Source organism: Lutjanus erythropterus, chromosome 13 (assembly GCF_056507025.1).
Source record: "Lutjanus erythropterus isolate fLutEry1 chromosome 13, fLutEry1.hap2, whole genome shotgun sequence".
NCBI classification, from domain to species: Eukaryota; Metazoa; Chordata; class Actinopteri; order Lutjaniformes; family Lutjanidae; genus Lutjanus; species Lutjanus erythropterus.
In genome coordinates this window covers 26,877,209-26,928,443 of record NC_139329.1, presented here as the reverse complement: position 1 = coordinate 26,928,443, position 51,235 = coordinate 26,877,209, and the positions used below count along the sequence as shown (strand labels likewise).

Here is a 51,235-nt window from a genome sequence, read left to right as displayed (position 1 = left end):
TACCAAACTACATCCACCAAATGTGTCATTGCACAGACGAAAGTGTGGATTTACTCATGGACGAGAGACTTGTGCCCATGACAGTGTGTTGCTGCGTTCACATCAGTCGCCACTGTATTAAACAGGACAAGACAGACCTGTGAACAAATATATGTAAATGAGAGAGCTGTGTTTTTTTTTTCTGGATCAGTATTCTCTAACATGGCGGTGATGTTAATGTATTTTTGGACTACATATTTTTGATTTGGAGGTGAACTGTCCCTTTAAACGACCAAACATTTTACTCTTAATATAAACCTGCCCTGAAGAAGCATTAACGAGGTAGAAGTCAGCCATAAGGAAATGAAAGACGACAAACTTGTGATTGTGTAACAAAGTTTATTACATATGTTCAAACATATGTACAGCACATTTCTCATGAAGAGTGGTTTTTGTCACAAATATAAATTATTTAGACTTTCTTAAAGAACATATGATACAGGAACTGTAGTTTAAGTGGAAGAAAAGATGTGCTGGCTGTTTCACTGTAACAGGTTGTTTGAGTGCCCCCGGACGAAACACACATGATTTTCTGTATATTAATGTTTTTTTTAGATTTCCCCCTCAAATCATCGACCGTTTTAGAAACCACATGACGATTACCAGAATACATGGTCCCTTCACCTGTTCTTACTGAATCACTATTTTTCCATTCAGAGCAATTTCCTTAAAATGTGACTGTAATACTACACATCCCGTCTGTGCTAGACCCCAGTACTGCCCATGGACCAATATACAGTATGATAATACACACATAAATAAGGCACAAATGGAGAAGCATTAAAAAAAAAACAATTGAGGGCCGGGACAGGAGCAGATTTGGCACAGGAAAAGAGTGACCAAAGGTAATAAACACAATGAAATGTCATTAGCAACTTCCTGATAACCCTTTCACAACCTACCAGCAACAGCACAACACCTGTCAGTCAGACACACAGCCAAAAATAGACTAGGACATATGTTTTTTTTTTTAAACACATACTGTAGTTTTTTTCAGACATAATTGAGTAATAACATACATTAAGGGGAAAGATGGTTGAATTACTGAAACTACACTGAAGTACCATTCTTAACCAGCTTAATACTGAAAGGCAAAAATAAAGAATCTAAGTCATAGTGTTATGAACCTTTGCACAAGTTTTTGCAATAAATACTGCTTACAAAGCTTTCATTTCATTGGGCATACTAAGAGGAAAGTGGTTTAAAGTGAACAAAGCAAGAGGATTGCCATGATTTATATCGCTACACAGTTACAGAAATAATGATTATTTGTACATGTGAGAAATATGAATTTGCTAAAAAACCTCTTTCTAACTTGGTAGAGTGCTTAGAGGAAACATACTGGCTTCATTGTTCATTCAAATTTCAGAAGGCTGTCCCATCACCCATCTTAACCCACGTGGTGATACTCTCAGCTACATGTTCAAGATTAACGTTTTGAAGGTGCGGATGAAAACACGTTACACATTCTTCTGTACTGAAATCTCCTAAATGACATCATTTGCAAGACTTAAAGCTAAACACAAAAAAATTATGTCCATGTCATGCGTCCTCTGGGAATAATCCCATACATTTACCATTCAAAAAGGCCAAAACCTTCAGGCACTTTTAGGATTGAGATCAGTCATCAGTTCATGTATCCTAAATTCTCCTTAGATAATAGTCCATGGGACTAAGCATCCATCAGCGTTCCACTCAAGTCTTAGTCATGGTTGACTGATCGAGTCAATTCATTAAATAAAGATGCTTGTTTTAGTTTTTATAAGGAGGAAACAAACTTCTTCCTTCACAGCCACAGTCACTGGGGGAAAAAAGAGCAAAACAGTTTTGCTGGTAAAGAGGGTACACGTTGATTCCCTTTCCAACTGTGAGCTTATGATTGGCGAGTCCAGACTTGTCCATCAGCAGCAGCATTTGGCTTTGACCCTGGACAAAACACCCAGATCAGTTTCTTTAGCCAGCACTGGCATACTTTTATGTTTTCCTGCTGTTCCAGTTCGGATCTACTGCGGCATTCGGGTCTATGGGCCGCTCGGGTGGAGAGCGGGAGTCCTGTGGAGACTTCTGAGCCTGCGGGGAGCGAGGGTCCAGCAGCGGAGGAGGTTTGTCAGGGTGAAAGGGCCTGCTGTAGTGGTCTGACCCTGGTGGACCTGCTGGCCTGTGCTCCGGCATCCTCCTGAAGTCCTGAGGAGGGCCTTCTCTTCCCTGGTGGAAGTTGGGACGGAATTCATCGCCACGTCTTCTTTTGGGATCCGGATGCCTGAAATATGATTTAAAGCATTTTTTTTTAAAACAGTGGTATGACATAATAGATCCCAGATATTTCATTTCATTTTTATTTGTTCCTCTCATGTAATGAACATCTTCAGAAAAATGAAAAAAATTATGAAGTCGGTCACAATCACAACACAAATCCAAAAGGAACAGGGGGAAGATACATCTCGTTTTATCTGCCCCTTCCTCAAAACTAGAGTTGCAAAGATACTAGATTGCAAACCTTGAAACAAAACTACGATAAAATATACCTCCCGTGATACCACCGCAGGAAAAGCCACAGGACTTCATTGTCAAAAACATTCATCAGTCGTCATTTTAACTCACAAACACAGGAGTTGCCGCCTCAGTCGGTCAGTTTATTTGGTTTGGTTGTTGAAACTAACCTTGTAAAAGACCAACGTCAAAAAAAAGGCTGTCTGACAGCAAGATAAAGCATTAAAAATATTCTTAATATATATGATGTTTTTAGTTGACTAAATACTTTTTGTTGCTGACCTTGTGCACAGCAGTTTATTGCCTAGCTTCCTACACTGGTGCTCCTGCTGCTTCTCCAAACTGGGTGCGTAACAACCACCACCTGCTGTAAGTAACACATCAGCTATGGACTAAGAACCTCCTACAAACCAACTTCAAAAAAAATCCAAACTATCCCTTTAAACAAACAAACAAAAAATGAGTAATCAGATTTGAGTAAGTCACCTGTCATAATAGGGTCTGTGACCCCTGTGGTCCCGGTCATTGCTGTACTGGTCGTACGGCCTTTTCCGAGGGGAGCTGTTGTTGCGGTAACTGCCCGAGCTGCGGTACGGGTCTCCATGCGAACGCCGGTCACCATAGTGATCCTTGTAGCGATGCTGGTCATAGGGATGATGTCTGTCTCCCTGCCACGGCTGGTTGCTGTTACCTGGGTAATTATATTTACGGTCTCGCTGCCAGTCTCCCCGATCTGTAATGAAAAACGTAACAGCCGATCCATTATTGTGAACTTCAATTAAAGGAATAGTTCAACATTTTGCTCAGCCTTTTCAATGCTTTAAACTAAAATAATCCAATTGGCACTTACCATCGTTGCCAAAGTGCCGCTTGTTAGAAGCGTTGTACGGTTCTCTGTGGTGTCCGTGAGACCCTGGCTGAGATGAGTGAGATGCGGCTTTGGAGGATGGCGGATTACCCGTGGAGTCTCGGCTGGAACCTGACGGCTCTGGTCTGAAAGATTTGACCCTCCCTGCAGGATCCTCTTTCTTCTTCTGCTCCTTCTGGAAATGTCAAAGCATTTTTATTTCAATGTTCTTTATGTTAAAAATATCACGTTCATCACATAAGACAGCTAGAAATAAGGGCAACTTGCCTCTTCCTCATGCGATCGCTTCTTCTGTGCCATTTTGTAAAGCTTGTGAAGCTTCCTTGCTCCAAACTCTGTAAACTTCGACACAAATATCCAGAGGTTTCTGCCAAAAAAAAGGGCACAAAATAATCATTAGCAGAGTGGAACAGATAAGCATCATATTTAATTTCGCAAACAATATCTAAATCTTCTTACCTTCGCCATATTTTAACATGTTCAGGGTCACTGTAGGCTTTAAGGCACTCTGTGATTCGGTCTCCAATCTTCAGTAGGCATGTGCGAGTGTGCTGAAGCTGCTCCTGGTCAGAAAGACCCTCATCTGGTTTATCTAGCTGCTTCAGGGCCTTCTTCACCGGCCTCATACGCTCCTTACACTGCACACACGCACAAAATGATAATATTAGTAACTAGCTATTTATCAAACTCAATCTTTGCGTTAGAGTGGAAGAAGAAACTCACAATACTGAAAGTCTCCTGGTCGAGTTCATCATCTTCCTTTCCTTCAATGGGCACGGGCTCAGAGCCAGCAGTAATGTGAACTGGACCTTGAGTCTTCTTCCCTTTGGCTCCTTTAGCCTGAAAGACAAAAGAGGCAAGGACATCAATTAACCCACATCCACCGTTTATACATTTGAGAGATTACTCCGAGGATGGGGACAGACTGACAAAAGACCATGATGTTCTGAATACATTCTTTAAGCCGCTTGTTGCATTTTAATGCTATAATAAAGGGAAAAATTCTAATGAGGATGAATAATAAAATAAGGCCATGAATACCTTTTCTTTTCTGGGCTTGGTACCCTTTTTTTCTTTGTCCCCGTCCTTCTCCTTCTTAGGAGTTCCCTGTTTTTCTTTGTTCTCTTTGTTATCCTTTTTCTTTTGTCTCTTCTTGGCGGGGGACTTCTCTGTTCCATCGTCCTGTGCAAACGCAAGAAAAGACAGTACATTAAACAACAGAACAGAAGGTTACAGAGCGAGACAGGACAGGTGTTGTGCATCCTAATTGAACGTCTTTGTTAAGGAGCTGCAGTGGTTACTCTGATTGGGAAGTTTAAAAAAAGACAATAACTAAAGTGTGCAGAAGGAGCCCAAAAACCCATACGATCTAAGTCTTGTAAGACTAATACAGACAATGACTTTCACTTTCTTTCCTACTGTGACTGTACTGCTGTCTAATACTTTGCTCAGTGATAAAAAAAAAACAAAACTGATTTTGTGAATGCAGATGGTGCACATAGATTGAGTCAGCTATTCACATTTAGATTAACTACTTTTCTGGAGACCAAGCCCAAGATATCAGAAAAAAAGCTCTTTATTGAGATTAACTGTGGGTTTGCAACAGTTCTTCTCAGTATACAGTTCATTTGAAATATATTTCTTCCTTTTTTGAGAGACTATAGTGATAGTATAGTTTAGAAAATATACTGTGATAATTTGTTTTATTTATATCTGCTAGTATATTTATTACCAGAAGGTGTATTTTGTAATATGGTGGTGTCTTGTAATTCCATGTGGCAATTTTTGCATTTACTCCAACTAAAATAACTGTCTACTTGTTTTTATTGTCAACAAACACTCACACATGGAGAAAAGTACAAAGCACAGCTGCTAATTGTTGGAGCATATTTAAGAAGGAGCACATCACCTGCAAGACCCTTCACATAAATACACGGCCTTCACTTGTACTGCAGACAGAAGAAAAACTCGACACAGACACATAACCTCCACCCTACAGACTAGCAGGTGATGCTCCAGTGGCGATCTGATGACTGACCTTGACCTCGCCCTCCTCTGACGGGTTGTCGGACAGGCGGGGGGAGGAGATGTCGTTGCCCTGCTCATCCTTGAGGATCTTATTCTCCTTTTTCACTCGAGGCCTCCTCTTCTTCACTTTGCCCTTTAGAGGAAGAGACCGGGTGAGCTGTGTGGGTGGTAGGTTGCTTTGCGCGGATCAAAGGCAGACATCGTGTGGTGAAAACAGTATAGAGGAGTTACTCGGTGATTAATGGCAGCATACTCTACCTCCTCCCCTGTTTTAGACACGTCTGTGGTGTCTTGTTCCTTCTTCAGCAGCTTGAGGAGATACTCGGCTCTCGCCTGCAACTGTTTGCCCTGAGGCTTCTTGCTTGGATCATCTGGGAGAATCTGTGCGGAGGGAAGTCAATGTTAGACTGCTGACTTGTAAAGGTATTTTTCAAAGCTTTTACATCGAAACAGGGCTGTTTTGGTCCAGATTCATACAATAAACGTGTTCATTAAAGCTGAGTGTGTGCTCATTGTTTTATAGTTAGATTTTCCTCCATTATTCCTCTTTATACAAGAACCCTCTCCAACTCAGAAATCAGATATTTACCTTATCAGCGAGTTTAAGGTCAGGATCCGTCTTGATCAGGTCCCAGTTACCGAAGCCGTGCTCGTAAATACCAAGCAAGAGCTGAATGTCATCCTGCAGATCCCAGTCTGTATCAAAGTGAGCTACCTTGACCCTGCATGTCAGCTTGAACCTGTGGAAAACAGAGACTTGTCAAATTCAATCTTATCTTGACCACAACACAAAGCCTGAGCTCCATCATATATCTGCACTGGCGTCTTACTTGTTTCTCTCAGCAGGGTTGGAGGGCACCACTTTGTGCAGTGGCTCAAACTCTTCCTCGTGCTGGATGATAGACTTGGCGTTGACCTGCACTCCCGAGATCTTGATGTTGATTCCTCGCCTCTTCCCAGGACCTTTGGCTGGAATAATACCATGCATCATTTTTGAGGTCTGAGAAACACAATCTTTTATTTTAAAGTACTCCAAACAAGTAAAAACCAACAATACCTTCAACTGGGTTCTCTTTAAGTTGCTCCTCGTGCTCCTGCACCGCAGTCACACAACTAGTATGAATCAGTTCACCAAGTCTCTTCAGGTCTGCTATGGACTTGTCAACCAGCTCAGAGTCCCGAGCGATGGCCTCCAACCTGGATATAAAAAAGAGCACTTGACTGCAGGGTTTGTCACAGAACTTAATTGCTCATACTTAATAATAAATATGCATTTAATTCATTTTTGAGTTTTTGGCTTTGTACATTAATATAAACAAAAGCTAACTGAAATATTTTTATTTCAAAAATGTTCTTGCTATTACCAGTTCACTGCTGAAAAACACGTATTTCTGCATGATTTGATTGGTTAAGACCATTTAGCTACATGCTTACCTTTCAAGTGGTGCTCCAAATTTCTTGTATGCCTTAATGAACCTGTTTTTAAAGACATTACAATTAAAACATTTTAGTTGTATTCATGAAAGAAAACAGACAAAATAACAAAACAAAGATTTAAAAAAAAAAGAAAAAGAAAACAAAGCAGCTCACTGAACACTTTACCTTCGTATCTCTGCATCAGTGAAACCCTCCACATTGTTCTTGCGGGCTCTGGGTCGGCCTCTCTTCTTTGGCTTCTTGTCGTCGTCACTGTCTTCGGTCTCACTCTCAGAGCCTGAGGAGCGGTGCTTCAGCTTGGAGCCCACGTCGCTGTCACTGTCATTTGCCTGAGCCTGAAACAACCAGAACAACAACTTATGAATCGATTCAAATGCTAAGAAGCTGCCATTCAGAAGCGAAGTTTTGCAGCGTGCAGGGACCGAGGCTGTGTGTTTGTGTTCAATTCAGCCTCTACTTGAACTCCGTGCTCAAGAGAATCTGGTTCTTTCTGTTGTTGCCCCCCAGTCTTTCTCCTGCCCCCCTTCTCCTCTCTATACATTCATGAAGTGAAGTACATCAGATTAGAGCAGAATCCGATGTGACTTGGGGTGTTTATAGCTCCACAACCTCCGGCTCTGCCCCTGGCTCTCTCCACTGAAGCTCCCAGTTGTCTGTCAGAGAGTGCCGGCTCTGTCCTTCTGCTCCACCCAGTCCTCCCCACACAACACTCTGCAAAACCCCCATGATACATACAAATTCACTCAAAATGAGTATGTTCAACTTCAGTGTAATCCAATGTCACTACAGTTATTTTGGGGTCTGGTTTTGGTGCTTTTTTTTTTAATGTTTAATACATAAATAGCCTACAGCTTGGCAGTAGCCACAGGTCTCCTCTAAACTGTGGTGGCTCTGAACTGTCAAACAGGACGATCAGTAAAAAAAAAAAGGCACACTGACACCATAAATTTAGCAAACAGCAGGGCAGGTCTAGAATACACAATATATTAATATTTGATCCAATAAATATAATTATAGATTAGCCTTTACATGTATGCAATTAAAATTAAATAGTTAAAATTCATTGTAAATGTATTTTGTAAACGCTGTGCTTTTCCAACAGCATCCTGTTTGTCGAGGATTAATCTGTTTCTGATCTATTATGTATCAAGTGTCAAACCTTTGTCATTTCAGTCAAAAGTATCGTGATACTAAACATGGTATCAAAGTCAAAATTGTAGTATTGCGAGAGAAAACTTAAGAGCTATCAGCGCTGGAAATGAACAACATTTTTCCTCTCCTCTTACCCTCTTGTTAGAGCTCCTGCTTCTGGGCAGCATGAAGATGTCCTCCATCTCCCGCTGCTTCTCCTCCTCCTCAATTTTGCGCCGCTGCTCTTCGGGGATGATGTCGTCCCATTCTCGAATGGGCTTCCCCTCGAACTCTGGAGTGGTCTCTTCCATGCTGGAGAAATTGGCCACCTGAAACAATATGCAGAGAGGAGAAAAAAAAAGACAAAGGGAGCGTAAGGGAGGGATGCTTCACATTTACATGATTTCATATCAGGATCTACAATAATGCAACAGTACAAAAACCAGGTCAGGTTAAAACTGAATGACACAAGCGCTTGTTTATGTGATGTGAGCGAAATATGAGGATTAAGTTTTTAAATTTAAAATTTAAAAAACTCCTCTGACAATGATGACAATTTTAGACCATGCTTAGAGCCTTCAATAAATAAATATTCCCAATCAGATTTCAGAACTATTCAACACTTTGTAAGGCCTTTTATTAGTAAATGTTAATTTACCTATAGCCACCTTTAAAACAGTAACAACTTGCAGGTACCTTAAACTGTGATAGAAGTTCATCTGTAGCACTCGAGCCCTGGTCACTTTCTCTTGTTTCAGCCAACCTCAGGATCTCATCAATATCCATCTCCTACAGAAACAAAGAAATCATGGTTTACTTTAACAAATATCTAACACGAGTATTTTTAAAACGCATAAGATATTTAGTAGCTGTGATACCTGTGGTTCAGACTCTTCGCCCTCTGCCTCTTTGAAAAGCTCCTCTGCACCAAACTTGAGGATGGCAGTCAGTTCTTCTTTATTGAACGGGTTTGAACTGTAACAGAAAATACAGCAATGTTAAAAATAAACAAAAAAAGTTTCAAAATCAATTCTAAAACAAAATTTATTTCTGACATCTTACTTTGTGTTTCCTGAGTTGCTGTCCAGCACAGTTCGACCAGTGGTGTCCATTCTCTGAATGACGAGATGGTCCAAAACCATCTTCTTTTTCGCCCTCTCGATGATGTCCTCTTCCACCGTTCCTTTGGTGACCAGTCGATAAATATTCACCTATGAATAAAAAGCATAGTGTTATTAAGCAATAATCCTATCGATTCTGCTGGAGTGAAATTCATCCCCTTGAGCCGTGGGTTACCTGTTTTTTCTGGCCGATCCTGTGAGCCCTGGCTTGCGCCTGCAGGTCGTTTTGAGGGTTCCAGTCAGAGTCGAAGATGACCACGGTGTCGGCTGAGGCCAAGTTTATCCCTAAACCTCCGGCTCTGGTGGACAGCAGGAAGCAGAAGTCCTAGAACACACATGAAACTGTTAATACAAATCCCACTGAACAATATGCGCAACATTTGTAAATATGTCCTGCATTAAGAATAGCGACAGATTGAAATTTAGAACAACCTCAGACATTCAGTCAAGGAAAGCTGCAAGCTGCTACTGCACTCAAGTAAAGCAGTCCAAAAAACAAGCAAAAAAAATGTACCATATGTTTGTTTTTACTCATTATCCCAATATCTGCATTTGGCAAGAATTGCACTACTTTAAAACAACCAAAAATAGTCAAAGAATATTTTATATACTGCAGTTTAATTAAAAACTGACTGCCAAATTAGGCTTTCAGATTTATAATCTCCCTGTCTATAAGCCAGTGGCATTAAGTCATTAGTATACACACCTCTGAGCCTTCTGCATTGAAGTGGTCAAGTGCTTGCTTTCGGATTTCTCCCTTTATGGAACCGTCCAGCCGCTGAAGAGGAAGAAAGCCAAACGGAGACAATTTAACCTCTGAATATTTCCTGAGCAATGATCCACTGTAACCTTGGCATCACTCCGCTTTACATGCCATAGTAGCCCTGGTCTATATGGTCAGGCCGATCACAACAGTCTGCACTGAAGACTAAGTCAGCAAAAAACAACCCGAGTCGAATGACTTGCAGTTCGGCTGGTCTTCGGCAGAAAATAACTTGTTGATATAAATAACCACATGAACTCTCAGCCTGGCACAGTTATGTGTGCAACAACACTGACATCCAATCCCCATCCGGATCTAACCCACCAAACATGACCACCCAAAAAGACCTGTCACTGTAAACACCAGTAAAGACAACAGTAATAAATTTGTTTTATGATCAAAACTAAAAATTGTTCTGCAAATAATAAAAAAAGGCACTCATTGCATAGGTTTTCTGTTGCAACAAACATTTCCTTTGAACAGAAAGGCCCCTCAATCTACTCTGCTTGGAGAAGTCATGTTAAAGTCATACAGCTGAAAAATGCAACTGTGTTTTCTGAGTTGGATTTAGTCTGTTCTTCGTGTGTTTGATGTAGTAATGAATGGTGTTGAAAAAAATATCTAATTGCAATTATTCTAACAGATACTGCAACTGTGATATGATTTGTGATATTAGAGGAAATGATAATCTTCACAACGTTATTCTCATTTCATTGAAAAACATATTAAAATGGTTATGGTCTGATTTTTGCAGGGACCTGTAACAAACAAGATGTTTACTTCAGTGTGTAGAATAGAAAACAAGACATGTATTAATTATTTGTACTGACATAGCTGGTTATGAAGTTTAATACTGATGCGTAGTTGTTCTTAATGCCCACCACCAAAATCAGAATGAAACAAACCTATGATTACATTTTCCCAGATAAAATTTACAGTGAGTAGTATGTTAAAAAGACATTTATTTTGATTTTGTGTTTATTATGGTGGAAAAACTAACACATATGCCCACAGGGGGCTCCAAAATCAATAAAATATGAATGTTCCTTATAGTAGCTTTAAAAAAAATAAAAGAAATTGTGGAAATCTTACCTGGAATGGGTATCTATTCTTGGCGAGGTATTCAGCCAGGATGTCCAACATCCTGACCATCTGGGAGAAGATCAGGACTCTGTTGCCTCTTTCTCTCAGTCTGGTCAGCAGCTTGTCCAGCAGCACCAGCTTCCCGCTGCCCCTCACTAGACTCTAAAACAAACAAAAGTCATCACGTGAACACGGGAATTCAGGAAAAATTAAGGAGCACTGAGACTTCTGTTGTTTTCTGAGATATCCTGAGGTGTTGCTGGGAGCTAGAGAGAAGTTCATGAGGAGATGTACCTGCAGGTGCTCCTGTTGTGTTTCATTTTCTCCCTCCTCGGGCTGTTTAATGAGGAAACTGTGGTTACAGCACTTTTTGAGCTCCATAACGATGTTCAGGAAGCCGGAGGAGCTGCCTCGAGTGCCTTTGGCGAGAGCTTTGTAATTCCTCGTTAAAATCCACCTGGAAATATTGAGGAACAGATTAAGTTAATAGAGAAGGGAAATACAGTTACTGTACAAGAGGTTTGTGAGAACAACTGGTGAAATGAAAAGGTTATGAGAGAGAAATAAAACTGTACTTGTAGAATTGTTTCTGCTGTGCAGTCATGTCCACGCGGAGGATCTGTTCCACCTTAGCAGGCAGAGATTTTTCCACATCTTTCTTGACACGTCGCAGGAGGAAGGGCTCGAGGACTTTGTGAAGACTCTGATAACCGTTGTCCCTTCCTTTCCCGTGTTCATCCTCAAAATCCTCCCACGAATCAAACCTGCGGAGCGGGACGAACGCAACAAACGTCACTCATCTCTGGCTGGACTTCAAACAGATGGCATATTAAACATCTAAAGCAGGACGTACTTGTCAGGCATGAGGAAGTGCAGCAGCGACCAGAGCTCCTTGAGGGAGTTCTGCAGCGGAGTGCCGGTAATGAGGAGTCTGTGGTTGGACCTGAACTCCATTAATGTTTTGTACAGCAGGGAGTCGTCATTCTTCAGTCTGTGAGCTTCATCAACACCCAGGAAGGCCCAGTTGATGTTCCCAAGGACCCCCTGGAGACAAAGTTTAAATCTTTGTAAACTAAACTGAGTGACTCTCTTCATGTAAACACACCGCAAAATATACAGAAAGGTAAAGAAATACTGATGATTAGACCTACCTTGTCTTTAAGTAGAATTTCATAAGTGGTTAATAGTGCATTGAAGCGGATTCTTTTCGTTTGATGGTTCACCCACTCGTAGTCACGGATCTATACAAAACAGAAGCAACAGTATAAGTTTATGTAAGCGACTCCGGTGATACAAGAAAACTCCTGCAGATTAGACCTGCCGCAATTCACTGATTAAATGAAAATTACAGTCAGTCAGTCATTTTTCAAACAAAAAAGTCAAACATTTGCTGGTTCCAGCTTCTTATATGTAAGAATTCACTGCTTGTATTTGCCATTTATGATTGTAATTGAAGAGTTTTTAGGATTTGGACTGTTTGTTGGACAAAAGAAGATGTATGATGTCATTTTGGGGTCTGGGAAACTATGATGAGATTATAATGGACTAAACCATTTATCAATTAATCATGAAAATAATCAGGATATTAATCAATAATGAAAATAATCGTTAATTGCAGCCATACTGCAGATTCAATCTACCGTTTTCCTGCTCATGACGTCACCGAGGTAGACGACCACGTTCATGGCCGGGGCCCAGGTGTCAAACTCCCTCTGCCAGGAGGTGAGTGTGGACAGAGGCACCACCAACAGGAAGGGCCCATACAGCTGGTGCTGGTGGAACAGGTAGGACAGGAAGGAAATGGTCTGGATGGTCTTTCCGAGACCCATCTCATCAGCGAGGATGACGCTGTTGCACCTGTGGATTAACGATGAGAAAAAAAAGCATGTTGTCACTGTTTCAAAAAGCCCATTTTTCACAAGTGCGGGGTTCCCACACTTTCCACAGACAAAACTTTCCATGACTTTACAGGGACCCATACTAAAAAAAAGTATTATGTTGGTCATTCTCTTGTTCAGTTTTTAATTAATGTTTGTATTGTCACTGGAGAGTCATGAAATAGCATGAACTTCTATTGCATCACTCAAACATGTTACAAAACTTTGAAGATGATGTCTTTTCCAGGCCAAGAAAACAATATTTTGAAATTCCATGACTTTTATAAGGGTTTTATCTGATGGTGAGAACCCTGCACATTGTTTTTCAAGTGAAGTAATCAAAACCAACACATATTATTAGATTTATTTACCTGCACCATGAGTGAGCCAACCAGTTCAACCCATCCAGCTGATAATCTCTCAGCTGAAGGTTTTCATCTCCGATATACGACGGCTGTTTCTTCAGCGCGACAAACCTCGGCCTTTGCTTTAACACCTGAAAGGACGGGAATACTTCAGTTTTGAGGAGAAAAGCGTGCAACACAATTCAATTATATCGCATAAAATGGAAGCAATTAAAAATAAAACATGAAGACGAGACTATTTTGGGTCATCGTGATTTGACTCTTACTTTGCAGTCTTTAGAGGGGACGGTTTTGCAGGAGTTTCGGTTCATGAAGGCGTCAATGCAGCTCTGAAACTTCTTTCTAACCAACGCTCCATCTTCCCAGCTGCACTCTGAATAGGGCAAACCCATCCACTTGCATAGATACTCTGGCTCATTGGAGGATGATGTCTTGTGACTGTGAGCTGTTTAAAAAACAGGAAACTTATTAAATATGCGCAGCAAAAGGCAGAATGTGACAGTGATGGAGAAAAATTTGAGCAGGGACTTACAGGGGAAGTCAGAGGATCCTGGTGTCTTTCCTGTTTTTGTTGCTGTTAATAATAAAATTCATTTTAGTACAAGTTAAACATGCAGTTGTATGTTTAAACAGATTATCAGCAGCACTACCTGACAAAAGCAGCTACATTTTCACAATGAATTCTTACCAATAACTCGCTCCACGAACTGAAACTGCTTGCTCAGGTCAGCGGTGAGCTCCTGTTGGCAGTTATGAAATTCTATGTCCTCAGGGGACGCCTTCTTCAACCTGCACACGAACACAGAACGAACCGTTAAAATGCTTGAAAGATGTACGTTTGCAAATAAAATGCTGACCGGAAGACAAAGATTTTCACCATGAAGATAGCTCTTCTTGTTTCTTTTTATAGTTGTCCAGTTTCTTCAGTCCTTTGACCTTTTGCTGCGTCAGAGAGTCCATGCTCTCCCACGTGTTGTGGATATAGGACCAGCCCTTCCACTTGATCAGATACTGAGTCTCCCCTTCGTCGTTCTCAAGATCAAAGCCTTCACACGGGTCCCCATTTTCTTCCACAGCATACACAGTAGTAGAAGCGCCAGTGGCTAGAAGAGAAAACAAACAAAAAAATTAAGACTGTATATCTGTGGCGAATATTTTTAATGAGAAACAACATGACACAAAATAGTCTGACAAGTGAAAATGCATCACCTCCTTTTTTGCCTGTCCTGGTGTCCATAACCCTCTCAATGGTCTCGCTGTCGTCATCCTGCTGCTCTTCGCCCGCGTCCCCCGTCATTTCAATCAGGTCATCAGAGTCTGTTTCAAAGTCATGTTGGTCCTCTTTATAACTGTAACAGAGCAGGGGATAAGGACGAAGTGGAAACAGGTGAACAATCAATATGAAATCCGTCCACTCGCAAAAGCAACTTTTAACTCTTGTGAGCTCAAAAATATAAGTAAGGCAAAACAGCAATAACAATGAGTTGAAGGACATTTATCCAAATATGTTCATTTGTGTGAAAAAATATATATTTGTCACTAATAATCACTATATATTTGTCCTGCAGCCAGAATCTAAAACAAAGCCTTTCTATGCTGAAAGTCATTTAGACCCATGCTGTATTATAATTGTGGTTCATGTTTTATAGTTTATAAATGAATTTTAAATGTCATCATGTGTAATTTAGCCTACAGACAGTCTGCAGTCATAATAATTCTAGTAAATTTCCTCTTGTAGATCACCCTCCTCTTTTCAGCTCGTCTTTTGCCCAAATATTGGTGGAGTTGCTTGCAGCATTCAATAACTAAATATTTAAGACGGTCCCAAACAGAATGTAAGACCACTTAATACTTTTTAAGGCCTTTTATTAGGAAATGTGATTTTTAGACATCTTAAGACTTTTAAGCCTTTGGGTTCAGAAATGCACCTTTTGACTTTTGTTGCACCTCTTCTCCGAGTCTGTCTCTTTGGAGTGTCTTCCTCATCGTCGTCATCATCGTCGTCGTCGTCGTCATCGTCATCTTCTTCACCAGATGACTCCTGTTTCCTGGACTTCCTTGATTTTTGCGACTGCTGCTTTTTGGCTGTTGATGATTTGGTCTGAGGTCTGTAAAACACACAGTTGAGCACAGAAGCACGCAAGCCACTTAGAGGGAAAGAACAAACCCGCTGGATCATCGTCACAGTGATTCTGATCTCTGGCCGATGGACAAACTGCAGCAAACCGCTGGTTGTAGCCACACGTTTTGCATCATGCTTTATGGTTAAGATTGAATTTGAAATTTTACATGTTTTAGAAGTGTTTTAGTCTCAATTTGTAGAACAACAGGCTGCAGCATGTATATCAGGTCTATACTTCACACCAAAGTAACGGAAAAAATGTAATCAAAGTGCTCACACAATATGGAATGATTTGGAGATGACCAGTGGGTAGCTGTCTGATGGCCAGGCTTCGCTACACTCTTACCTTCTAGCAGGAAGTCTTCTGGATCTAACTTTTTTCTCTTCCTGCTCACTGTCTGTAATGTCGGAAGCCTCCTCCTCCTCCTCCTCCTCCTCTTCATCATCATTTGAGTCATCATCTTTCCAGATATTTCTTACAACAAAGAGATGCCACAAGTTCACCCTCAAGGCCAAACACTCCTATAACCAATTTTAAATTTCAAAAAAAAGTACTGGCCACAGGGTGTTCACCACAACCCAATCTGATCAGGGATAAGCCGCTGATCTGACCAATCAAATTTGACGTAAATGTAACACAACACCTGACTGACTGAAGCTAACTGAGCCCATTTGGAACAAACAGATACCCAGTTACAAACAAGCTCAAATGATAAGAACCACAATATGAACACAGACTGGAAACACAATGACAAAAACATACATGAACTGTGCAAAACTACTGTATGGATTGAGTGTAAATAAAAGTCTTGCGAACAAAAGAGTTCAGTACAAGTGTCTCAACATGGCAGAGTTGAAAGAATATGGTGCTGTACTATCACATTGTAAATAAATGAAAGAAAAAATAATAATACAAATCCCAAATGATGTTCACAATCTTTATACTTACTCTTTTTTCTTAGCTCGTGACGTTTTTCTCTTGGGGCTTTCGCTTTCAGAGTCGCTGCTGCCCTGTAAATGCAGGCAGCACACATTTCAGCGAGAGCTTTGTTCCCATATGAAATACAGCAGCACTTCCTACAGCATCCACTAGATGGCACAAGTGGTTTGTTCAGAAGAGATGATGCCAGTAGAGATATTCATCAGAACCAAGCAATGACTCATATCAGTGTTATTTCTTTTTCTGTGTTCAAGCGTTCGGTCACATCTGCTTACCCCCGCTCCAATGTTTAAACGAGCCGGCTCCTGTCTACTGCGATTTGACCGCCTGACCCCATACACATCTGGATGTTCGTCCCACATCTGTAAACAGAGACCAACTGCTATCAGACAACCACTGACTTCCTGTATCACCACACAAATATAACATGCCCCAAATTAAGTATTTGTATGCCGGTACTATCAAGCTGCAAGGCTTTCATTATTTATCAATCTACTACTGTACTCTACTGTGCTCTACTGTACAGTAGTAGATTATACTATAGGACTACCGCCACTGTTATCTACTTCTACTATAAATGAGGACCCAAACCCAAAGATACTTCATCACCAAATATATAAAGCAGAAAAAAAACAGCAAATATTTACAATTGAGAAGCTATAACTTTTATGGTATTTTTTGCTTCGCTGCAAAATGACAATGAAATTGGTATTTGATTTGTCAAAATTACTGCTAATTATTTTTCTGTCAGTCCCGTAATTGATTATTCTACTCAGCTCAGTTGTCAAAGGGAATTGTTTGCTGTTAGTCTAAACAAAAGTGAACATAAATAAGTAAACATCAGTGCAACTTTGAAATAAAAATGAATGCTTATATTTTGTTTTCCTAGCGTTTCTATTACCATCTTATCACCACCTGCAGCTTATAATTATTAAAACGACACCCTGCCCTAGTAATGCCTCTGTTGCCTTTGTGCATTGCACTGTGGGGCAATAGTGCAAATAAACAGGATGTTTAAAAGTGTTTTATAGCATACCTACTTAATTTTGATTAAGCTTTTTGTCACCTTACCAATGTAAAAATGCACACTACATTGTCAGAACCTGCTTAAAATTAAAATGTAGTGTGGAACTGGACACAGGAATAACCCAACATCGATAAAATATGGCTGACATAATTTAAAAAATATAGTTATAATAACATATTACAATATGGCTCAAGTTGGAACCATGACTGTCCTGCATGTCAAACCTAAATAATCACATTACATAAACAAACTTAACTCATTCTCCCATGATTAGAGGACAGGAACGTTGATCTGCTTTAGAAACCAGTGGGTCAGAACAGATTTAAGCACCTCTCTAAAGCTCAGTGACCTTTACCTTCTTCACATCTGCCAGACGCTCCTTCTTTCTAACTGGCTTGTCTTTGACTTCCTCTGCTGTGGTTTGCTGTGACTTGGACTCTGCCGACTCGCTCCCTGACTCTGAGTGACTCTCTGACTCTGAGGAGCTGTTTGACTCGGAGTTGTGGGATCTCCTCCTCTCACTGCCATGCTCACTCTCTGACTGACTCCCCGACTCCGACGCAGAGCGGTTGGATTCTTCTGATGCCGAATTGCTACAGGAAACAAGAATTAACCATCATTCTTTCGATTTTTGCAGCGCTTATGTATTTGCTTACATGAGTCTGCACACCCATCAACAACATGGCAAAAATGTGAGCAGCAACTTAAAAATGTCGGAAAACTCAAACTCAAAGTGCACACACTCTCACTAGGACAACTGAAGCTGCAGGAGCTTGATGGCATGAGTAAGATGTGACTGTCAGCCGAGTGGAAACAGAAACCTCATTACATCATGCAGTATGTTCCTTACTCAGCTAATAGTCTTATAATAACCTCATTCTCTCTGGGGCACACAAATCCTCTTACAGGCATTTTGAAAAGCCTAAGATCTGCTTTCACCACCAAAATAAAACTGAGCTAAACTGTAATTAAGTAATGAAATCTTTTCTCCCCGCTAACCTGCAATTACAAGTGACTTCCAAATATCGCAGTAATATGATTAGAAAATACTACAATGGCCATAATTACTATTTATATGAAAAAAATATCCAAGTGGAATAAAGATTAAAAATAAATGAAAACAGTACATTTGCAAAAGCAGTCCCACTTTTAGTAGCCCAAATGATATCCCCATTAAACTTGGATACTTTCTAATGGAGGAATAAGAATCTAAAGATTGATTGATAAATATAACAATATATCCTGAACATATGCAGCTTATTCCAAGCCTGATCAGTTTCTGACAACTTGACTAAGCTGGGAAGATCTGCTTTTAGTTTCTGTGCCCCAACCACCTGAACTCTTTACAAAGCACCCTATAAATCAATATTGCGGTATCTCTAGGTGAATTCAAATCCATGATCAATCAAAATTCTGTTTCTGTTATTTAGTATTTTATATCTGCATTCATGTTTTTTTAATTGTTTTCCTCAACCTTGTATCTTTCAGTTTTAATCTTTTCTGGTAGTCTTGTCTCTTTAATCATTTAAACTGTTTACTCTGCATCATTGTAAATGAGGATCAGCATTCTTATTTGGACACTTATTTCACGAGTTTAAATAAAAGTTATATTTAAATTTCAGCAGCGTGTATTTATGACCCCTTATCACAGGTTATGGCCTTATTTGACCATGAGTTGTGAGTAGTTAAACAAAATTCAAGGTTTTTTTTCTTCTCGTTTCATTTTAAGTATTTCTAGAAACGTGAAGAGGTGAATGTATTCAGTATTTGTCATTAAAAAGAAATTATAAGAGCAAAGTCAGACACATAAACATTATTTTGTGTTACAGAAATGTGTCTCTATATCTTGGATTTCTTGAGGTTCAACTCCTCTAATTTTTATCAACTGGCACGTTTAACTTATTCAGAAATCAAATACAACATAACTCAGTTTCGCTGCACACAAAGAGCCTCAAATGTTTTTGGAATCTCTTTCACAACAATATAGTACTGATAGAAAATTACTTTCAAATTGATACAAATGTTTAAGTTGGGTTTACAATAAATGCAATAGACCTTAAGTGATGTTTTGAAATTACAGTACATTGATGTGATGGAGTCATGTTGCTGCTACTTTCCCTGTAAGTGCTAGTGTTTTATTTATGGTGTTCATATGTGTTTCTTTTATTTTACCCAATGTTTTAAGCTTTTATTATTTCATGATTATTGTATGGTTTGGAAATATTTTCTACTTTACTGTGTTATGCTCTATGAGTGAATGGTTTTATTGTATTTGTCCTTTTCTGTCCTTAAGTGAGCACCAATTCCAATTAACCATGTTAATATTGCAATAAAATAATGAACTGAAATAGGGGATCATCAATGGATATGTATAAAGCCTGGTATGATGACTTTTCCTGTCTGGCTTTATCTGCATTCAATACCATATATGGACACATGGGGGCGCTACACCCATTCAGAACAAAAGCCCATGAATCACTGCCTTACGTGGATGCTTTGAAGAGACACACGTTTGTTGTCCCTTACAGAGTAAAATTAGTATAGAGGCTCAGCTGTTGTTTAAGATATTGGATAATTTTTAAAGACAACAATCTTATTTTTAATTTGAAAATTATATTTGTCTTGTAGGCATTTATCTTATTACTGTATATGAATTCTATTTACATAAACAACAGAAGAAAATTGAAGAGGAAGGTTAATTAATTGGTTTGAAGTAAATAATTACAGTCTAGCTGCTGTTAAAACCCATATTATAGCTCAGTTACTATGTTTCAGTCTGTACCTCGAGCTGTTTCAATGACTAAACTCGGAAGTGCATGGCTCCTTCCGCTTTAAGTGAGGTCAAAAGTGGGTGGGACATGGATGGAAATAATCTCGAAATTTCATTGGCTGGCTTGTTGCTAGGTGGAAGTCTAGCCTATAGCAGCGCAGAGTGCAGCCTTCCCAAGGTCTGAACTCTTCCTGTTCCTCCTCCATGTAGTTCTGAGCTGAGTTTTAATACAGATAAGTGAGCAAGCTGGGCACACAAAGCAAGGGCCATTTTGTGACTCAGGAGAGCATGTATACAGTGTTATACTTCAGTAACATGTAAAGTTATACAAAATAATCAGATTTTCTCCTGCTCTTTCTGCTGCTCTGCATGTCCAGTGCTCATCTATCAGTATGAAAAAGTTAGGCTGTCATCAGTAGCAGAGGACATATTTCACTCACAGCTGAAAATACTAAAATGGCTGCCACAAGATCACACAGAAAGACTACAAGTGTGATGTAACCTGCTGCAGTGAACAGTCAGTAAAATGCTGAGGGTGATTACCTGCATTTAGTATCCAAACTCCTCTGTGTCTTTATCTAAAAACACAACAGTCTATTGAGGTCATGCTGCATTATTTTCTGGTAAAACATGGCAGCAATTCCAACACTAACAACTTGCACTGGGCTTTACATTTATGCAGTAAATACAAACATTAAAATAATGTCTTGCCTCTTGTGTTGTTCCTGAATTTCTGCATTGTTGTGACACCATGCAAATGACCTGGTATTAGTTTTAAAAAACATCTTTATTGATGAAAATAGAATAGAATTTTCCACTTGTTTAGATATTTGATGATTCAGATACCTGAAGAAAATAGATACACACTTTCCCATTTATAATCTTGATATATTAACCAACTTTATGAAAAGAAAACCAGACAATGTTGTGAAAAAAATATGTATTAATGTCAAGACTCCTGGCCACAGGCCTTTAAATTTAATCTATCTGAAAAGTAATAGAGATAAAGCCAGTAATAGATAAAAAAGAACAATTTTGCTGTGACATTAACAATCAGACAAAACAGATATTTAAATTAACACATCGATCTTCATGTAGCCAATTGCAATTAATACAAAAAATAATGTTTTGAACTTTGATACTTAAAATGACAATAATTACGTGATAGGTTATAAATGGATAAATATCTGGCTTTAAGTGAACATTCAATAACTCAAATGAGAATAAATCATTATCTGTCAAAAGAAATATTTAGATTGAAACTGCCCACTTAAATATTTCCCCAAACAGAAAGTAAAAGCAACCTTTTCCTAAAAAGACACATAAAGTTTGAGGTTAAAAGGGTATGTTACATAACCAGGTGACCACTGACATAACTGTTATAATACTTATGAAATAGTGGAGTAGATTAAAGTTTTACTATTCATCTAATACAGGACAAAATGATTTACAAGGAATTACAATTGTAAGGCAAGGGCAGAAATAACTAAGCATAATAAAACTTTTGTTTCCTAAAACTCTTTAACTTGATGAAAACTATTAGTAAGGGTCAAGATAAAAGATTACAAAATGACACAAAAATAAAAATTTTGGACATATACAAAAATGTGTTCAGGTCAAAGCACTAACCACAAAGTATTTTATAAATAACCCGTCTAAAAGACTGTATACATTACTGGCCATAAGGAACAGCAAAGAAATACACAGTTTCTGTAATAAATAAAAACCAAACAACAACGTTGATAAAATGGTGCAATGCAGTACCAAGTAGTAAGACAAGGTCATTTTACTTTATAGCGATGGGACATCAAACATTTGTGATAAATCATGTGCAACATAATACAGGACAAATGACTTTTTTCAGTGGTCTAACACATACATCTTGTGGGCAATGATGTCTTAACACAGGCCTGAAACCTCAGTATCGAGTGTAAGAAATGATAGGAAAATCAGGGTGTGGCTATTAAACAATAGCAAGGTCATTCATGACAGTGGTGCACTTCAACAAAACCACGTCGCATATGTATACACAGGTGATCAACCATGCTTGACAAGGTAAACAATCAAGGCAGATATGAAAAAGGTAAAAAAGTATAAGGCTCATACCTTGATGCATTGCTTTGAGTCGATCCTTCATCCTCCTGTTTTTTGTTTTTATTCTTCATCATCGTATTATCCTGAAAATCTTTTGATGATGATCTTTTGTCCTGGTATTTACTGTCAAAAAGTTAGAGGAGGCATGAACTATCATACAAGTCCCAGAAGACTGCCTTTGCTCAGGTGGCAGTAAAAACCCAGGCGGTGCGACACGAGTCAAGAAAAAGGCATTAAATCGACAGATTTAAAGATCATTATTTACATCGCTAATGTAAATAAAGCGAAGAAAAATGACAGGTGCTGATACAATAAGTTAAATATCCAACTTATGTCTTTCAATATAGTCCTCGGATCAAGCCGCATGCAATTAATTCTAACTGCGTCATCAGATGAGGGATTAGAAAAATAAGATTTAAGCATGAGAAAATCAGGAAATTATGAACTACACAATGTAAACAGACCAATTCAATGTGAAGAAAGGTGGTAACCTATAAATGAACTATTAGATTCACGTTCGCTCTATCACAGGGTTTTTGTCCGACTCTCACAAAAATAACAAACTGTAAAAAAATAAGAACTAAACAATAAATTACAAAAAGAGCCTTGTTTCAAAAAGCTTGTAGGCCTTTACAGTCTTCATCTACTGTCAGACTCACAGCGACAGACGCGAGCAGCACACTAAAAATGGAGGCGCGCCATGGCTGCCAGAGCCCAGTATGGAAAACAACGACAAGCACTCCCCTGCACAGACGGCTCATTCGGCTCGAAAAATCCGCACAAAAACCACTCAAAACGTCTAAATTCACGTTAAAACACCGATCGTACAGTCAAATCCCTCGATTTTGAATCAGAATCGAGCGGTTCAGGTCGAAAAACGAGCAAGAGAAACGGTCTGACGAAAGCCCATGGCACCCTTCCCAAGGCTCAGCCGCCATCTAGAGCTCCTTCCTAGCTCTGAAAGCTTTGCCTTTGATTGACGTTATTTCCATTTACACCACACTCAGGTGATGTGTAAGTCCCACCCCTTTTATTATGTTTAAATTTTGTTTTTATAAAAACTTGCATACATTTTAACCCTCGGGACACAAGGTTTAAGTTGAAACCTTTCTTGCCACTTTTATAAAAAGGTAAGAATAGTGAGAGGTTGTAAAAGGGTATAATTATTTTGCACCAATTGCATCACTTCCTGCACAGACAGGAAGAGGGACAACCAGGAGCCATTTTAGAGAGCCTTTGGAAACCATTTTTGTTCAGGCCAGAATCTTTTTAACTTTTTTAAAAGTATCTTACAAAAAAATATGGTATTAAACTGTTTTGATTGGTTAAGATTAGTTAAGCTTTATTAAAGCACAAGTGTGCAGTTTTATCAACCATTTTCCTTTTATCTCATCAATCGAATTATCAATTCGTATGTATAGCCACACCCGAAAAAGAGAGAATTACTTCAGGAGATTTTTCGACCCAGTGCGAAGCATAAGCACTTAGCTAGCATATAAATTAAATGGGCAAACCTTGATGGTAAGTGATACAAAGTCAACAAATTAATTTGTTGTATCGATTAGCTTGAATATTAAAACCACCAGCCGAGCATAAGGACTTCAACGTTAACATATTTCGCCAAAATCCTCTTCGGATTTTCTGGTTAATTAGCTAATGAAACAAAACCAGGAAAAGTACGAGGACATACACTTTATTTAAAAACAACATTTGAATATCAAATGTACAAAGGCGGATTTTGTTTTTCCCAAAAACAACAATGTCATTTTTGAACAAGTCCACTATTTAGCCAGCAACGGTGTTCCAGTGTCCATGTTGTTGTAAAAAAAAAAAAAAAAAATCCAAACGTCAAAGTCCAGTCAAAAAACGGTTTCATCTTGTCAAAGTTTGGCTAACTGCCAAATCACTTGCAATCTTCACGTTAAACAACGCTGTCTCCACTTCAGCAATATCCAGTTGAATGGGGTCTTGATAGGATAAAAAAAGAAGGAAAAGTTGTAAGCTCACAGTGTAACTGAAAAGTGTAATGATTCACTGTCCAGCAGTTAAAGACAGCACGCTAAATTAAGACTAAAGTTAAGACAGTTTAGTCACATACATGGCTAGCTTTCAGTTGCGTTGGCTAGCACTGTGCACGGGTGTGTGTTTATCTGAAATATGAGCGTTTCTATAGGTCCTTTCAGACACAATGCGATTTGAGCTGCGCTCGCTGCTGGATTCAACGTAAGCTTGCTAAGCAATGCACGGCGCTGCACGCTCTGCTTTGCTCAGCGCAATGACAAGCCACTGTGGCATGGTGCAAGCCACTGGACATAGCCCAATGGGTTTCAGAGCAGTGATGCCGTCACATTGTGTCTAAAAGCCCCATAAGAATACACAGTTAAAATATTTAACAAATTTGCTATTCTCAAAAACTGTAATTGAAAGTCATATCAACATAATGTACACAACGCCACCAACAGATTTGAGAGTTCGTAATCCAGCGTCATAACTGTTATTCATTTAGTATCAAAGCTGTTGACATTTTGTTCACAGCCAAATTTGTGATATGACATTCCAATAAGACATTCAATACAACTTTTTATGCATCACACGAAATAAATTAGCAGATCTGGCAGAAGCTTCCACGTGAGAAATCTTAGTGTTTAGATATACTGTGACAAGTGCAGCAAGCTATAGACCTGATAATGTATGTTCTGTCATTTTTTTTTTATGTGGCTCTGAGTAGATTTATTATTTAATGAATTCAAAGTAATTGGCAAAATGAAGTCAGAGTTAAGTAAAGGCTCCAACAATTAGCAAATTAATTCATTAGGTGACCACTAGGGGTACGATGAGTCTAGATTTAGGCTAATTCACATCATGTATTATGCATTTTTTTTTTTTTACGCCATTGCCCAAAAATACTAGTGTTCAAACAAATTGCTTTCATAACAACACCGCACTGGAATGTGAGCGAAACTGATATATGCAAATCAAATCCTTTGGTTGAATTGAAAAAATTATTAACAGAGTCACCAAAGCAAAGACATGACAGACCAACAGATTAGCAACATAATAGCCTCCAATAAGTATTTAGCAACTCTTCAAAAAAAATAACAATTTTCTTGTCAGGAAAAAGTTCCTCATAGCTCTTAAAATAATAAAATATGGCAGTTAAATCAAATTCACAGTCACGTGGTACTGATTGTGATTTATTATGTTTTCAACTTTAAGGCCAAAAACTTTTCTGAGATTTAAGCAAAAATGGAGAATACAGCAACTCTTCCATGAAAGTGGCCTTTTTGTAATGTACTACCAGGAGGCAACACAGACAATGTCTATATACAGCCACAGCAAAAAATAGCTTGTACTATCAATAATGAAACTAACCACATGAAAAAAAAGGGGGAAAAAAAAAAAGAGTATGTACTACCATAAACTTACGTTCCCAGACTAACCCTTTCTCTATGCACTCTATATGCTAACATCTAAGTCTTTTGCTAGCCTTAGGAGCTAACAGTGAATGGCAACAATACATATTCCAGATAAATGTGGGCTATGGTCCGCTTAAAATAGGAGTCCGGTATCCTCAACCTATCCGCATAAGATATAAAGAACTAATCTCTCATCTCTAGAAAGTAAAATCTTCTATTCATTATTATATTAATGAGCTCATTATGCATATGAATGAAAAAGAAACTTGAATGTAAAACTTACAGAGCTGTCTTCTTTTTCTTCAAATTTCAAAAATCTTCACACCAGCGCAGGTCTCCACTGTGAGAGAGAAGAGGAATCATGAATGATACCCATATTACCACAGAACACATGCACACAGAAATAGTACACAAGTGGACTCAATAAGGCTGGTTTCAACTAGTTTGAAGTGTTTAGGTCTTCTGATTTTAATTTGTGACTAATAAAAAATGCTTTAACATTTGAATTTGAGGAACTGGTTCATCTCAGAGAAAATACACAATTCTCGTGGGTCTCGGCAGTAACGACAACCACAGCTGATATTCTACACAGGAAATGCTTCTGCAGGACATTGATTTAAGGACAAGCCAATGAAAAGCCTAAGTATAACTCTGTTGTTCTTTCAAGAACCCTATTAAAAAGGAGCCTTTAGTCTAAATAAAATGCATCCTATCATATTGTTACTAAAAAGACTCCCTGCCAATTGTTGCGCTCAATCATTCATTGTTTAGTTTAAAACATCCTATAGGGGTTTACTATGTATGGTAATATAGCAAACAAACAAAAAAAATAACTTATTGTTTCACTGATGAATCTGACTAATAATTACAACTCATTACATGTATAATTATAATAATAAATTACAACTTGTCATTGCCTTTTTTTCATGGTAGAAAAAAAATTGCTATGGTACACAGTGAAGGAGGAGCCCTGAATTTTTAACTCAGGAATGTACACACATGAACTGACATGTCACTATGTGTAAGGTTGACAGTCCCTGTACTCTGTGGTGTATATGTGCTCTTGAGAAATTCAAGATTTCAGAATTGTCAATTAAGTGCAAAATGTATATATATTTTTTCATTATTGTAAAAATTTACCAAATTCTTACTAAGCAATTCATATAGCTAATTATCAGGTTTTGCCTTGAAGTTCTTTCTGCAACCCTCAGGCTTCTTGTTGTAACAACTCATCTGTTTCTTTCTACTTTTATTTCCTAAGCTTGAGAAGACAAGTAAAGAGAAAGTACACATGAAGGCTTTTCTGTGCTCAGAGCAACTTGCTTTAATGATTTCATTGTCTATCAAAAGTAGAAAATGATCCATCTTTAGTAGATAACTTTAGATTTTCTCTCACTTATTAACTATAAAATGGTAATTGGTGAAAACTGTTGAAGATGCAAAACGATTGCTCATTAGTTATGTGTATTGATTACAAGTAATTAGTTAATGTTCACTGAAATGTTCCTGTTCCTGTTTGTGCATCAGTCATCTCAAAAATAGTCTTTGTTGGTGGTGTTGGTAGTGTCTTCTCATATTTTGAGATTGGCTTTTTTTTATTCAGATTTTGGTGCAAATGTGTTTGCAGTGACATTCTTTTGGCTGCAAATAACACTGCAGCTGCCCAAAAAGACAGGCACTGTTCTTTACTTATATTTGTCTGATTTTTCAAGGTGTCACAAAGAAATAATAAACAATGCAGATCAAATGTACCACACATTTTAACACGTTGAAAACATGAATGCTAATACAGTATGATAATCAGTGGAGGTAATACCCATGACGTCACCCATAATTTTCTGAAGCTGTCGTGAAGCTCAGTGTGGTGGCTCTGGTCCTCACCAACTTGCCAAATTGACAGTGCCTGACTCTCCTGACTCGAGACTAATCCAACTATGAGCAAAGAGGAGGGGGTGGGAGTGGAGCTGAGGCGGGTCAAATGAAACAGCTATGTAACAGCTAGCCATCTTCATGTCACCCAGTTGTTACTAAAAGTGGGTGTGCCCTTCATTATGCATAACTTGAGGCCTATTATAATTGAAATGGGGGAGTTACATAAAAAAGATTTCCCCACACACAGTGTCACAAAGGACAAAATTAACTACTGACACCAAAACCTTTTTTTTTTGGTACAAGGCTTTTTTTCTTCATTTTTATTTTTGCTGAAAAATTTGGTATTTTAGCCTCAAGTGGCCATTCCAGGATCTGCAGTTTTTGGCACTTCCATGTTGGCTTCAATTTTCAGCATCAGAGGTTGCCGCCTGATGTTAATAAATTTTGCTGACCATGATTAAAATGCAACAGTACAGCCAAATTAGTCAACCGTTCTTATGATAAGCCTTGCCATGCAAATGTTTGCTAACTTAATGTAACCTACATCTAATCAAAAAATGTAAACAAATTTTGAATGCTGGTACAGGTTGTCAAACTACTGACATGACAGCAAGAGCAAAAACCATGCTCAATGTTACAATGAGTCTATGTGATTAAAAAACAGTAGCTGGCAGCAGGAGTTTCTAAGACACTTAAGTTTCTTTGTGTACCTTTAATGTTGACGACTGGAAACAAATACTCTCTTTTACTGTAATTATTGCAATGCAGAAAAAAAAGCATAGGTGTACGTGATTCCGGACTTCCTCAGTTAACCTCTCCTTGATTTAGTTTGTGTTTGTTTCGCCTGACGTTGATGGAGCAGCCAGGAATACGAAAGATGTGATGCGATGCTACAACGTGTAGTTACATTTCTGGGAAGCTGCACATCAGGCTACGGAATAGCATAGGCAGCTACGCCATATCTACAGCATAGATTCAACGCAGAAGTAAACCGGGCATTATGAGGAGGCGGAACATTCAAACCTCCCAAGTAGGAAATCGCTAAAAGCCGCGACCAAGTCTCACGGCCAGTTTCTTTGAAGCATTGTCTTACGCATCTTTTAAGATTGCAAACTCACGTGTTGCCTAGGCCACAGCTAGTGTTGTGAAATGTCAATGTTTGAAATAGACTAAAATGTGTGTGAGTGACTGTCAGGTGTTTTGATTACATGAGAGACTGTTATGACACAAAAAAATTAGAATGATTGTACATGCTTCTCAGGTTAGCTAGCTAGTCGAAAGACCATCATTAACATATAAATCTGGTTGTTAGCTTACAATAATGTTTATTACAATTAAATGTACAAAGGAATCTGTGTTTAAATATTAAAATGGGTTACCTCCAGCTTTTTTTAAAATATTTTTTTGCTTAACTGTCAAATTTTTACAATAATATGTTACAACCACAAAATAGTCAAAACACTTTAAAATGTATGAGTTCAGTTTATTTGCGTAACTATTTGAAACTAACCAAAATGTCTGGTATTTGATCACTTTTATGTATCTTTCATTGCTGTGTCCATTTTTGCCACATCATACACTAGATGGCAGACCTGTCCTATCGTCAGACATGACCGTCATTGCTTTTAGTCAACACTGTGATAATGCATGCTATAATGCAAAGACACCACATCAGAAATTACATTTAGCGGTATTTCCTAGCAATGTCATTTACTTTAAATTGAAAATGTAAGCTATTTATTCAGTTATGTTAGTGTGGTCAGTATAAACAAGCAATTTAAAATGACACATTTGAGTTCAATGCAATAGATAACATGCAAGGATTTTTTTTTTTTTACAAACATTTGAGCATCATTAAAATTATACTTACAAATCCCCACTGCTGAGCGAATTACTCGAATCCTTCTATTCGAGACTCCGTCGCGGCTACATGTGAACCCTGTAAAATGGAAAAATAAAGATTGAGAGAGGAAATGTGATGACAGCACACCCTACTGGTTACATGTATGTAGCAGTAAAGACAAAGAAACTAGTAAGACTGCAAAAAACGCCCAAAACCCTGGACTGGTTAAAAATACATACCATTTAGCATAGGTCAGATGTTCTCTTTTCTTCTTTGACGCAATCTGTCAAACATCAAGGGAACCCCTGCAAAATAAAAAAAAACAAAAACACGATTAACATAATTTTTCTAGTTACCAAAAAACTGCAACTTCTGTTGGTATAAAAAACAGACATAAACAGACTATTTGTGTTTTCGATATTTTAAAGATTATTTCTGAGGATATTTCAGCGCTCATTAACATATTGCGAAAATCATAAATAAGTTCTTGTATATTTAGTCAGGAAAATGTTTGATCTTTGCATGTCTTGGTGGCTCAAAATGCGACTAAATATGTCTTCAACGTTAACATCCAGTTGAGAACAGCTTTGGGAGGACATTTTGTTATGTGCAGGGTGGTACTAATCCTTTGGATTTAACAATATAGATGAAGATACAAAAATACCTCTTATAAAAGACAGTGTATCATCTCTTTTATAATGTGTAGTATTTGTCTTCATATGTGGATAAATCAACAACCTTATCCATGAGACGGTGATATTAGGAAGAATTTATTTCTTTATTTAATTTTAATGCAGTATTATGAGATTCTTTAAATTCATATACTTGTAGTGGAGCTTTCTGACATAAAAACCTTTCTTTACATATCTTGTAAGTGTACTGTAAGGTGGAGAAACAAAATGAATGTACATATTTAAATTACTTTTCCATTCAGTACCTTGAAGGGTTAAAAGCCAACACCCTATTTTGTATTTCGAAGTATATCTAAGCTTTTATAACATGAAGAACCTTTATTTGACAAATAAATCATGTATGGCTCATGCTTAGTGTCTTTAATGTAAGAATTGTGTTCAATATTCATATTTGGAGCATTTTGACAACTTGTCAATTTATTAAAACTAATTTTAAATACCAAGTATTAAGTAAAGCATCTCACACTTACTTAAATCTTGTTATGAAGTACATCTGTACAGTCTGTAGTAAGATACTGTGAAAAATTGTCGATTTTTAAATATATTTTTGATGCACAATTCGATGAAAAACCTCAAAAAACGAATATACTGAAAATAAACAAAAATCTGCCTAAGCTTGTTGAGTTTATGTCTATTAGTCACAATACAGCACTCAAAAAATGAAACATTTGCTTAATTTTGTTGTTTTTGTCGAGCAAATTCACACAAGGGCATTTGCCCTTTCAAGGACAAAGCAAATTTTAAATGCGTAGGTTGAAATAACTCTTAACAGGTCGAGAACAAATGTGCCTGTCCAAATATCGACTAAGTTAACTCGAAACAGAGCTTGTAAACATGCAAATTCCGTCAACTAAAGCACAATAATATACAATTTCCACCCTCAACATCGTAATCTTTATTCCTCGCTGACAACACACCATGGCCATTTTTACAACACTGCGTCTAACTGTCGTTCTTTCCACCATTTTGCCATCCGCTCCGACTCGTATTTTACAGCTAGTAATGTTGGATTACTGGTAAGTTCTTACCAATTTCTCGGGCCGGGTCTATCCGCCGTCGTCTGCCGCGGCCGCTGGCGCCTTTTTGGCCGATTTTCGTCGTTTTGGTGGGTCTTTCGGCCGCATCGTTCCGCCCTTCCTCCCCTCCGCTGTCGACGCCTCGCTCCTCTGTTGTGTGTGTCCTCCTCTCTGCCTCTGCCTGAGCTGATATCCTTCAGCGGCTCTGCCCACTTTCCTCTCAACGTAAGCCAAACTCTACTTCCTCTCCAGCCCCGTCGAGCTAGCTTCAACAGCAGTCACTGAGCCCGAAAACTGCCGCCGAAACATAATTTTTTTTTTACCCAAACACAAACTAAAAGAAATACAGCTGAAACGTGCCCGTTTCAAGCAACTAAACAAAATTTATGTTGTTGTTTTTTTGATGTACAGAAATAGCTACACGTAGCCATGTGAGCAGTAAACCAATCAAATCAAGTTACAATTTGACGTTGGTAACCGTCAGATAACCTATTTGACCGACTAAAGTAATTTTTAAGAGCATAGGGCTATATAACCTAGTACTGCAGTTTAAGTATGAAGATACATGTTTTTTCAGGGGTAGAAAAAACACATTTTCTCTTTACACTGGAGCAAAGGTGGAGGGTTTATAGGTCTGCTCAGGTTTGAGCAGGATCAAAGTATTAAAAGTTATCTGAAACAATGAAGTTGCAACCGTTTTTTATTGATGGAAAAAATAAAATAAATTAACCACTAATAAATTACAAATACTACATTTATTAATATGGAAGTTAGCCAACATAAGAATTATTTGGAGGTAGAAAAGAAATAATTGGCCAGTAATATCTGGTCATCATGCTAATTAATTAAATATGACTAGATACAAAATCATTATACCGTATAACCCAGTGAAATGTCAGGGAGGTATGAAAAAATACACACTGCCCAAGCCTTGTCTGCTTCCAAGTAGTTATAAGCCTACAGCTGTGTAATAACCTCTGTCTTGCTTCAGGGTGGCAACTATTTTTATTGCTGATAAATCTGTGGATTGCTTCCTTGATTAACTGATTATGTATTTGGTCTATAAAATGTCAGAAAATGGAGGAAAATGGTGACCACTGTTTCCCAAAGGCCAGGGTGACATCCTCAGATGTTTTGTTGCGTCCATAACCCAAAGAAACTCAACTTACCTTAAAAAACAGAGAAAATATTCACATTTAAGAAGATTGAATCATAGAATTGTGGTTTATTTTAATGACAAATCAATTATCAAAAAGTTGACGAATTAATTAATTAATTAGATTGCTTGTTGGAGTGCAACTTCAACCCTTCAAGAGCACCTTTAAAAGTAGTGTATGGTGCATGCAGGGCTGTTAATAAATATATATATGTTATTCCCTGGTTTGTATACAACACAGTTCAGACTTAGTTCCTGGTATTGACGTAGGCTTCCTGTTTGTCACAGTTTCACAGTGATGGAGGCTATACACTTGTTTTTATTGTGGTAACATATCTCAAAAAAACTTCTGAAAGTGAGATTGGAAAGTGGCTTTGTTAAAGCTCCTCTGAATAATCGTAACTGAACATGAATGCAGTATCAGTCGCTTGAAAGTGCGCCCTGCCTGTGGCAAAATCAATTAGATTAACCACATCATTTGTTTCAACCAAAAAAGTTTGACCAAACAAAATGAAAAGCCCGATGAGGACAACCAAACTTGGCCAACTTTGGCTGCTCAGTCAGTGCAGCCTTTATTGGATAGTCTGTGGAGTCTGTGGTATGCACTCCACCCCCATCACTGACCAATGAGATGTTAGACACCACTGCGCATGCTCTTTTCAGGGGAAGATTTCTTTAAAAAGATCCTCAGCCTAGCAACAAGAGTGCCCTGCGAGTGTATTACAAATCCAGCCTCTACAGGTTAGGTGAACACAGCCTTTCTTTTGACTGACTGGTTGGATGGGTTTGAATAAGGAAGTGTGTGTACCCACCAAATCTGTTAAGATTACAAAAAACTTGTTGCATTTATCAGGATGTTTGCATGTCACCTGAGTGTTACAGTCTAAAACTGTGCTGAGAATTAGACACGTACTATGAGAAGACAGGAGGAATTTCTATAATATGGTCTTGTTATGTCCAGTAATTAAGGCACTAAGGGACAGAGTGATTATTTCTCCTGGGGCCATCCTGAACTGCACAGTTACCAGTCATAATGTCCATATTGAACTAAAATACCTCATACTCTTCCCATTCGACTATAATTTGACTTGTCTTAACTTGTGACTTTGTTACTGCGACTCACCTCTGTTGTTTTGTACAGAAATTGCTTCATTTTAGACTTCATACTTCTTTTCATCTTGACTTATTATTGCAATCATTCCTTTTTAATGCCTCAAATTACCTGACCTTTGTTATTATTTTCAAGCTATTATTTTTTTGTTTATTTCATGTGTCAGTTTATAGCTTTCTGAAAATAAAAATGACAAATCGAGGAAATGTACTCTAACTGGCACGGTTGTTTCAGCACAAACCTTAATGAATGCTCCCCTCTTAAGAGCACCAGTTTGGTTTAAATCAAGGCAGGTTGTTAAATGCCTCAAGCAAAGTATTGCTATTTACCTGTTCAACTGATCTGGATAGTTCAGTTTCCTCACTGTGAGGACTTTACTGTGTAAATAAATGTTCATTAATGTAACACAGGCTGCCGTTTTATATAGAAGTTGAGGCTTCAGTTAGGAGTCAGGAGGGAAAGCTTTTAGATGGGCTTCATATTTACAGTATAATATCACTAATTATGACATTCTTAGTGAATATGCCCCTCTTAAGAGGACCAATTTGGATTCAATTACAGCTTGATTAAATGTGCTGAGCAAATTATTGCTACTGGTGCTGCATGTAAGAAAAAAAGGGAAAGTTAATAAGTGCATGACCAATTGAGCTGGATAGTTAAGACAGTTTTTTTCACTGTGCTTTATACAATCTGAGGATCTTATGGTAAACTACACAAACTTGTTAGTGTAATAAATTTAGAGGATTTCACTGTAGTGTAAAGAAATGGCCTTTATTGTAACATACAGACTGCAATTTTACATAGAAGTGGAGACTCCGGTTAGTAGTCAGCAGGGAGAGCTTTTTATATGAGTTTCAAGCTGTACTTACAACAGTATAGTATTGGATCATACGTCCACATCACTGCCATATTGGTCCTGGCAAGACTGACCTGTGAACCAAAGTGTGAGAAATGTGCTCCAGATTGTCCAGGATCTATATGCTGAACATTTTCCCAGCTGAGTTTTATTAGGATTAATAATACTACTCTTTAATTCATGAGTGCAACTAGCCTCTGTATTGTAGCCCATGCCATTGTGAGCATTCATAGTTGTGCGCTGTGGTGTCTGCGTCACTTTGCAATGACAAAACTAAAATGCTAGTTGTGACTGGGGTTTGTATGATACGGTGGTGGCGATTGTGTTCATGGGTGTGTTACTTCAGATGAAAGCATACACACCAAACATCATGTTACACTGCAAATAGCCTTGGCAGTTGACATAAGGACAGGTAGTTCTTTTGTTTGTTTTCTAATTAGCAAGACTAATGCATTTGTATATTAGTCATGTGGTTCAACAAACAGATTTTAGATTCAAGTTTCAAAATTCACAAAACAACTCTATTTTCAAAGTATAACATAAAATCATTTTTTCTGGTAGATGAGTATAACAGTTGTTAAACTGAAACCGAAACATAAAAACCAAACTGTGTTGTAAGACAGTTTAAAACAACATTACACAATCGCAGCAGTCCCACCCTGAACTGCTTTCTGTGTGCAAAGTTCAAGTTGTCCTCTCAGAATGTCACAACCCCTTTCAGCATAAGATTTATATCTTCTATATATCATGCTTCACCTGCAGAGGTAACATCTAATCGATGAACAATAAATCCCCATGCAAATTCAAGATAAAGCTAATGCATAGGCACTTTACAGTAGACTATGAAAATAGTTTTGTGTACGTTAGTGTGCACTACAGTGCATTCCTCACTTTAGAAACTAATCAAAAAACTTAATATTGAGCTATTTAAACTGAAACAAATGTCAGAAGCCATAATATATGAGTAATGCTACAGATTAAACCAGTCTCTTCTGAATTTAGTTACATGCACTGAAGGAAAATACAGGCTGCGTTGTTATTTTGTGCTGCCATCTGGTGGGCTTTGATCAAATCAAACAGCTCTCACATCCATGAGTGCAGCAGCAGAGGGCCATCACTCCCACTAGTAGGTGTACAGAAATAAAAGACATCAAACTAGACAAAACCAAACGGGCTGTCTTGTCTTTGTTTTCAGATAAAGGGAGCCCCTGCAGGGTTGCACACTGTAAGAAATTAATCTGATGTAAGTAGTTTTAACTGCAAGCCATCACTGGGATTTTTTTTTGTAGTGATACATCTTATGTGCTGATCTACTTTATCAATATGTATCTGTGCAGAATGCAAATCCAAGGTCTGGTGGAAATACACATGGATAATTTGTGTCTGTCTGTGTGTCTGAATGAGTGAGACAAAGACAGACACTGACTTTGTATTTACCTTATGTCTATAGATTTGCTGAACGATTATCACCATCCCTGATCAACTGATAGCTTAGCACCGTCTTGTCTGCTCAAGATTTTCTCTGGAATCTGCGGCCGTGACCCGGCAGTCTGCTGTCCTTGGAAAATTGTGTTTGCTATGTCCCACTGGTAAACAGTGAAATGCTGCCTTCAGACGCTGTGGGAAATTAGCCACTGCCAGTCAACCCCAAATTGTGCAGCGAAGTGGGTAAAATGTGTGCCACCAAAGTGTTTATGATGTGGTGTGATGATGGGGGCTAAAGGTGCCAAGTGTAAGGCTTACAGGGATTTGTTACAGAATATGACACAAATGGGATTTTATATTCATGTGTAGCTCAGTGATATGTAAAAAAAAATTATGATGATATTTCAATTAATTATGCAGCCCTATTCATAAGCATGCTTCTGTTAATGTATTGTCACCTGAAAGTGAGAACTGTTGTGTTTTACCTTACCGTTTATATATCTCCTCTTCCATGGAGGTCGCCATGATGGACTGCAATGTTTCTATAGTAGCCCAGGATGGAAAAAACAAACACTGACAGCCTTCTGTGTTTTTCATGAATTTACCAGCCACCATAGGTTCTCCGACACGCTTTGAAGGGGAGGGTGATGCGAGGTGTTTTCCACCTGCAAGCTCACCAGTAGATGCCACTAAATCCTGCCCACTGCTCCTTTAACTGTGTCAAAATACCGTGGAAAAGCTAATGTAGGATTGTATTGTTACTGTTAGCACCTTTAGCACTACTTTTAGTCTTTTGTCATCAGAAATATTTGTTTTTATGTAGAATATATAAATACCTGCAACATGTTTCTCCTCTTAATTTTGCTGCACATTATGAAAAAGGGTTGACTGATATCTAAGAATACAAGTCAAGTAACACTGACTGGGAGTCATAGCCTTCACAGTTGACACAAGAACCGGTAGTTCTTGTGTTTGTTCTCTAATTAGCAAGACTAACATTGACTGGGACGGAGGGAAAAGTCATGCCCTCTGTGTTGTTGTGATGTGGGTGCTTTAATGACCTGAGGATGAGTTTACAGAAACATGACAGTGCAACATGGCAGACTCTGTGAAGGAGGACCGTAAATATATAATAGATGCTCAAGTACAGCTTTGCTGCTCAGTCTTGCTTCCAGTTCTTCCCAGTGGCCACTTGCAGTACTGCAGAAAAAAACTCCCCTGCAGCCCAATATGAATTTTCCCCTTAAGCTGCCATTATAAAAGAGACATCTGTAAAACTGTTGACAGGACGCCTCACACTGCAAACAAGGTCAGTTATGACTCTTTCTATTGTGAATTTTTGATCCATGGAGTTTTTGTATTTGAAAAACTTTCCTTGAGCTGAGAAAAAAAATTAAATATCATCATGCAAAGTCTATGGGCCAAACATGACACTATTGCTCATATTCAGTGGGCCACATACTGTGGAAGTAAACCCAGAAGCTTTTTTGGCATATGTGCCAGGCGAGCAATTTTTACTGAATTGGAGCCATGATTGATTCCGGTATCCTTTTCTTTAAATTAGATTTGATTTTTTAGATAAAAATATAATTAATTAATAAAATAAATAAAGATATTATATAGCAAACTTTACTCATATCTCAGGTGGCACAAAAAAGATGCATGTGGGCAATAAAATTTACAACTAGAGTGTGCTCAGTAGACTCCAGATATCTGCCAGGCAACCACCAACATTCAGATGTAACATATGTTTTGTCAGTACAGTTACATTTATTTTGCACTTTAATACCCGTAACTAGTTACAGGTAAGTAGCACTGCTAGTATCCTATTAGACATGTGTGTAATTTTGTCATAATTAGCATATGAATTCTTGAGTTATGGCCAAAAACGTGTTTTGTGAGGTCACAGCGACCTTTGATCACCAGAATCTGTTCGGTTCATTCTTGAGTCCAAGAGGCTGCTTATACCAAATTTGAATAAACTCCCTCCAAGGGGTCCTGAGATATTGCATTCAGGAAAGTGGACATGAGGTCACAGTGACCTTACACACATTTTACCACCAAAATCTAGTCACATCATCCTTAAATTCAAGTGGTCACTCGTGCCAAGTCTGAAGAAATTCTCTTCAGGCGTTCTTGAGCTATCACATTCGCAAGACCTGAAAACATAGCGGCTGTGTGGAGCCATTAAAAAGTTTTTTCAATAATTCTGAATCACAGAGGTCCTTCAGCATACAGTCATGAAGGTGCACTTCAGTCCAGTAGCATTCAAGATTAGCTGCAGACAAGCCCCAAGTCTGTTGGTGATGCACACATACCCACACAAGCGATTGCATGATCCCCTCCAGGCGATAACAAAAAATGGATATACTTATAAATAAATAAATAAATAATAATTTCATTATTTGGGAGAAGAATGTATTTATAAATAAATATGATATATTCCTGAGGAGGAATAGCAGTGAGTGATGACAAATGATAAACAAAACTCAGTGAATAGTTATTTATTTATTTATTTGTTTTTACAAGATTCATCAAACAATGTCGAATAAAACATGAAGCCTTTCTCGTCCTTTCTTTCAACTGAAGCTGCCAACATCCTCCTCTCGGTGACAGCAGGTCTGTGGGTATCAGAATGTCCGAGGTTGCCTTGAAGGCAGCACCAGCCCACATAATGCTCCTCTTCAGCGCTAGGAGCAGCGGGCCAGCCTGCAGAGCTCTTCCGGAGGCGGATAATCCCCATCTCTCCCTGCACGAAGTCCTAATGCAATCAGGAAGGAATTGCTTCAACTCACCTCAAGGGAAGCACGTTTTGGACGCAAATTTCAAGAAACGATCTCCAAGTCCTTCTTCTTCTTTTTTTTTTTTTAAGGAAAACCTGGACCTGCACAGAGATGGATGTTCGCGTCTCACATTTCCTTTATTGTGAAAACAGCAAAATCTGACAGCGATAAGCCGATTCTCCTCTATAATGTGACAGCTGTTGTCGCATTTCATTTGGTTCGGATAAAACTACTGAGAGAACATCCTGCTGCTTCCTGCATCTTTTTTTTTATTTTCATCCGGCACCATGGTGACATACAACCTGGCTTTAACTTTTATTATTGCGGCTCTTTGGCGGGTCAGCTGCGAACCACAAACTCTTTCTTCAGCGGCCAACGCGCAGGCAAATTCAACATCATCATCCATCATCAGCCAAGATGAGCTGACACATAATGTGACAGATGCCGCCGTGGGATCCCGGATTTCATCTCTAATGACGCATCTCCCAACTCTGAAAAACATAGTGATTTTCATCTGCGTGCTAACAGCTGCTCTCATCACATGCCTGGTCATCAAAGTGGTCAGGTAGGCGGCTTCATGCTACTGGGTCTCTTTACAGCTGTGTAATAACCAGCCTTACAATGATGCAGTTAAATCATGAATCTCTGTAGTGTTCCTGGTGAATGAATCGATTAGGAGCATGTGGTTGTGTTGGGCTAAACATGAGGGTTGAAGCCAGGAGGTAAGGTCTGGGCCTATTAATAATGTTCCTGTAGGGAATTTTAATGTGGAGGCACTTTAGTAACTGAACTCCTTTCTAATTTAAGGCTGCAACTAACCCTTTTTTTTCATTATCGATTAAAATGACAATTATTTTCACGATTAACTGATTGTTTAGTTTATAAAATGTCAGAAATTGTGATGCACAGAATTGCCTAGAACCCAAAGTGACGTCTTCAAATTGCTTCTTCTGTCCAACTAACAATTCAGGACTCAAAGTCTCGTCATTTACTATCATAACCAACAAAGAGAAGCAGCAAATCCAAGCTGGAACCAGGAAATGTTTGATATTTTTGCTTGAAAAATGGTTAATCGGTTGTCAAAGTAGTTGGTAACTAATTTTCTTTAGTTCAACTAATCGAGTAACTGATTAATCGATGCAGCTCTTGTCTATTTTTAATCTTATGTGTCTCAGACTTGAGTGTCACTGAATATGAAATGTGAAATATATTTTTACACTTCTAATCATGAACAGCATCTTTGCGTTTATCACATGGAATTTGTTTTAGGTTTATTATTTATTTATTATTTATTTATTAGTTTATTAGTCATATTTCATATTAGAGCTGCTGTTAAGGATAATTTTCATTAATGATGAATCTGTAGTCTAGAGCTGTAACTAATGATTATTTTCATTATCGATCAATGAGCTGATTATTAATTTTCTAGATCCATCGTTTGGTCTGTCAGAACTGTCAGAAAACTGTGGAGAATTTACACCGCAGTTTCCAAATTGATGTCTTTGAAAGACCTCTCTTGTCAGATATTACCTTTTCATATGACATAAAACAGAGAAAAGCAGAAAATATCTGCTTTAAAAAATTCTAGTCAAACAAACATGATTTAGTTGAACCAACAACTCTTCAGTCACATTGATTACATTAAATTGCACAAATTTCCTTTTACATTCAACTCATAATTTCAAGTCAAAGAATAAAAGAACTTATGTTTCTAAGTTCTGAAGTGTTCTGAAAATAAATACTAGGAATCTTAAGCTGACTTGAATAAATAAAACACGTACGTTTATGTTAATAGAATGTGAAAAGTTTAGTGTGCACCATTTTCTGCCATCTTTACATGAAAAAGTACTTCAGTGATTGATGAAATGATTATCAAAATAGTTGGCAATTATTGTTCAGTCCACTGACTTATCAATAAGTCAACTAATCATCACAGCTCTAATGAGTCTAAATATCTGGAAATAGTGAAAAAAGTTCCCAACCTGAATGCAGTGTCAGATTGCTTTACAATTTTATATAAATATAAAAATCATCAATCATCATAATTGGTGTCATTTGGTCAATCAAGTAATCACTTCAGTAGTATTTAATCTGAGGAGAAACATCAAGCTGTTTGCACTGTGAGAGCTCAAATCTTTACTGATTTAATCCAGTCCATCTGGAGGAGCTAAAATGGGTTTATAGCTGATGTTGTGGTTGAGTCAGTCAGACTAACTGTTGTGATTTTATTTCTTGTGCTCGTCTCATGTTTGGCACCATTCTCTTTCCCACAGATCTGGGAGACGAATCAGAAAAACACGGAAATATGACATTATAACGACACCTGCAGAGCGCGTGGAGATGGCGCCTCTTAATGAGGAGAATGATGACGATGATGACTCAACACTCTTTGATGTCAAATACAGGTTTGTTCTTTTTTTAAAAAAAACTAATTAAACAGTAAGAAGTTTCTGCATCTTATCCTAAAACTAAAGAAAACTTACTTTTCTGCCCAAATAAGAACAGCTGCAGGCTTAATTACATTGAGAAAGTTCTACATAAGTTAACATAAGTTAGGTCTGCCCTGTAAATTAATTTAAGATGGTTAACATAAAAATGTTAATTCCCCTGAAGTGGTAAAAATAAGTTAACTGAGCTTTAGGTTGAATAATGAGTTCTGAATAGTTAAAACCGACTCAGTTAAGTCAACCAAACTTGAGGAAAGTCCAATAAATAAAATATAAATAAAAACGTTCCTAGTCAAATGAACTTAATTAATTCACTTGTACTTGAGAAAGTTTAAGATATTAAGTTGATGCAACAACTCTTTAGTCACACTGATGAATATTACAAACAAATTTGGTTTCTTTTTTACATTTTCTCAGTTTAAAAAGTCAGTTCTTCATTTCACACTTATAGTTACAACTGCTCTTATTTCTCCCTGAGGTGACAGGAACTGAATTCAATACTAACCATCAACATAGTTCTCAGTGTTTTCAAACAAGCAGCCGTGCCTTATCTTTAAGTGCATTAGTGGCACAGAGCAAGTTTTCATCACATATGTTTTCTATGTGTAACTATAAAACAGAGGGAGTTTTAACTCTCACACATGCTGACAAGTCTGCTAATATGTTTAGAAAGTTGATTTAATTAGTTGATTGAACTCTCAGAACATTCATTCACTTCATCATTTCAAGTTAGAAGAACTCGTGTTTATAAGTTCTGAAGTGTTCTGAAAATAACACTTCAGAACTTTAAGTTTAATTAAGTTGAATAAGTATGACTTTTTTTTTTTTTTAGCAACTTAATGGAATTAGTTTAGTGAACACTCAGCAGTATATTTTAGGTAAGAAGACTTTAAGTCAGAATAACTCACGTTTATAAGTTCTGAAATAGTGTGAAAGTAAAAACTAGAAACTTTATGTTGGCTTAACTTGAAACTAATAAAACAAATATTTACATTTAAAATAGTGAGAAAAGATTAGTTGATCCCACTAAATTTCCGTATGGTGTTTTATAGTGATGACCCCCTATTCAGATACATCAGGGATACTGTTACAGTGGACATACTGACAAGTGTGAAGTGTGATAAAGACATTATAATCCAGTTTGTAATACACACTAAGGTCTTTATTTATACACTCCATCTATTTCTTTCTAAGGTGAAAGATTTAAGGACTGCTTATAGACTTTTTGTACTTTTACATGACCTGAGTTTTTTCTCAGTTCCTCTACTTATCATACTATTATAGTCATAAAACATGTTAACCTTGATTTCCCTATGTAAAACACATTGTGACTGTTTTGACTAACTTAGCAGTGTGGCACCAAGTTAGTTAGCTTGTACTACTAAGTCTCTCACTGCTCACCAGTCACCAGTTGCACTTAAGTTGAGGCAATGAGATGCAGTACGAAACCACACAGACAGGATCAGAATTAATATATCAAAGAACGCATTTAAAACATGTATTTCAGCTGCTTTTTCTTCTTGAAGAAACATTATTTTTAAGAAACACTGTTTTAGTTCATGCGATGTTGACACAAGGTTTCACCCTTCCGTCCTTTCTATTGTTCTTTAACACACAAGCACTTCCTCAAAGGAAGATATGGTGTCCTGTTTACCTGACATTCTTGACTGCCAAGTCAGACAGGAATATATTTCCTCCTCACCATGTCGACAGTAACACCAGATAAAATTCTGTAAAGTAACTTGAGTTTTCACTCTTTTGCAGGTGAATCCCAGCACGGACATCAATACTACATTACTCCTGTTTAGCTCGAGACAACTCAAGTGATTGTTCCTTGGGACGGTTGTTTATTTTTGTGTGTGTGTGTGTGTTCCCAAGTCTGACCAAATCAGCGACTTCATATGCTGCTTGTGCATGGCTTTTATCTGTGTTTTCTGAGGACTGGAGCCACATAGATATCATTGTTTGCTGCTTTATCATGTGGCCCAAATAACCAGCCCAATTCTTTCTAATATTAAATCATGTTGTGACTTCTCCTCTAAAGTTCTTCTGGAACCAAGCTGTTAGTGATTTGGAATCCAGTCGTCTTCATAACAGATATTTTTTGTACATTTTCTGAAAGTCGCTGTTGAATTTTTAACACTTGAGCTGCAGTATGTTGGGCAGAGGAGTTTATAGTACGAACCAATGCCTGCTTTGAAGCTATGAGCTACCCATATTAAACTGCAGGATTAATCACACTCGAGTGTAATCTTTAGATAAATACTTGGTGGCCACTAAAGACCATCGGTGAATGCATAACATTAACATGCAACAGACATTGTGCAGAGATTACTTTATTTAGATGTAAAAATTTGCACACTCTGAAGAATCGAATTGATATTTTTAACTAAACTTTCATACCAAATATATTTCTATCTATTAACCACTATATTGTGCACACATACTGAAGGCTTTCTGTCCTTACATATGGAGTAAGCGTATATATATTTTTTTATCATATGTTGATTTAGAGTGAACATTCCTATTTTGCTGCTATCTTGGCTGAAGTTTTAAGTTTTCAAGGTTCCAGTTTGATTAGAAACTTCAAGAATATTTTCAGGATATACATGTATTTGTGAGGTGTTTATGGGATACATCCATTTGCTGTGAATGTGAATGCTGTAATCTGTTCTGATCAGGTGTTTTCAGTCATGTGACACTGAACAATGTCAAGAACAGGTCCAAAGATTATAATGATACAGTTTTTAACATATTCAACGGCAAATGTCAATTTTACATCACCGTATAATGCTGGTACTCAATTAAAAATTAGCCTTCAAACTCTGGTATGTCTTATTTGAGGTAACAGGTGAGCTTGTTCAGTATTATATCAAGTCTCCTACGATACTTTCCATGAACGGCTCACTGACTCTTGTAATGTCTATTTGTAAAGGCTTGTTGTTACTGAAGAGTTGATTCTCTGTGCCTCTCAGAAACAAAAAAAATCTCTTCAATTGGATATAATATTTTGGTAAAATTGAGTAATTTTCAGAAATCAGTTGCATTATGTGAGTCATTCTCATCTAATGTGATTTAGAGTATTCAATTTGACTATTTTGGACGCTACGGTGGCTTGCAGAGGGACAAACCGCTACAAACTGCCAGCTACAGTCCTAGGGGTGTCATGATTCTCCAAATCAACAATTCAACTTCACTTTTGATTTTAAGGTCACCATTGTGCCATCATTATTGAGTCTCGTCTCTAGTGGAGGTTTTACCTGATACTGACGTTCTCAGATGATTTGGCCCATTAAATAAGATTTAATTATTAAATTAACTATTAAAAAGTTAAAAATTAATTCAATTACATTACACAAAAAATGAGCCAAAAGTCTGACATTGAAAGAAAAAGCAGAGGAGTTTACAAACCTTCCTCATCTCTGCCTGCACTCTGAATGCAATTAGAGTAAACTAACAACAACGCGGAGTACACTCAGATAAGGTTCCTGCAGCAAATGTGTGTGGGTGTTGTTGTAGGTGACCTTCTGTTTTAATCCAAACTGTTATTTGATAGTGCACCACAGCCTGCAGGTGCAGCTGTTTGCAATGACCTCCATCCCTGGTTAGCATAAGAAAAGAAACAGCGGCGGGCAATCTCGTATAATCTCTGACATTTTCTTTCCAGAAGAAGGAACATTTTGTTCAAAACAAAGTTATTGACTTTTGCAGAAGACTGGATACATTTATTGTCACTAATACACAAGCTGGATGCACGTGTGTGTGTGTATCTGACAAGGTTTCTGAATCATACACTGAATCATGTGTAAATCAACCATATGTTTAATATGGTGTTCTTGAGCAGACTGTTGGCTTTGTCATGTTCTCCACCAGACTGTATGACCACTATTCATTTTTTCAGTACTGTGTCATGTTTAATTTTAGTCTTTTACTGAATGTGCAGGAAGCTGCAGATCCATGTTTGTGCCTCTGCTAATTTTGTCTCAGGCGAGTATTGCAAGTATGTCATCCTTGTACAGTGTCCTTTTCCATCTTGTCGACACCTTCCATTTTATCTTTAGTTGTGTGTGAAATTGTGGAAAAAGCCTGCTCATTTAAAGATGCTAATTCTGGAATTTTATTAGCTCGGAATAATCCGCTCCACAGAAGTTCCTCTTGTAAAATGAATCAAAGTCATTGTGGTAGCTATTAAATCACCCAAATCCCACAATTATACCAAAAGCAGTTAAATGTTCAAACTGTTCTGGAAGTTTATTGAAAACAAGCTTGTTTGTTTGACACATAGATGTTGTGTGTACCCACGGCTGTTTCCTCAGTTTCCATTTGTTTGAAAACACTACTGAAATAAAATTTCTTCCTTTGAAGTGTTAAATCATTTAAGGGAGAGGCTCAAAGTGGTTTTTTTTTTCCATTCTGGTCTTGTGTGTATTTTCTGCTGCAGAAAAGTACATTCACTTTGTCATAACTGCACAATCCTAGCGTCCTTGAGTCATTCTGAATATTTTAAATACATAAAAAAAAAAAGATATTCTCCAGTTGTATGTATCAAGACAAGACAAACATGCATAAGCAAACATTTGTTTGATGTTAACATACAGGATACATGATAAAAAGTGAGAAAACTATACAGCGCAATCCTGTTTCACAGGAGAAGCTACATGTCAGTAGAAAGTTATCTCAACTGTGGTGAATTCCACATTCTTGGTTAATAAACTTAATTGTGTTGGTCACAATTATGTTTCTATTTTTGCCAAGGTCAGACAAGCTCTGACAAACAAACCTTTCATGGCTTCAGACTGCTGACGTCTCTGCTACAACTTTCATGTTTATTCTTAACTTAACTGGCAGGGCAGGCTTACAAGCGAGCCAACAGGCGCATCCTGTCAAAACAACACTTTTATGGACTAATCACATGACTGGTAGCACATGAGAGGCTACTTGTTTAACTGCAGATCTCCTCCGAATGTTTTAAATACTTCTGTCAATTTTTATTAAAAGAGGCGTTTTGTTGCAGAAAAGTACCCAAAGCTTTTGGCAAAGAGCCCAGTACAAGACAAGTCCTAAAAAACCCTAAAAGCTCAAGAGCTGAACTTCGAGACTTTTACAGAGGCGGGGCTTGGAAGTACAAAATGTAATCTAAACTGATTGATTTGACAAATCGGTCTGGTATTGGCCTTAAAATAAACAGGAATGGAATTTTTTCCCTGACAAGTACACAATAAAATAAACTTTTTTTTTGCACATTTGTTAAGTCTTATGTGTATTCATATTTGGGTTTCAGAACAATCATGTAACTCCATCCACTCTGTGCATGTGAATTTGTCAAACTGTCCAACTGTCCAATATAAATGGTCAAATTTATTGATTTCAGGCACAAAATACTAGCATCTTCAATCAAACCCACAAACATCTATATCAATATATGTTGGTTAAATACTTATGGAAGCCCATTCATGTCAATGTGATGAAAGCACTGTAATGACGAACTAAGTAACTTAGTTTCCTAAAATGATGAGTTTGTAAAAAGGAAAAAAAAGAGAGAATTTCAAAATAATGACAGACTCTCTCAAAATGATTTAGTATCTTAAAATAATGACTTAATGTTCCAAAGTAATGAGTTAGCTTCTGAAAATAATGAGAAACTTTCCCAAAGTTATGACTTACTTATCTCCAACTAATGAGAAACTTTCTCAAAATTACTTAAAATATAAAATAATGACATACATATCTCAAAATATTGAATTACCATCTCATTATTTTGAGAAAGTTTCTTATTACAATGACTTACAGGATCTTTCTTTCCATCACAGTGGTGGGAATGTGTTTCCATAAATGCTAACCAAAACACACTGTACATTATTTGAGATAAATAAAGACATTCAAGTTATCAGCTTCAGTGTTACTGCACTGAAATCGCTGCCAACTGTGTTAAGGAATTAACTTAAAGCACATTACGGGGCTCGTTTCTTACAGCATTTGTAAGAATATCACCAAATACATTCATTAAAACAAAAAGCAAAGCTCTTCCTGCTTCCACAGCTTACAGTCTAATCTCACAGCTGACATTTCCAGTGCAGAAACAGGGCTGGTGTTCTTCAAGAGAAGTTTACAAAGTGAGTTTACCGTCGGAGCGGTCTGTGTAAACGTTCTTATGTGAACAGCTGGTACACTCCTTCCTCATTCTCACAGAAGCTGAATACAATTCGACGTGCTTCCACTCCCTCATTAAGCTCTCGAGGTAACCTAACTGTAACACATGGCAGTTCTGGTTGACTGGAGCTTTTCGGGTTTTGGTTTATGATTGACCTGTCTGACTGTGTGCACTAGTTAAGGTGCTTCATGAGCATAAAATGTTCTCTATCAGAGGAAAGTGTGTTATCAAAAGTTGAGCATGGCATCAACTCTTTTAAAAGATCCTAATCAAAAGGGCTGATATTAATCATGACATTAACTAATGTTTAAACAGTTGATCAACATTTTTTTCTTTTCTCATCAGTCTCCCTGATTATTAAGTGCTTCCATCTTGTGGCCCAAACAGCGACTCGCAACAGCCATTAATCCTGCAGCTCCTCATGCTGATGACATGCTGAGTAAATTAAAACACATTATTAATGGAGCCCTATCATACCACGAACTGGGAATATTAATTTATTGCATCTGGTGATTAATTTAGAAAACAAAATGTGTGTTCGGAATCTTTAACCCTTAAAGGGACTGTTGACCCTATTTTTTTTTTTTTTACCGTTTCTTCCAAATTATTCTTTATTATTAGTTTTTCCATAACATTTCAGTTTTATGTTGTGTGATGGTAGTTTTCATTTCCAGTTGCTTTTCTCTCTTCTTGACATGGGTTTTGTTATTAGAGTATAAGGTTTCACAGACGTCATGTCAGGTGACCAAGTTACTTGACAACCTGATTAGTTTTTAAACAGAACACCTGTTTTTACTGTCACTCTAAGCCCTGATGAAGACTGTGAGTCGAAAGGTGTTATCATATCCATGCAATAAAGGATTTTTTAATGCATTATCACTGCCTCTTGTCTTTCCAGACTGCCATCCATTACTTAACGCTTTCATTTTAAGCAGGCTGGACTGGTGTTTGGTTTTTTTCATCAAAAATACATATTTTTCTGCAAGTGGAGTTTTGGAGATATTGGATGTAGAGATGTCTGCTGTCACTCAAATATAATGAAGCCAGATGATACTAGGCTTGTGGTGTTTCCAAGCACCAAAAAATATATTTGGAAAAACTCAAAAGCTGTCTTTTCAGAAGTCATGACACAGTTTCATGTTTGAACTATTTCCTCCTGTCGAACAACACCTTGTTGTGAGCGATGCGGATTTCCTGATTAACCGGATTATGATTTCAGAAAAAAGATAATACTGAGTTTTTTCAATGTATGGTTTTGAGAGCAGACAAGTGCCATCTAGTTGCATTATACTGGAGACAAGGCAGACACCTCCAGAGCCAGTATCTCTGAACAGTCTAGATGGATAAATAGCACTACAGGTAAGAGGAAAAATATGCATTTTGGATTTTGGGGTGAACTGTCCCTTTAACTTATAACCATACTGGTGACCTGAATGGACTCAGACAGTCTAAAATGAGCTTGTTAAGGAAAATGAGGGGCGAACAGGTGGAGATGACAAGATCTCCATGAACAGTTGGGTTACACCAGCTGGACAAAAAAAAGGGTCTCATTATTTTAAAGGTTGCCATAGAAATCTCAGTAAAAGATAAAACAACACCAGTCAAAGTCTCTAAAAGAGCTAGAAATAGAAAAAGTTCATTCCAATTACTGAAAATAAGTTAATTCAAGTTTCATAAAAGTACGGTAGAAAGAAAACTGTTTATACAAAGTCAAGAAAGTGGTTTTCATGGAGATCCTCCATTCAGCTATTTGCTCTGGGGCTCCTTCTGTGATCTCCTCTCCACGTCACAGGTCCCAGTGTGGAGCTGGAGCGCCCCCTGTCTGTGCAACGCGCTCAGGGTCCTGAACTCCAGAGGCATGGTGTGAGGACTCGAGCTGGAGGTGTACTCGTACTTCAGTGTGTCGTAATAGTGGTACTTGACCGGTTTTCCCTGCGGGTCGAGTGGGAAAGGCCAGAAGCCGTAAAGATGGATTTCCTCACAGAAGCGAGTAGCCATTGTGTACATGAGGAGCCCTGTGGTCGGACGCTTGATGTGGACATTGTTGGTTAGCCAATACCTGTTGATAAAGACATATGGGGTTAGCTGCTTCCAGTGACTCAATCACTGTCACATAGACTAGAAATACAGCAAAAAGAACAACATGTCTGGGGTCTTTTCTTATCTTCTTCAGTAAGATCATTCTCCCTCTGGATTTTGATATTAAGCCGGATATCAAACATGTGGAGCACACAGAGAGGAGCTGAGTCCTTAACACAAGTAAAAATTTAGAGCTTGCTGGATTTGTTTACTCTGTTGTAAACCACCAAATTGCCCCTTCAAGAGCCGCCTGCACATAGATAATCAATAAATGACCTTTTGTTTTCTTGCCCTCTTATCAAGTGTGAAAATCTTATTTCTTAACTCTTGCTGAAGCAGCTGGTTGAGTAAATGACAGAAAGTTTTGATTGAAAAATTAATTAAGCTCTTCGTCGAGCAAAAACACCCAACATTTGCCGGTTGCAGCTTCTCAAATGGGAGCATTTGCTGCTTTCGTCTGTTTTATGCGCTGCTGATTGGACAAAACAAGCAATCTGAAGGTAGCGCACAGTGGTTCTCAACCTGGGGGTTGGGACTCCAAAAGGGGTCACATGATAATTTCTGGGAGGTGTGAAGATGTTGTAAAAAAGCTAATCATTTGCGGACAGTCTTGTTTGATTCAATCAGTTTGAGTCAACCTTTTCAAGTCATGACCCACCCACAATAATCTGGTTCTACCTTAGAAACCCGAACACAAAGACCATGACTTTGACACTCACAAACACAAAAAACAAAACACAAGTAACAGGTTTCTTGTCTCGAGGCCAGCTCTATATTACATATTTTTTTTAACCTCACGTTGAAAGTCTTTACAGGGCTGATGATGCTGAGAACTGCTTTCTAGTGCTCATTTAATGCTGCTGGCAACAATATTTTATTTTATTTTTTTCTCCACGACCATCTGGTGACCCCCAGACATTACACTGTGACTTTGTGGGCACCAACTCGCCAGGTTGAGAACCGGTGATTCAGAGGCATCAGTATTAAACTGAAACTGTTTCATAGCCAGTTAAAAACTCCTTGTAGCTTTAACAAACTGCTGAGTCCAGCATGATGGGAAATGGAAAATTTCCAACATAGACTGGAGAACGGCTTGAATATTACATTACACCTGCTCCAATGATGATGATTTTCACAACTCAAAAAGGTTGAGAAAAACTGCTCTAGGGCTCTAGGACTTACAGCCCTATTCTAAATACAGCAAAACAAGATCACTACATACATTTTCAATTCAAAACAAACTGGCTGAAAAATCTTGAATCTCCTGGAAGTCCCTTGATACTAGTGATGCCATCTGCACAAGAAACAAGTAATGACAAAGACTCTCCTGAAACGATAGAAACTAAACTGTGAAAAATGGATTTATATCACCACATTCACTCAGCATTTTCTGTACGTTTCTTATCTTTCTCACCTCTCCCAGGCTGAATGTTAGATTCAATTACTCGTTACGTGTTTGCTGAGCACATATGTTCTCATACTGCAGCAGACTTTTAACAAAGCTGCACAAAACACACACCAGCACTCCTCTGCACAACTGAATTCTTGTACTTTGGGTGACCTAGGAGCTCCTATGACAGTGAGACGCCACATGCTGCCTTCAGGGGCAGGTGGTCAGATGCTCACTTGCCCCAGCTTCATTTCCCTTTGGAGTCTCTAGCCCATTTGTCCAGCCTTCAGGCCACGTCTGCGTCCTCCGACTGTGCACTCTGTGGTTAGTGTGGAAGGTCGTGTTGAGATGCAGAGGTTGTACTATTTAAAGCACTTCATGGACCATGAAGGGCAAACAGTGGGCAGGTTTAGAGTCCAATCAAGCACTACAGCGGGCGATAAGCATCTTAACAAGCAGAGAAGGTGCTCTAATTATCAGTGAAATGGTCAGATCAGGCATTAGGTTGGAAAGAATATGAGCAGAATCTTTGTCCTCCACTGCACCTGATGGGGATTTAAGGTTTAGTCTTACTGAGAAAAGGACAAGGTCAGGGGGATCATTTATCAGACAGCACTATTAATAGTTCAAACACATGTGTTTCATCGGCAAAAAAATCTCAGGCTCATTATTTTCTCTTGTAAAACACCGATCTTACAGACTGCCCAGTTCTACCCCTTCCTTCATAATACCGAGTGTTAGTTGGGGCATACAAAATGACATAATTTGGTCGCTGACCAGCAGCGGCTCTTACGCTTCTAACAAAGCAGGAAAGATCTGGAGCAGAGCCTGGTTGTGATGAGA

General features: G+C 38.1%; 3 protein-coding genes across 3 annotated transcripts in view; 1 reads left to right on the top strand and 2 right to left on the bottom strand.

Moving 5' to 3' along the window:
- Positions 1-358: 358 nt before the first annotated feature.
- On the bottom strand, positions 359-31,406 carry chd2 (chromodomain helicase DNA binding protein 2). The gene is made up of 42 exons (XM_084733887.1): positions 31,007-31,406; positions 29,526-29,591; positions 29,314-29,382; positions 25,855-25,911; positions 22,168-24,122; positions 17,647-17,884; positions 16,540-16,626; positions 16,274-16,335; positions 15,671-15,799; positions 15,131-15,310; positions 14,412-14,551; positions 14,080-14,305; positions 13,891-13,991; positions 13,735-13,776; positions 13,469-13,647; positions 13,209-13,333; positions 12,601-12,817; positions 12,112-12,201; positions 11,814-12,004; positions 11,536-11,724; positions 11,255-11,417; positions 10,970-11,122; positions 9,821-9,892; positions 9,290-9,439; positions 9,056-9,204; positions 8,872-8,968; positions 8,690-8,782; positions 8,149-8,322; positions 7,028-7,197; positions 6,860-6,901; positions 6,483-6,622; positions 6,256-6,394; positions 6,015-6,165; positions 5,684-5,806; positions 5,436-5,558; positions 4,439-4,579; positions 4,121-4,237; positions 3,857-4,035; positions 3,665-3,764; positions 3,380-3,572; positions 3,016-3,262; positions 359-2,299 (listed from the first exon to the last, which is right to left on the bottom strand). The coding sequence occupies exons 5-42, from the start codon at positions 22,227-22,229 to the stop codon at positions 2,014-2,016; spliced, it is 5,460 nt and encodes a 1,819-aa protein (XP_084590013.1). The 5' UTR covers positions 22,230-24,122; positions 25,855-25,911; positions 29,314-29,382; positions 29,526-29,591; positions 31,007-31,406; the 3' UTR covers positions 359-2,013.
- Positions 31,407-38,190: 6,784 nt separating this feature from the next.
- On the top strand, positions 38,191-42,612 carry fam174b (family with sequence similarity 174 member B). Its single transcript, XM_084734837.1, has 3 exons — positions 38,191-38,890; positions 40,599-40,730; positions 42,537-42,612. The coding sequence occupies exons 1-3, from the start codon at positions 38,613-38,615 to the stop codon at positions 42,538-42,540; spliced, it is 414 nt and encodes a 137-aa protein (XP_084590963.1). The 5' UTR covers positions 38,191-38,612; the 3' UTR covers positions 42,541-42,612.
- Positions 42,613-46,509: 3,897 nt separating this feature from the next.
- Positions 46,510-51,235, bottom strand: part of st8sia2 (ST8 alpha-N-acetyl-neuraminide alpha-2,8-sialyltransferase 2) — a 15,712-nt gene continuing 10,986 nt past the window's right edge. The window contains exon 6 of the mRNA XM_084734703.1: positions 46,510-48,982. Within this exon, the coding sequence (XP_084590829.1) occupies positions 48,670-48,982 (313 nt within the window). The 3' untranslated portion in view covers positions 46,510-48,669. The remainder of the gene's footprint in view (positions 48,983-51,235) is intronic.

Bases quoted from the DNA above. Each gene is read 5' to 3' on its own strand.
- chd2 (XM_084733887.1), bottom strand. From the start codon at position 22,229: ATGATGAAGAATAAAAACAAAAAACAGGAGGATGAAGGATCGACTCAA. The intron at 11,725-11,813 runs GTACGTCCTGCT...CCCGCTCCGCAG, and splicing joins CACTTCCTCATGCCTGACAA to GTTTGATTCGTGGGAGGATT. The intron at 4,036-4,120 runs GTGAGTTTCTTC...GCGTGTGTGCAG, and splicing joins ACCAGGAGACTTTCAGTATT to TGTAAGGAGCGTATGAGGCC.
- fam174b (XM_084734837.1), top strand. From the start codon at position 38,613: ATGGTGACATACAACCTGGCTTTAACTTTTATTATTGCGGCTCTTTGG. The intron at 38,891-40,598 runs GTAGGCGGCTTC...TCTTTCCCACAG, and splicing joins CTGGTCATCAAAGTGGTCAG to ATCTGGGAGACGAATCAGAA.